The 72089-nt window shown below is 43.5% G+C and overlaps 2 protein-coding genes across 4 annotated transcripts; one reads left to right on the top strand and one right to left on the bottom strand.

The window, feature by feature from the left end:
* Positions 1–17752: 17752 nt before the first annotated feature.
* On the top strand, positions 17753–30822 carry LOC110524856 (claudin-18). Its single transcript, XM_021604809.2, has 5 exons — positions 17753–18240; positions 28716–28880; positions 29066–29210; positions 29991–30110; positions 30356–30822. Exons 1-5 carry the CDS (start codon positions 18021–18023, stop codon positions 30489–30491), a joined length of 786 nt encoding a protein of 261 aa, XP_021460484.1. The 5' UTR covers positions 17753–18020; the 3' UTR covers positions 30492–30822.
* Positions 30823–32723: 1901 nt separating this feature from the next.
* Positions 32724–63303, bottom strand: dzip1l (DAZ interacting zinc finger protein 1-like). Of its 3 annotated transcripts, XM_036978907.1 has the most exons (17): positions 63086–63278; positions 60130–60413; positions 59608–59900; positions 53404–53488; positions 51976–52100; positions 47202–47363; positions 46426–46560; positions 43860–43922; positions 43635–43775; positions 43473–43503; positions 41967–42059; positions 41743–41876; positions 37558–37780; positions 37202–37331; positions 35727–35992; positions 35360–35502; positions 32724–33421 (listed from the first exon to the last, which is right to left on the bottom strand). In XM_036978907.1, the coding sequence occupies exons 2-17, from the start codon at positions 60353–60355 to the stop codon at positions 33248–33250; spliced, it is 2424 nt and encodes an 807-aa protein (XP_036834802.1). In that variant the 5' UTR covers positions 60356–60413; positions 63086–63278; the 3' UTR covers positions 32724–33247. The 3 variants fall into 3 exon arrangements, with proteins under 3 accessions (XP_036834802.1, XP_036834801.1, XP_036834800.1); XM_036978906.1 differs by lacking the exon at positions 32724–33421 and having other exon boundaries at positions 34996–35502; positions 60130–60410; positions 63086–63303; XM_036978905.1 differs by lacking the exon at positions 32724–33421 and having other exon boundaries at positions 34996–35502.
* Positions 63304–72089: the final 8786 nt, after the last annotated feature.

Here is a 72089-nt window from a genome sequence, read left to right as displayed (position 1 = left end):
ATTATAATTCTAACCTATACAGACCAGGAACTGACCATCCATTATAATTCTAACCTATACAGGCCAGGGACTGATCATCCATTATAATTATAACCTATACAGACCAGGGACTGACCATTCATTATAATTCTAACCTATACAGAACAGGGACTGACCATCCATTATAATTCTAACCTATACAGACCAGGGACTGAACATCCATTATAACTCTAACCTATACAGACCAGGGACTGACCATCCATTATAATTCTAACCTATACAGACCTGGGACTGACCATCCATTATAATTCTAACCTATACAGACCAGGGACTGACCATCCATTATAATTCTAACCTACACAGACCAGGGACTGACCATCCATTATAATTCTAACCTATACAGACCAGGGACTGACCATCCATTATAATTCTAACCTATACAGACCAGGGACTGACCATCCATTATAATTCTAACCAATACAGACCAGGGACTGGTCATCCATTATAACTCTAACCTATACAGACCAGGGACTGACCATCCATTATAATTCTAACCTATACAGACCAGGGACTGACCATCCATTATAATTCTAACCTATACAGACCAGGGACTGACCATCCATTATAATTCTAACCTACACAGACCAGGGACTGACCATCCATTATAATTCTAACCTATACAGACCAGGGACTGACCATCCATTATAATTCTAACCTACACAGACCAGGGACTGACCATCCATTATAACTCTAACCTATACAGACCAGGGACTGACCATCCATTATAATTCTAACCTATACAGACCAGGGACTGACCACCCATTATAATTCTAACCTATACAGACCAGGGACTGACCATCCATTATAACTCTAACCTATACAGACCAGGGACTGACCATCCATTATAATTCTAACCTATACAGACCAGGGACTGACCATCCATTATAACTCTAACCTATACAGACCAGGGACTGACCATCCATTATAATTCTAACCTATACAGACCAGGGACTGACCATCCATTATAATTCTAACCTATACAGACCAGGGACTGACCATCCATTATAATTCTAACCTATACAGACCAGGGACTGACCATCCATTATAATTCTAACCTATACAGACCAGGGACTGACCATCCATTATAATTCTAACCTATACAGACCAGGGACTGACCTTCAATTATAATTATAATCTATACAGACCAGGGACTGACCACCCATTAGAATTCTAGCCTATACAGACCACGGACTGACCATCCATTATAACTCTAACCTATACAGACCAGGGACTGACCATCCATTATAATTCTAACCTATACAGACCAGGGACTGACCATCCATTATAATTCTAACCTATACAGAACAGGGACTGACCATCCATTATAATTCTGACCTATACAGACCAGGGACTGACCATCCATTATAATTCTAACCTATACAGACCAGGAACTGACCATCCATTATAATTTTAACCTATACAGGCCAGGGACTGATCATCCATTATAATTATAACCTATACAGACCAGGGACTGACCATTCATTATAATTCTAACCTATACAGAACAGGGACTGACCATCCATTATAAGTCTAACCTATACAGACCAGGGACTGAACATCCATTATAATTCTAACCTATACAGACCAGGGACTGACCATCAATTATAACTCTAACCTATACAGACCAGGGACTGACCATCCATTATAATTCTAACCTATACAGACCAGGGACTGACCATCCATTATAATTCTAACCTATACAGACCAGGGTCTGACCATCCATTATAATTCTAACCTATACAGACCATGGACTGACCATCCATTCTAATTCTAACCTATACAGACCAGGGACTGACCATCCATTATAATTCTAACCTATACAGACCAGGGACTGACCATCCATTATAATTCTAACCTATACAGACCAGGGACTGACCTTCCATTATAATTCTAACCTATACAGACCAAGGACTGATCATCCATGATATTTAACCATGTTTGTTCACTTTGTTTACAGACATTGGAGTAAAACAAGTTTATGTTTTGGGTTCTGATGGGGTACAACAGTTGAACTAAGCTCACAAGGCATTAATAAGTTATATTCTTCAAGAATCAATGGGTATACATAATTTATTTTTAGAAATCCTAAAATGTTTGTAGGAACTGCAGATTGGCCCTTTGACTTGTACCCAGTACATAAAAACATCTCATTCCCCTGCTCCTAAAGCAAAAAGTGAGCTCGTAAAATGTATTTGTAAAATGTATATGTAAAATGTATATATAAAATGTATATGTGAAATGTATATATAAAATGTATATGTGAAATGTATGTGTAAAATGTATATATAAAATGTGTATCTAAAATGTATATATCATGAATATGTAAAATGTATATACAGTGGGCTCCAAAATTACTGGCACCCCTGACTGGCACCGCACAAACAATACTTAAAATAATATAAACAATATAAGTATAGAGATGAACTCAAAATAACAACATGTGAGAAATACTGGACTTTATTAATGTTTCAGTGGAACCAACCAAAATCATACAATTATTTAATACAAAATACATTTCACCAAAATCAAGGTTTCATAATTATTGGCACTCGTCATTTAGTACTTAGTGCATCCACCTCTGGCAAAGATAACAGCATGGTCTTTTCCTGTAATGTTTGACAAGGTTAAGGAACACATTTGGAGGGATTTTGGACCATTCCTCTATGCAGATCCTTTCAAGATCCTTCACATTCTTGGGGTTTGCGCTTATCAACTGCCCTCTTCAACTCAGCCCACAGGTTTTCCATTGGATTGAGGTCTGGAGACTGAGATGGCCATGGCAGAACATTGATTTTGTTGTCACAGAAACATTTCTGTGTGGATTTTGAGGTATGTTTTGGGTCACTGTCTTGTTGGAAAGTCCACATACGGCCAAGTCCCAGCCTTCTGGCAGAGGCAACCAGATTGTCAGCCAAAATTGCCTGATACTTGGTGGAATTCATTATGCCACCAATCTTAACCAGTGCCCCTGAACCTCTGGAATTAAAACAGCCCCAAAACATCACTGACCCCCCTCCATATTTCACCGTGGGTATGAGGTGCCCCTGAACCTCTGGAATTAAAACAGCCCCAAAACATCCCTGACCCACCACCATATTTCACCGTGGGTATGAGGTACCTCTCCTTGTATGCATCTCTGTTTCACCGGGGGTATGAGGTGCCTCTCCTTGTATGCATCTCTGTTTTACCGTGGGTATGAGGTGACCCACCATCATGTTTCACCGTGGGTATGAGGTGCCTGTCCTTGTATGAATCTCTGTTTCACCGTGGGTATGAGGTGCCTCTCCTTGTATTTCTGTTTCACCGTGGGTATGAGGTGCCTTTCCTTGTATCTCTGTTTCACCGTGGGTATGAGGTGCCTCTCCTTGTATCTCTGTTTCACCGTGGGTATGAGGTGCCTCTCCTTGTATCTCTGTTTCACCGTGGGTATGAGGTTCCTCTCCTTGCATCTCTGTTTCACCGTGGGTATGAGGTGCCTCTCCTTGTTTGCATCTCTGTTTCACCGTGGGTATGAGGTGCCTCTCCTTGTACAAATCTCTGTTTCACTGTGGGTATGAGGTGCCTCTCCTTGTACGAATCTCTGTTTCACCGTGGGTATGAGGTGCCTCTCCTTGAACCTCTGTTTCACCATGGGTATGAGGTGCCTCTCCTTGTTTGCATCTCTGTTTCACCGTGGGTATGAGGTGCCTCTCCTTGTATCTCTGTTTCACCGTGGGTATGAGGTTCCTCTCCTTGTATCTCTGTTTCACCGTGGGTATGAGGTGCCTCTCCTTGCATCTCTGTTTCACCGTGGGTATGAGGTGCCTCTCCTTGTATCTCTGTTTCACCGTGGGTATGAGGTGCCTCTCCTTGCATCTCTGTTTCACTGTGGGTATGAGGTGCCTCTCCTTGTATCTCTGTTTCACCGTGGGTATGAGGTGCCTCTCCTTGCATCTCTGTTTCACCGTGGGTATGAGGTTCCTCTCCTTGTACAAATCTCTGTTTCACCGTGGGTATGAGATGCCAATCCTTGTTTGCATTTCTGTTTCACCGTGGGTATGAGGTGCCTCTCCTTGTACAAATCTCTGTTTCACCGTGGGTATGAGGTGCCTCTCCTTGCATCTCTGTTTCACCGTGGGTATGAGGTGCCTCTCCTTGTATCTCTGTTTCACCGTGGGTATGAGGTGCCTCTCCTTGTATCTCTGTTTCACCGTGGGTATGAGGTGCCTCTCCTTGCATCTCTGTTTCACCGTGGGTATGAGGTGCCTCTCCTTGTACGAATCTCTGTTTCACCATGGGTATGAAGTGCCTCTCCTTGTATCTCTGTTTCACCGTGGGTATGAGGTGCCTCTCCTTGCATCTCTGTTTCACCGTGGGTATGAGGTGCCTCTCCTTGTATCTCTGTTTCACCGTGGGTATGAGTTTCCTCTCCTTGTATCTCTGTTTCACCGTGGGTATGAGGTTCCTCTCCTTGTATGCATCTCTGTTTCACCGTGGGTATGAGGTGCCTCTCCCTTTATCTCTGTTTCACCGTGGGTATGAGGTGCCTCTCCTGGTATGCATCTCTGTTTCACCGTGGGTATGAGGTGCCTCTCCTTGTATGCATCTCTGTTTCACCGTGGGTATGAGGTGCCTCTCCTTGTATCTCTGTTTCACCATGGGTATGAGGTGCCTCTCCTTGTATCTCTGTTTCACCGTGGGTATGAGGTGCCTCTCCTCGTATCTCTGTTTCACCATGGGTATGAGGTGCCTCTCCTTGTATCTCTGTTTCACCATGGGTATGAGGTGCCTCTCCTTGTATCTCTGTTTCACCATGGGTATGAGGTGCCTCTCCTTGTATCTCTGTTTCACCATGGGTATGAGGTGCCTCTCCTTGTATCTCTGTTTCACTGTGGGTATGAGGTGCCTCTCCTTGTATCTCTGTTTCACCGTGGGTATGAGGTTCCTCTCCTTGTATCTCTGTTTTACCGTGGGTATGAGGTTCCTCTCCTTGTATCTCTGTTTCACCGTGGGTATGAGGTGCCTCTCCTTGTATCTCTGTTTCACCATGGGTATGAGGTGCCTCTCCTGGTATGCATCTCTGTTTCACCGTGGGTATGAGGTTCCTCTCCTTGTATCTCTGTTTCACCGTGGGTATGAGGTGCCTCTCCTGGTATCTCTGTTTCACCGTGGGTATGAGGTTCCTCTCCTTGTATGCATCGCTGTTTCACCATGGGTATGAGGTGCCTCTCCTTGTATCTCTGTTTCGATGCCAAACATGCCGATGCTGTATCTGACCAAAACGTTCCATTTTGGTCTCATCTGACCAGAGCACCTTCTTCCAAACATAATTTAAATGACGTTTGGCAAACTCCAAGCGTTTGCGTCTGTGTTTTGGGGTCATTAAGGGCTTTCTTCTGGCAACCCTTCCAAAGAGCCTGCGGATGTGGAGTTGGTGTCTGATGGTGCTTTTTTAGACCTGGTGACCCCAAGACGCCACCAAGGCCTGCAATTCTTTCACACTGATTCTTGGGGATTTTGTTGTGCCTCTCACGATCCTCCTCCCTATCCTGGGGGGCAAAATGCATTTGCGTCCTCTACCCATGAGGTTTTCAACTGTTCCATATCTTTTGAATTTTCTAATAATTGCCCTGACAGGGCTCAGTGTTATATTCAATCGTTTGTGGATCTTCTTGTAGCCATGACCAGATTTATGAAGGTCTACGACCATCTGTCTCTTTTGAACAGCCAGTTCTTTTGTTTTCTTCATGATGTTGGATGACAGCGGGATATTGCATGTGTGTTACCTCATTTTTATACCCTAGTGAAACAGGAAGTGATGTAATGGCTCAATATAGTTCCTTAAGACTTAAATAAACTTAAGTGGAATTTAATTTGTGGTTTAATTTTGGTAGATGTTATTTACAATAATCTTTAAGGGTGCCATTAATTGTGAAACCTTGATATGGAGGACATTGATTTTTAATTAAATCAATCAATTATTTTGGTTGGTTCCATTGAAACATCAATAAAGTATCGTAATTCTCACATGTTGGTATTTAGAGTTTATTTCTATAATTATATTGTTTATATTTGTTTAAGCATTATTTGCGCATTGCCAGTCAGGGTTTCCAGTCATTTTGGAGCCCACCCTAGAAAATACTTATTTCCCTCATTAAAATGCAAATCAATTTATAACATTTTTGACATGTGTTTTTCTGTATTCTTTTGTCGTTATTCTGTCTCTCACTGTTCAAATAAACCTGCCATTAAAATGATAGACGGATCATTTCTTTGTCCGTGGAAAAATGTACAAAATCAGCAGGGGATCAAATACTGTTTTCCCCTCACTGTATATGTAAAATGCATGTGTAAAATGTACAGTGGGGCAAAAAAGTATTTAGTCAGCCACCAACTGTGCAAGTTCTCCCACTTAAAAAGATGAGAGAGGCCTGGAATTTTCATCATAGGTACACTTCAACTATGACAGACAAAATGAGGGGAAAAAATCCAGAAAATAACATTGTAGGATTTTTTATGAATTTATTTGCAAATTATGGTGGAAAATAAGTATTTGGTCAATAACAAAAGTTTATCTCAATACTTTGTTATATACCCTTTGTTGGCAATGACAGAGGTCAAACGTTTTCTGTAAGTCTTCACAAGGTTTTCACACGCTGTTGCTGGTATTTTGGCCCATTCCTCCATGCAGATCTCCTCTAGAGCAGTGATGTTTTGGGGCTGTTGCTGGGCAACACGGACTTTCAACTCCCTCCAAAGATTTTCTATGGGGTTGAGATCTGGAGACTGGCTAGGCCACTCCAGGACCTTGAAATGCTTCTTACGAAGCCACTCCTTCATTGCCCGGGCGATGTGTAAAATGTGTCAAATGTGTAAAAATGTATATGTAAAATGTATATGTAAAATGTATATGTAAAATGTATATGTAAAATGTATATGTAAAATGTATATGTAAAATGTATGTGTAAAATGTATATATAAAATGTATATGTAAAATGTATATGTAAAATGTATATGTAAAATGTATATGTAAAATGTATATGTAAAATGTATATGTAAAATGTATGTGTAAAATGTATGTGTAAAATGTATGTCAAATGTATGTGTAAAATGTATGTCAAATGTATGTCTATGCAGCAGAAAAGCTGTAAAAAAAAACCTAAAAGATAATTGTCCTCCGAAGAGCGGTGGGTGGTGAAGGTGTAACGACATTCATTAGAAGAAGGTGAAGACCAAGGTGCAGCGTGGTACGTGTTCCTATTATTTATTCTGACTGAACACTGAATACAAAATAACAAAAAGAATAGCCTAAACAGTTCTGACAGGGTGCAACAAACACTAAACAGAAAATAACCACCCACAACTAACAGTGGGAAAACAGGCTGCCTAAGTACGGTTCTCAATCAGAGACAACGATCGACAGCTGCCTCTGATTTGGGAACCATACCATTTGATTTGATACCAGGCCAAAACATAGAAATACAAAACCTAGACATACCAACATAGAATGCCCACCCACATCACACCCTGACCAAACAAAAAAATAGAAACATAAACATACAAAGCAATCTACGGTCAGGGCATTAATAAACAATACAATTAAATAAAACATTTTTTTTATATATATATACAGTGCCTTGCGAAAGTATTCGGCCCCCTTGAACTTTGCAACCTTTTGCCACATTTCAGGCTTCAAACATAAAGATATAAAACTGTATTTTTTTGTGAAGAATCAACAACAAGTGGGACACAATCATGAAGTGGAACGGCATTTATTGGATATTTCAAACTTTTTTTAACAAATTAAAAACGGAAAAATTGGGCGTGCAAAATTATTCAGCCCCTTTACTTTCAGTGCAGCAAACTCTCTCCAGAAGTTCAGTGAGGATCTCTGGATGATCCAATGTTGACCTAAATGACTAATGATGATAAATACAATCCACCTGTGTGTAATCAAGTCTCCGTATAAATGCACCTGCACTGTGATAGTCTCAGAGGTCCGTTAAAAGCGCAGAGAGCATCATGAAGAACAAGGAACACACCAGGCAGGTCCGAGATACTGTTGTGAAGAAGTTTAAAGCCGGATTTTGATACAAAAAGATTTCCCAAGCTTTAAACATCCCAAGGAGCACTGTGCAAGCGATAATATTGAAATGGAAGGAGTATCAGACCACTGCAAATCTACCAAGACCTGGCCGTCCCTCTAAACTTTCAGCTCATACAAGGAGAAGACTGATCAGAGATGCAGCCAAGAGGCCCATGATCACTCTGGATGAACTGCAGAGATCTACAGCTGAGGTGGGAGACTCTGTCCATAGGACAACAATCAGTCGTATATTGCACAAATCTGGCCTTTATGGAAGAGTGGCAAGAAAAAAGCCATTTCTTAAAGATATCCATAAAAAGTGTCGTTTAAAGTTTGCCACAAGCCACCTGGGAGACACACCAAACATGTGGAAGAAGGTGCTCTGGTCAGATGAAACCAAAATTGAACTTTTTGGCAACAATGCAAAACGTTATGTTTGGCGTGAAAGCAACACAGCTCATCCCTCTGAACACACCATGCCCACTGTCAAACATGGTGGTGGCAGCATCATGGTTTGGGCCTGCTTTTCTTCAGCAGGGACAGGGAAGATGGTTAAAATTGATGGGAAGATGGATGGAGCCAAATACAGGACCATTCTGGAAGAAAACCTGATGGAGTCTGCAAAAGACCTGAGACTGGGACGGAGATTTGTCTTCCAACAAGACAATGATCCAAAACGTAAAGCAAAATCTACAATGGAATGGTTCAAAAATAAACATATCCAGGTGTTAGAATGGCCAAGTCAAAGTCCAGAGCTGAATCCAATCGAGAATCTGTGGAAAGAACTGAAAACTGCTGTTCACAAATGCTCTCCATCCAACCTCATTGAGCTCGATCTTTATGCAAGGAGGAATGGGAAAAAATGTCAGTCTCTCGATGTGCAAAACTGATAGAGACATACCCCAAGCGACTTACAGCTGTAATCGCAGCAAAAGGTGGCGCTACAAAGTATTTACTTAAGGGGGCTGAATAATTTTGCACGCCCAATTTTTCAGTTTTTGATTTTTTTAAAAAGTTTGAAATATCCAATAAATGTCGTTGCACTTCATGATTGTGTCCCACTTGTTGTTGATTCTTCACAAAAAAATACAGTTTTATATCTTTATGTTTGAAGCCTGAAATGTGGCAAAAGGTCGCAAAGTTCAAGGGGGCCGAATACTTTCGCAAGGCACTGTATATATATATAAAAAAAATGTTTTATTTAATTGTATTGTTTATTAATGCCCTGACCGTAGATTGCTTTGTATGTTTATGTTTCTATTTTTTTGTTTGGTCAGGGTGTGATGTGGGTGGGCATTCTATGTTTGTATGTCTAGGTTTTGTATTTCTATGTTTATATATATATATATATATATATATAAAGTGAGCTAGCAAGTTTTTAAAATACATATTTTGTTGATATTTTGACATTTGTGAAAGCTTATGTAAAACGCTCATATCCTTGGCAAGAATACGAAGAGCTTTACAACAAGGTTCTCCCAAAGCAGGGTTTTGTAAAGGACTGCTTGGATGTAGAATGCTGACCTACCATATTCTCCTGTCAACCACGGAGGTTACATTTGTTCTCTGCTATCTAGCACAGCAGGACTCCACTCAGGGCAATAATCTGCCCTGGGCTGTCACTCACTCACAGTCCCTTGCACAGAAAGGTAAAACAGGAAAGTACTCTACACTTCCTCCCTCCATGGTTTGTGAGCACAAGACTGCAGGTAGATGAAGTCTGTCAGATAAGCCCTGAAGTGGCATACTGCATCCTGGTTGTGAGGACAGCGGTGCAGGACAGGTAGACTGTGTGTCCTGGTTGTGAGGACAGCAGTGCAGGACAGGTAGTCCGTGAGTCTCTGTGTGTGTCAGATAGGGCCCAAAGGGCATGGTGCAGCCTAGTACTTAAAGCTTCCAACACAAAGCAGGGCTGTCACGTCTCCTCTCCTCCTCTCCACCTATCCTCTCCACCCCCACCACTTCTCTACCACCCCTCTTCGCTTCCTCTCCCTCCTCTCTACCACCTCCTCTCCACCTCCCCCTCTCTACCTCCTCTCGACCTCCCCCTCTCCTCCTCCTCTCCTGCTCTCTCCACCTCCTCTCCACCCCCACCTCCTCTCACCTTCTCTAACTCCTCTCCTCCTCCTCTCCTCCTCTCAACCTCCACCCCCACCTCCTCTCCTCCTCTCCACCTCTCCTCTCCTCTCCACCTCCTCTCCACCTCCTCTCCACCCCCTCTCCACCTCCCCTCTTCACCTCCTCTCCCCCTCTCTAACTCCTCTCCTCCTCCTCTCTATCTCCTCTCAACCTCCACCCTCACCTCCTCTCCTCCTCTCTCCCTCCTCTCTATCTCCTCTCCTCTCCACCTCCTCCTCTCCTCCTCTCTCCCTCCTCTCTCCCTCCTCTCCACCTCCTCCTCTCCTCCTCTCCACCTCCTCCTCTCCTCTCCCCCTCATGTTCTCCTCTCCACCTCCTCATTTTCTCTCCACCTCCTCTCCTCTCGACTTCTCCTTTCCGCCTCCCCCTCTCCTCCTCCTCTCCACCTCCTATCCATCTCCTCTCTTCTCCACTCCTCTCTTCCCTCCTCCTCCCATCTCCTCTCCACCTCTCCTCATCTCTACCTCTCCACTTCCACATCCTCTTCTCTCCACATCCTCCGCCTCCTCCTCCTCCCCACCTGTCTCTAAACCTGCAGCTGTATAGACATAATTAACCCAGGCTGGTTGACTGTGGTTTAGCCTGACACCTCTACATCCCCCTTACTCTTCTGATCAACCTCAGCTCAGGTAAATAGTGGAATTAAGTACTGCTAAGTATCTTGTCGTGCACAAACAGATCAGGAACTCTGTTCCGTTGCTGCTGACATGTTGTTGTTGTTGAGCTCCTCCTCTGTTTTTGTTAGGTACCAGAACTACACTACCGTTCAAAAGTATGGGGTCACTTAGAAATGTCCATGTTTTTTAAAGAAAAGCAAAAAAAATAACATCAAATTGATCAGAAATAAAGTGTTGACATTGTTAATGTTGTAAATGAAGCTACAGTAGTCCTTTACAACATTAACAATGTCTACGCTGTATTTGTGATAAATTTTATGTTATTTTAATGGACAAAAAAAGAAGTGTTTTTCTTTAAAAAAAAACATGGACATTTCTAAGTGACCCCAAACTTTTAAACGATAGTAGACATCTTACAAAGCCATAGTCAGTTACACTCTTTGTAGAGGATTATCTGTCAACAATAGCCAGGTCCCCGAAAAGGCCGACATGTAGGCTATTGTAAGTCTCTGTTGCTAGGTATGTCTGCATGCTAAACCAAGATCTAGGCCTACTCGGAGCAAGTCAATGTGTATCGTGCTGATATTGCGTGCCTGGTGCACAGAAACCTGACAGATTCTAACCCTCCTACCAAGCAGGGAAAGAACTAACAGAAGCCCAGTTCTTTTTTTTTTCCAGAACAGTTTTGTTTTAGCAAGTTTCAGCCGAGGTAGAGTGGCTACCGTCTCTCTGTCCCGGAGGTCCAGCAAACTTAATCTCTCATGCACCCCCCCCCCCCCCCAACGCCAAAACAGACGGGAACTAATTTACTGCCTCATCCTCATTCTTTCAGCGGCGCCAAGTAGCTGTATACAGTACATACCAGATCAAAGCCGTAATTGAAAAATAATTATAGGCACTTAATCATAGAAAGCAGTGGGCTAATTGAAGTGGCAACAAGGAGACGAGCGGCGGCCCTCGGAATCGTGGCAGAATAGATGATATTGCATTGTCTTTAATGAAGCATCTTCTTCAATCCTCATTGTCTCTCGGATTAAATTGGAGAGGGCTATTAGCCTGGTTAATTGACTCTCTAATTTAGATCTCGCCCCACTGAATGCATAACGGATGCACGCCTGTCGGCCAATGATGTGTGCACTCTGTCACACCGTCCTGCTAGACTCCGATTGGTTAATTGCTCAGGGATTTTAGAAGTTTTCAGTCATTCTTCAAAATGGAACAGAACGGTGAGGTGTGAGACTCCGTTCCTCTCCTTCTCTCTCTCTCTCTCTCTCTCTCTCTCTCTCTCTCCTTCTATCTCTCTCTCTCTCTCTCTCTCCCTCTCTCTTTATGGCCTCTATTTGACAGAATTGTCAAATGTGTTCTGAAATCCTAATTGTCCTCCTTCTGACCTGTTCACATTCTCTAAAAGTTCCTGAGGCCCGTTGAGAAATGCAAATGGCACATTTCCGCTCAAGGCCTCTTTGCGTGAATGAAGGCGTTCTTATCACGCTCTCTGCAAACGTCTCCCCTGCTGTGACGGTGGAGAGACAGCCTGGTTGGAGACAGCCTGCTCCAGCTCTGCCCTCTAGTGGTGAAAGGCTGGTAGTAAAGTGATTGCTGTCAGAACAAGAAGCCATTTGAGAAGGAGTTCTGCTTTCCCCAAATGACACCCTATTCCATATAAAGTGCACTACTTTTGACCAGGGTCCATGTTATACCCCGGGGGGCCCATGTTAAAAAGGGAATAGGGTGCCATTTAGAACTCAGTCGAGGAGGTCAAGGCAGGCATCTGACGGTAAAAGGAGGGTAGTTTGAAGTAAATAAATGCACCTATTTTACCACCATTTCCCAGGGCAGCCTTTCATCATTTTCAACAAGAGAGAGGTGTGTTTTTGTGTTCCTTCCTTTTCTCTGTGGCCTCACTAATGGAAGTCAAAATTCACTAATGAAATGGAAACTCGGCGTAAAGGTAAAAATGCCCCCTAAAAAGTTACAGCCCTGAAAACTTTTCTACAACAGCACTTGTAAAATGACAGTGGGCTGATAAAGCCGCCAGATGACTTCGAAATTGGACGTCTGTCCATGTCCTCAGGACGTCTGGAAATGCTTTCAAAACCCGACCACTAGGGGCAGCAGTGAGCGCAATTACCATCGACTAGGCATGGGTTTGCTAGGGTATTGTAGACAGTGGTGGATGGATGGTTGTAATCACATGACTCCAGAACCGAAGGTCGTGTCTTCAATATCAGTGGTAGACACATTTTTTTTAAAACTTAATCCTATCCCAAACCTTAACCCTTCACTCAACTTAAGGTTGTAACCCTATCCAAAACCTTAACTTCAGAACAGAATGATGAGGAGCAGCAGGAGCAACCGATTTGATTTGAGGGTGTCACACTTGGAAATGTGATGTTTGGACGTCAGAATCTGAAGTGAAATTGGTAAAAAAAAAAAAAAAAGTGAGATCTTGTTGGCCCTTGTCAAAAGTAGTACACTATCTACAGATGTAGGATCATAATTTGTGTGTGCTACAACAAGAAAATAATCCTGCAGCAACTGGGAAAAGTGAATTATCATATGGATTATGATCATAGGCCTTTTTAAACCTCAAATGCACTACAAGTTTTAAGAGACGATCCTACATCTGTAGGGAATAGAGTGCATTTGGGATAAAGCCATAGTCTACTCTGCTGCAAGAACTACAGTGCCACTCTACGGACAGTGATAACACTAAGTAGTAAGGTTGCTGTGTGAATATGTACAAAATACTACTACTGGTATACTACTTGAATACGGCCTAATGTCACGTTGGTGTGAAAGATCGGGAGACAGAAGCAGGAATGCGTAATAGGATTTTTTATTAATTAAACCCAAATTACGGCGAGCCGTGTAAAGGCATGGGGACGAAGACCAAACAAACACGTAACGAAAACACAGGGTTGAAACCCCAAACAAAAGAGTGAGGAGTATCTCGAATAAATAACACCGTAATCATCTGCGCAATCCACAAGGCCACGAAAGCCCAAAACACACAGCACAGGTACTCAAACGCACCAACGGACATTGTAACAATAATCAACCTCCCAATGGAAACCAAAGGGCTCATATACAGTGAGGGGAAAAAAGTATTTGATCCCCTGCTGATTTTGTACGTTTGCCCACTGACAAAGAAATGATCAGTCTATAATTTTAATGGTAGGTTTATTTGAACAGTGAGAGACAGAATAACAACAAAAAAATCCAGAAAAACGCATGTCAAAAATGTTATAAATTGATTTGCATTTTAATGAGGGAAATAGGTATTTGACCCCCTCTCAATCAGAAAGATTTCTGGCTCCCAGGTGTCTTTTATACAGGTAACAAACTGAGTTTAGGAGCACACTCTTAAAGGGAGTGCTCCTAATCTCAGTTTGTTACCTGTATAAAAGACACCTGTCCACAGAAGCAATCAATCAATCAGATTCCAAACTCTCCACCATGGCCAAGACCAAAGAGCTCCCCAAGGATGTCAGGGACAAGACTGTAGACCTACACAAGGCTGGAATGGGCTACAAGACCATCGCCAAGCAGCTTGGTGAGAAGGTGACAACAGTCGGTGCGATTATTTGCAAATGGAAGAAAAACAAAAGAACTGTCCATCTCCCTCGGCCTGGGGCTCCATGCAAGATCTCACCTAATGGAGTTGCAATGATCATGAGAACGGTGAGGAATCAGCCCAGAACTACACGGGGGGGATCTTGTCAATGATCTTAAGGCAGCTGGGACCATAGTCACCATGAAAACAATTGGTAACACACTACGCCGTGAAGGACTGAAATCCTGCAGCGCCCGCAAGGTCCCCCTGCTCAAGAAAGCACATATACATGGCCGTCTGAAGTTTGCCAATGAACATCTGAATGATTCAGAGGACAACTGGATGAACGTGTTGTGGTCAGATGAGACCAAAATGGAGCTCTTTGGCATCAACTCAACTCGCCGTGTTTGGAGGAGGAGGAATGCTGCCTATGACCCCAAGAACACCATCCCTACCATCAAACTTGGAGGTGGATCCATTATGCTTTGGGGGTGTTTTTCCTGCTAAGGGGACAGGACATCTTCACCGCATCAAAGGGACGATGGACGGGGGCATGTACCGTCAAATCTTGGGTGAGAATCTCCTTCCCTCAGCCAGTGCATTGAAAATGGGTCGTGGATGGGTATTCCAGCATGACAATGAGCCAAAACACATGACCAAGGCAACAAAGGAGTGGCTCAAGAAAAAGCACATTAAGGTCCTGGAGTGGCCTAGCCATTCTCCAGACCTTAAGCCCATAGAAAATCTGTGGAGGGAGCTGTAGGTTCGAGTTGACAAACGTCAGCCTTGAAACCTTAATGACTTGGAGAAGATCTGCAAAGAGTGGGACAAAATTCCTCCTGAGATGTGTGCAAACCTGGTGGCCAACTACAAGAAACGTCTGACCTCTGTGATTGCCAACAAGGGTTTTGCCACCAAGTACTAAGTCATGTTTTGCAGAGGGGTCAAATACTTATTTCCCTCATTAAAATGCAAATCAATTTTGAACTTTTTTGACATGCGTTTTTCTGGATTTTTTTGTTGTTGTTATTCTGTCTCTCACTGTTCAAATAAACCTACCATTAAAATTATAGACTGATCATTTCTTTGTCAGTGGGCAAACGTACAAAATCAGCAGGGGATCAAATACTTTTTTCCCTCACTGTATACAAATACAATCAGTGGGAATAGGTGTTGTGCTTTCGTACTGAAGGTAGGTAAGGAGTCAAGCGCAGGACAGCAGAGATGTCAATCTAGCGTTTTTTAATAGGTACAGGTACAAACACAAAAAAAAACCACCCAAGACAATGGGAACTCACAGTTACTCACGGAAGGAGAAAAAAAACAACGCTACTTACTATAATAAACACACGTGAATGAACTGAGGAAAGCCTCCACAAGCAACATGAAAATAATCCCACACAAGACTAAGCGGGGAAACAGGAATTAAAGCAAATGAAAACCAGGTGTGAGAGAAACAAAGACAAAACAAATGGAAAAAGAAAAATGGATCGGTGATGGCTAGTAGGCCGGCGACTACGACTGCCGAGCACCGCCCGAGCACCGCCCGAGCACCGCCCGAACATGGAGAGGAACCACCTTCGGTGGAAGTCGTGACAATAGGAGCCAGGTGTATGTAATGAAAGTTCCCAGAGGGATCCATGACACCTAAATTCCATTATTCTAAAACTATAAAACAACTTTTATTAAATATTATAGCTTAGTATTTATTGAACCCTGTTCCCAGGAATGAGAAAAATGCTTGTGTTCTCTTCATGTCTTATCAGACCGTTGAGGTGGTCTACTACAGGCACCATATCTGCTCCATTTCTCTGGGCGAACCCCCCATCTAATCTTTTTATCTAACTGATTAGAGTTCTAACGACCTGAGAAGGCCATTCCACTACAATACAGTCTCACAGCATATCTCTGTTGACTCTCACATTTTCATAAACTACAAAGAGACATTGGCCTTTCTGTTTGTTAGAATGAGCCGGTATAGCTTTCAGGTATAGCCATCATTCTTTCTGTCACTTTCTATCATATTAAATATATAACGTACTTCTAGCAAAGTTAAAAAAATATTTTTCAAAATTGAATTTGTGCTACTATAACAGATATTTTTCTGTCAGGAACCGGCATATTCCGTTGAATAAATCCATTTCATCTTTTGGATGTTATATTAAATGACCTGAAATTACCGATATTTTGTGTCTCTCTCGAACGCAGGTGCCTGACATTTCTTTTCAAGATATCAGCCTTTGTCAAATTGGTTTCAGTTCTCCACAACGATACAATCATATCAGTATTTTCTATTTACCTTAGCTTGACTGGCTGACTGACTGGCTGGCTGGCTGGCTGGCTGGTGGTGATACAGAACTACTGTGTGTCAATAGAGTCATCGGGTATCATTATTAAAAAGGGACAGAAACAGACACAAAACACAGAACCAAAGTAGCAAATGCTTTTCTATCCGCATCGAGGATGCGTTAGATACTTACTGTGTATCCTTAAGTTTAAGGCATGAATCTAAAAAATTAATAAAAACTGCTTGTATAGAGAAATATCTGACTTCATGCTGCTAGCTACAAAGTATAGACATCAAATATGCAACATGTTAAATACTGTAGGTTGAGTGTTCATTTGACTTCTAGGTTCTCAGATCAGTTTGAGAAACTCCTGTAATGAGAGGACCCCCCCCCCCCCCCCCCCCACACACACACACACACACACTGATGTAATGAGAGGACCCCCCCCACACACACACACATACTGATGTAATGAGAGGAAACCCCCCCCCCCACATTGATGTAATGAGAGGACCCCCCCCCCCCCCACACACACACACTGAAGTAATGAGAGGACCCCCCCCACACTGATGTAATGAGAGGACCCCCCCCCCCCCCACACACACACACACACTGATGTAATGAGAGGACCCCCCCCCCCCCCCCTCCCACACACACACACACTGATGTAATGAGAGGAAACCCCCCCACACTGATGTAATGAGTGGACCCACCCCACACTGATGTAATGAGTGGACCCCCCCTGGGCTAAATGTGGAGTATCAATTCAGAAATGGAATACGTAGTCTTGTTATCAAAGTATTGGTCAACCTCTTAGCTTCCTGTGTGACCGTTACACCTCCCGTAACCTCCTACGCCCCTCCCAACTGTAAGGGGTACGTCCCAAATGCCACCCTATTTGCTATATAGTGAACTACTTTTGCCCAGAGATCATGGTCAAATGAAGTGCACCATATAAGGGAATTGGGTGGCATTCGGGACGTAGGCGATGACTTGGCAGCAGTGGGCAAACACAGAAGGACAGATGTAACAGTCTTTCATGAGGTCAAGCCTGCCAGTATCCGATTCACTTCAAACACAGCGAGTCAAAAAGCCCCGTCTCGGTGTTGGCACTGTGGCATTAGAAACAATCAGAAGCTGAGAGACTCTGCAGTAGCTAAGGTTCCTTCTTTTTTTTTGTTATTTTTTTGCCTACCGAGAGAAGAAAGAAGAAGGTTGTGATAGCGTTGAACGTTAGCTTCACCAGAGAGACAGAGAGGTAGGAGTTGGTTTCCCACCGAGACAGAAGAGAGAGAGAGAGAGAGGCATTCTGCATCATGGCGGCGACCCTGTGCCAGGTGATGGGCTTTGTGCTGAGCCTACTGGGTGTGGGTGGGATTATAGCCGCCACTGGGATGGACCAGTGGGCAACGGAGGACCTGTACGACAACCCTGTGACCGCCATCTTCTCCTACTCAGGACTCTGGAGATCCTGTGTCCGGCAGAGCTCCGGATTCACAGAGTGCCGACCCTACTTCACCATCCTGGGGCTACCAGGTACGACAGGGTAGCCTAGTGGTTAGAGCGTTGGACTAGTAACCAGAAGGTTGCAAGTTCAAACCCCCGAGCTGACAAGGTACAAATCTGTTGTTCTGCCCCTGAACAGGCAGTTAACCCACTGTTCCTAGACTGTCATCAAAAATAAGAATTTGTTCTTAACTGACTTGCCTAGTAAAATCAATAAATAAACACTATACCAAATATTCTGATTAAAGGTTGACTGAGACCAAAACGGAGAATTAGATCCATTAAATGGTTGGCATCAAGATCACTGACGTGCTAGAGTTTTCCATATTTAAAAAAAAAAAACGTTCACCATTGTCAACCAGGTACGACGAACGCCATTGTCCTCATACAGTTGCGGCAGCCTCTGTAGTGACCAGAGCAACAAGTTGACATGACACAAGCTCTTTGACTCAACATGTAAATAGTAACTCGTCGATTTACTGTGATAGTTTAGTTTACTATGGATCCAGTTCAATAGTTCATTGAATGCTGGACAAATTTCCATTTTATTACACACACAAAAAAAGCCAAGAAAGCCAGGAAAAGTAGGATATTAGTTTATGCTAGGTTAATTTACACAACGTATGAATAGATGGTAATATTGATGGATCAGTAAGAGTCACACCACTGTGGGGATAGACTCAGGATCATAAATAAGAAGTAGGTTAATATTGTAGGGTTTGTAGTGATTGGGGAAATGGCTAAATAGTTTGAATTTTGTTCCCCGAGAACCACATATGAAAAGAAGGTCAAGCGAGGCACACCCTTCGTTAGTCACGTAAGCGTGGAAACTCTTACTGAAAGTACAACCGTTGCCCGAAACTGTGACAGCAACTCATGAAAATGATTTGCAAACACCTGATAAGGTTCGTTCCCTGTTCAAGAGTACATAGTGATAAGAACCAGAGGATAGACAGCCATTTCATGACTTCATTTACATCATGAAGACAAGGAGGGGTTTGACATCGAACAAAAAAGGAACCTAAAATGGCCGCCACAAAGATTATTTTATCGGCTTTATGCTGGTTGCATTGGGCCAGTTTTTGATATCTGCTGCCACAGCCATCTGGGGTTTACAGAACCATTATTTCTCATCTCGATTAAGTTTTATATGTTGAGTACATCTCAAAGGTGTGGCTCTGTCTAAACAATATATTACATTTGTTTTTCTAAGTACACATTCATTAATGGAATAAAACAAACATTTGTTTCTTTCACTTGACTTTGAAACCAACCATTTTGAGCATTTCTAATCTAGTTTCTTCAGCAGTGTTTGATCTTTAACAGTGCTTGTTAAAAACAGGAAGGGAGATTATCTTCCTGCGAAACAAAATATAGTTTAGTAATAAGGTGGTTCATTTTAAAGAATAGAGGCCATGATGAAAAGGCCATGATCAATAAATGGTCAAATTTGTTTGTTTTTTTTTCCTCACAAAATTTAGATTTTGATAGACGCACCAGAGATATTTGTTTTTGTTTCACAAAATCTAGTTGTGTTGATTTAAACAACTTTACTAGATCAGTTCAATCTTTTAAAAAAAAAATACCCTAGAGTTGATAGACGCACCAGAGATATTTGTTTAAGCACGGGCTGCGTTTTAATCCACCACATCCGTCTATGTAATTCTTCTCAAATCCGCAGTGAACTGTGGCAGAGCTACAGCTCTGTTTGTCAGGAGACATCCTGAAACTCGGGTCTTCTCACATCTGCAGTGGACTGTGGCAGAGCTACAGCTCTGTTTGTCACGAGACATCCTGGAACTCGGGTCTTCTCACATCTGCAGTGGACTGTGGCAGAGCTACAGCTCTGTTTGTCACGAGACATCCTGGAACTCGGGTCTTCTCACATCTGCAGTGGACTGTGGCAGAGCTACAGCTCTGTTTGTCAGGAGACATCCTGAAACTCGGGTCTTCTCAAATCCGCAGTGGACTGTGGCAGAGCTACAGCTCTGTTTGTCAGGAGACATCCTGAAACTCGGGTCTTCTCACAACTGCAGTGGACTGTGGCAGACCTACAGCTCTGTTTGTCACGAGACATCCTGAAACTCGGGTCTTCTCACAACTGCAGTGGACTGTGGCAGAGCTACAGCTCTGTTTGTCACGAGACATCCTGAAACTCGGGTCTTCTCACATCTGCAGTGGACTGTGGCAGAGCTACAGCTCTGTTTGTCACGAGACATCCTGGAACTCGGGTCTTCTCACATCTGCAGTGGACTGTGGCAGACCTACAGCTCTGTTTGTCACGAGACATTCTGAAACTCGGGTCTTCTCACAACTGCAGTGGACTGTGGCAGACCTACAGCTCTGTTTGTTACGAGACATCCTGAAACTCGGGTCTTCTCACAACTGCAGTGGACTGTGGCAGAGCTACAGCTCTGTTTGTCACGAGACATCCTGAAACTCGGGTCTTCTCACATCTGCAGTGGACTGTGGCAGAGCTACAGCTCTGTTTGTCACGAGACATCCTGAAACTCGGGTCTTCTCACATCTGCAGTGGACTGTGGCAGACCTACAGCTCTGTTTGTCACGAGACATCCTGAAACTCGGGTCTTCTCAAATCCGCAGTGGACTGTGGCAGACCTACAGCTCTGTTTGTCACGAGACATCCTGAAACTCGGGTCTTCTCACATCTGCAGTGGACTGTGGCAGACCTACAGCTCTGTTTGTCACGAGACATCCTGAAACTCGGGTCTTCTCACATCTGCAGTGGACTGTGGCAGAGCTACAGCTCTGTTTGTCACGAGACATCCTGAAACTCGGGTCTTCTCACATCTGCAGTGGACTGTGGCAGAGCTACAGCTCTGTTTGTCACGAGACATCCTGAAACTCGGGTCTTCTCACATCTGCAGTGGACTGTGGCAGAGCTACAGCTCTGTTTGTCACGAGACATCCTGAAACTCGGGTCTTCTCACATCTGCAGTGGACTGTGGCAGAGCTACAGCTCTGTTTGTCAGGAGACATCCTGAAACTCGGGTCTTCTCACATCTGCAGTGGACTGTGGCAGAGCTACAGCTCTGTTTGTCAGGAGACATCCTGAAACTCGGGTCTTCTCACATCTGCAGTGGACTGTGGCAGAGCTACAGCTCTGTTTGTCACGAGACATCCTGAAATTCGCGTCTTCTCGCGAAAATGTCTGTAGCGTCCGAACGATTTGGCCTAACAACGAATATGACCCCCCCACCATGGAAAGAGGAGACTCTCACAAACACGATGGTGTTCTACAGTCCCCACAAGTGTCATGGGACTTGTCTGAAGGTAACCCGTTACCGGTTAAAACAATTTTTTATGGAAGTAGTTTTCCTCAAAAATAATATGGGTTAATAAATATGTTTCCAAACAACACTAACATTTTTCTCCTGAACTTTTTAAAAAAAATATCTCCTAGATATAGGACAGACACTTCCAAACTTTATTCCTTGTGATTTATTTTTTTGAATGTCTGTTTTGCAATTAATGAATGTGTTATTTCATACATTTCTATGGGCTATAGCAGTAAAGGCCATATTCTATATTTGATCAGAAAATTATATATTTTTATCAATTGAGACCTACAGGGGACCTACAGAGACCTACAGGGGACGTACAGAGACCTACAGGGGTCGTATAGAGACCTACAGGGGTCGTACAGAGACCTACAGGGGACGTACAGAGACCTACAGGGGTCGTACAGAGACCTACAGGGGACCTACAGGGGGGACCTACAGGGGACGTACAGAGACCTACAGGGGGGACCTACAGGGGACGTGCAGAGACCTACAGGGGGGACCTACAGGGGGGACCTACAGGGGACGTACAGAGACCTACAGGGGGGACCTACAGGGGACGTACAGAGACCTACAGAGACCTACAGGGGGGACCTACAGGGGACATACAGAGACCTACAGGGGACGTACAGAGACCTACAGGGGACGTACAGAGACCTACAGGGGGGACCTACAGGGGAGACCTACAGGGGACGTACAGAGACCTACAGGGGGGACCTACAGGGGAGACCTACAGGGGACGTACAGAGACCTACAGGGGACGTACAGAGACCTACAGGGGGGACCTACAGGGGGGACCTACAGGGTAAGTACAGAGACCTACAGGGGGGACCTACAGGGGACGTACAGAGACCTACAGGGGACGTACAGAGACCTACAGGGGTCCTAAAAGAGCTAAATGAGCCATGGTATGACCTTCTTAAAACCATTCCAAATGTTAGCTTAGTAGAAACAAAGGAAAGCAGTACTTATAGGATACACACAATAACGAGTCACCTACAGTAAGTACCAAATAAAGACAAGTATATCTGACTGTATGTTTTGGTTTGACCTGTAGACTAGTATATCTGACTGTGTGTTTTGGTTTGACCTGTAGACTAGTCTATCTGACTGTGTGTTTTGGTTTGACCTGTAGGCTAGTCTATCTGACTGTATGTTTTAGTTTGACCTGTAGACTAGTCTATCTGACTGTGTGTTTTAGTTTGACCTGTAGACTAGTCTATCTGACTGTGTGTTTTGGTTTGACTTGTAGACTAGTCTATCTGACTGTGTGTTTTAGTTTGACTTGTAGACTAGTTTATCTGACTGTGTGTTTTAGTTTGACCTGTAGACTAGTCTATCTGACTGTGTGTTTTAGTTTGACCTGTAGACTAGTCTATCTGACTGTGTGTTTTGGTTTGACCTGTAGACTAGTCTATCTGACTGTGTGTTTTAGTTTGACCTGTAGACTAGTCTATCTGACTGTGTGTTTTAGTTTGACCTGTAGACTAGTCTATCTGACTGTGTGTTTTGGTTTGACCTGTAGACTAGTTTATCTAGTCTATCTGACTGTGTGTTTTAGTTTGACCTGTAGACTAGTCTATCTGACTGTGTGTTTTGGTTTGACCTGTAGACTAGTCTATCTGACTGTATGTTTTAGTTTGACCTGTAGACTAGTCTATCTGACTGTGTGTTTTGGTTTGACCTGTAGACTAGTCTATCTGACTGTATGTTTTAGTTTGACCTGTAGACTAGTCTATCTGACTGTGTGTTTTAGTTTGACCTGTAGACTAGTCTATCTGACTGTGTGTTTTGGTTTGACCTGTAGGCTAGTCTATCTGACTGTGTGTTTTAGTTTGACCTGTAGACTAGTCTATCTGACTGTGTGTTTTGGTTTGACCTGTAGACTAGTCTATCTGACTGTGTGTTTTAGTTTGACTTGTAGACTAGTCTATCTGACTGTGTGTTTTAGTTTGACCTGTAGACTAGTCTATCTGACTGTGTGTTTTGGTTTGACCTGTAGACTAGTCTATCTGACTGTGTGTTTTAGTTTGACTTGTAGACTAGTCTATCTGACTGTGTGTTTTAGTTTGACCTGTAGACTAGTCTATCTGACTGTGTGTTTTAGTTTGACCTGTAGACTAGTCTATCTGACTGTGTGTTTTAGTTTGACCTGTAGACTAGTTTATCTGACTGTGTGTTTTGGTTTGACTTGTAGACTAGTCTATCTGACTGTGTGTTTTAGTTTGACCTGTAGGCTAGTCTATCTGACTGTGTGTTTTGGTTTGACCTGTAGACTAGTCTATCTGACTGTGTGTTTTAGTTTGACCTGTAGACTAGTCTATCTGACTGTATGTTTTGGTTTGACTTGTAGACTAGTATATCTGACTGTATGTTTTGGTTTGACCTGTAGACTAGTCTATCTGACTGTGTGTTTTAGTTTGACCTGTAGACTAGTCTATCTGACTGTGTGTTTTAGTTTGACCTGTAGACTAGTCTATCTGACTGTGTGTTTTAGTTTGACCTGTAGACTAGTCTATCTGACTGTATGTTTTGGTTTGACTTGTAGACTAGTCTATCTGACTGTGTGTTTTGGTTTGACCTGTAGACTAGTCTATCTGACTGTGTGTTTTAGTTTGACCTGTAGACTAGTTTATCTGACTGTGTGTTTTAGTTTGACTTGTAGACTAGTCTATCTGACTGTGTGTTTTAGTTTGACCTGTAGACTAGTTTATCTGACTGTGTGTTTTAGTTTGACTTGTAGACTAGTCTATCTGACTGTGTGTTTTAGTTTGACCTGTAGACTAGTCTATCTGACTGTGTGTTTTAGTTTGACCTGTAGACTAGTCTATCTGACTGTGTGTTTTGGTTTGACCTGTAGACTAGTCTATCTGACTGTGTGTTTTGGTTTGACCTGTAGACTAGTCTATCTGACTGTGTGTTTTAGTTTGACTTGTAGACTAGTCTATCTGACTGTGTGTTTTAGTTTGACCTGTAGACTAGTTTATCTGACTGTGTGTTTTGGTTTGACCTGTAGACTAGTCTATCTGACTGTGTGTTTTGGTTTGACCTGTAGACTAGTCTATCTGACTGTGTGTTTTAGTTTGACCTGTAGACTAGTTTATCTGACTGTGTGTTTTGGTTTGACCTGTAGACTAGTCTATCTGACTGTGTGTTTTGGTTTGACCTGTAGACTAGTCTATCTGACTGTATGTTTTGGTTTGACCTGTAGACTAGTCTATCTGACTGTGTGTTTTGGTTTGACCTGTAGACTAGTTTATCTAGTCTATCTGACTGTGTGTTTTGGTTTGACCTGTAGACTAGTTTATCTGACTGTGTGTTTTGGTTTGACCTGTAGACTAGTCTATCTGGCTGTATGTTTTGGTTTGACCTGTAGACTAGTCTATCTGACTGTGTGTTTTGGTTTGACCTGTAGACTAGTTTATCTAGTCTATCTGACTGTGTGTTTTGGTTTGACCTGTAGACTAGTTTATCTAGTCTATCTGACTGTGTGTTTTGGTTTGACCTGTAGACTAGTCTATCTGACTGTATGTTTTGGTTTGACCTGTAGACTAGTCTATCTGGCTGTATGTTTTGGTTTGACCTGTAGACTAGTCTATCTGACTGTGTGTTTTGGTTTGACCTGTAGACTAGTTTATCTAGTCTATCTGACTGTGTGTTTTGGTTTGACCTGTAGACTAGTTTATCTAGTCTATCTGACTGTGTGTTTTAGTTTGACTTGTAGACTAGTCTATCTGACTGTGTGTTTTAGTTTGACTTGTAGACTAGTCTATCTGACTGTGTGTTTTGGTTTGACCTGTAGACTAGTTTATCTGACTGTGTGTTTTAGTTTGACCTGTAGACTAGTCTATCTGACTGTGTGTTTTAGTTTGACCTGTAGACTAGTCTATCTGACTGTATGTTTTGGTTTGACTTGTAGACTAGTCTATCTGACTGTGTGTTTTAGTTTGACCTGTAGACTAGTCTATCTGACTGTATGTTTTGGTTTGACTTGTAGACTAGTCTATCTGACTGTGTGTTTTAGTTTGACCTGTAGACTAGTCTATCTGACTGTGTGTTTTGGTTTGACCTGTAGACTAGTCTATCTGGCTGTATGTTTTGGTTTGACCTGTAGACTAGTCTATCTGACTGTGTGTTTTGGTTTGACTTGTAGACTAGTCTATCTGACTGTGTGTTTTAGTTTGACCTGTAGACTAGTCTATCTGACTGTGTGTTTTAGTTTGACCTGTAGACTAGTCTATCTGACTGTGTGTTTTAGTTTGACCTGTAGACTAGTCTATCTGACTGTGTGTTTTAGTTTGACCTGTAGACTAGTCTATCTGACTGTGTGTTTTAGTTTGACCTGTAGACTAGTCTATCTGACTGTGTGTTTTAGTTTGACCTGTAGACTAGTCTATCTGACTGTGTGTTTTAGTTTGACCTGTAGACTAGTCTATCTGACTGTGTGTTTTAGTTTGACCTGTAGACTAGTCTATCTGACTGTGTGTTTTAGTTTGACCTGTAGACTAGTCTATCTGACTGTGTGTTTTAGTTTGACCTGTAGACTAGTCTATCTGACTGTGTGTTTTAGTTTGACTTGTAGACTAGTCTATCTGACTGTGTGTTTTAGTTTGACTTGTAGACTAGTCTATCTGACTGTGTGTTTTGGTTTGACCTGTAGACTAGTCTATCTGACTGTGTGTTTTGGTTTGACCTGTAGACTAGTCTATCTGACTGTGTGTTTTGGTTTGACTTGTAGACTAGTCTATCTGACTGTGTGTTTTAGTTTGACCTGTAGACTAGTCTATCTGACTGTGTGTTTTAGTTTGACCTGTAGACTAGTCTATCTGACTGTGTGTTTTAGTTTGACCTGTAGACTAGTCTATCTGACTGTGTGTTTTAGTTTGACTTGTAGACTAGTCTATCTGACTGTATGTTTTGGTTTGACCTGTAGACTAGTCTATCTGACTGTGTGTTTTAGTTTGACCTGTAGACTAGTCTATCTGACTGTGTGTTTTGGTTTGACCTGTAGACTAGTCTATCTGACTGTGTGTTTTGGTTTGACCTGTAGACTAGTCTATCTGACTGTGTGTTTTAGTTTGACCTGTAGACTAGTCTATCTGACTGTGTGTTTTGGTTTGACCTGTAGACTAGTCTATCTGGCTGTATGTTTTGGTTTGACTTGTAGACTAGTCTATCTGACTGTGTGTTTTAGTTTGACTTGTAGACTAGTTTATCTAGTCTATCTGACTGTGTGTTTTGGTTTGACCTGTAGACTAGTTTATCTGACTGTGTGTTTTAGTTTGACTTGTAGACTAGTTTATCTAGTCTATCTGACTGTGTGTTTTGGTTTGACCTGTAGACTAGTTTATCTGACTGTGTGTTTTAGTTTGACTTGTAGACTAGTCTATCTGACTGTGTGTTTTAGTTTGACCTGTAGACTAGTCTATCTGACTGTGTGTTTTAGTTTGACTTGTAGACTAGTCTATCTGACTGTGTGTTTTAGTTTGACCTGTAGACTAGTCTATCTGACTGTGTGTTTTGGTTTGACCTGTAGACTAGTCTATCTGACTGTGTGTTTTGGTTTGACCTGTAGACTAGTCTATCTGACTGTGTGTTTTAGTTTGACTTGTAGACTAGTCTATCTGACTGTGTGTTTTAGTTTGACCTGTAGACTAGTCTATCTGACTGTGTGTTTTGGTTTGACCTGTAGACTAGTCTATCTGACTGTGTGTTTTAGTTTGACCTGTAGACTAGTCTATCTGACTGTGTGTTTTAGTTTGACCTGTAGACTAGTCTATCTGACTGTGTGTTTTAGTTTGACTTGTAGACTAGTCTATCTGACTGTGTGTTTTAGTTTGACCTGTAGACTAGTCTATCTGACTGTGTGTTTTAGTTTGACCTGTAGACTAGTATATCTGACTGTGTGTTTTGGTTTGACCTGTAGACTAGTCTATCTGACTGTGTGTTTTAGTTTGACTTGTAGACTAGTTTATCTAGTCTATCTGACTGTGTGTTTTGGTTTGACCTGTAGACTAGTCTATCTGACTGTGTGTTTTAGTTTGACTTGTAGACTAGTTTATCTAGTCTATCTGACTGTGTGTTTTGGTTTGACCTGTAGACTAGTTTATCTGACTGTGTGTTTTAGTTTGACTTGTAGACTAGTTTATCTAGTCTATCTGACTGTGTGTTTTGGTTTGACCTGTAGACTAGTTTATCTGACTGTGTGTTTTAGTTTGACTTGTAGACTAGTCTATCTGACTGTGTGTTTTAGTTTGACCTGTAGACTAGTCTATCTGACTGTGTGTTTTGGTTTGACCTGTAGACTAGTCTATCTGACTGTGTGTTTTAGTTTGACCTGTAGACTAGTCTATCTGACTGTGTGTTTTGGTTTGACCTGTAGACTAGTCTATCTGACTGTGTGTTTTAGTTTGACCTGTAGACTAGTATATCTGACTGTGTGTTTTGGTTTGACCTGTAGACTAGTCTATCTGACTGTGTGTTTTAGTTTGACCTGTAGACTAGTCTATCTGACTGTGTGTTTTAGTTTGACTTGTAGACTAGTCTATCTGACTGTGTGTTTTGGTTTGACCTGTAGACTAGTCTATCTGACTGTGTGTTTTGGTTTGACCTGTAGACTAGTCTATCTGACTGTGTGTTTTGGTTTGACCTGTAGACTAGTCTATCTGACTGTGTGTTTTAGTTTGACTTGTAGACTAGTCTATCTGACTGTGTGTTTTGGTTTGACCTGTAGACTAGTCTATCTGACTGTGTGTTTTAGTTTGACCTGTAGACTAGTCTATCTGACTGTGTGTTTTGGTTTGACCTGTAGACTAGTCTATCTGACTGTGTGTTTTGGTTTGACCTGTAGACTAGTCTATCTGACTGTGTGTTTTAGTTTGACCTGTAGACTAGTCTATCTGACTGTGTGTTTTAGTTTGACCTGTAGACTAGTCTATCTGACTGTGTGTTTTGGTTTGACCTGTAGACTAGTCTATCTGACTGTGTGTTTTAGTTTGACCTGTAGACTAGTCTATCTGACTGTGTGTTTTGGTTTGACCTGTAGACTAGTCTATCTGACTGTGTGTTTTGGTTTGACCTGTAGACTAGTCTATCTGACTGTGTGTTTTAGTTTGACTTGTAGACTAGTCTATATCTGACTGTGTGTTTTAGTTTGACCTGTAGACTAGTCTATCTGACTGTGTGTTTTGGTTTGACCTGCAGCTATGCTCCAAGCTGTGCGGGCCCTGATGATAGTGGGGATGGTCCTGGGAGCCATCGGTTGTCTGGTCGCCATCTTTGCCCTCAAGTGTCTGAAGATGGGGAACATGGAGGACAGCGTCAAGGCTACCATGACGTTGACCTCTGGGGTCATGTTTCTGCTCGGAGGTGAGGTGATGTTGTGGTAATGTTGTGGTGATGTTGTGGTGATGTTGTGGTAATGTTTTGGTGATGTTTTGGTATTGATGTTCATAACTGGCAAGCAAAATCTTTCTGATTCTAATTTGGGTTTAAAGCCAAAAAGACACATTTCTGTGATCTGAAAATGACAATGTAATTTCCATCCTCCTTAGGTGTTTGTGGCATTGCTGGAGTGTCGGTCTTTGCCAACCTAATCGTTAGCAGCTTCCGGTTCACCACCTATGCAGATGGTGGATATGGAGGAGGAGGAGTACTGGGGGGAGGATTAGGAGGAATGGGAGGATCTCTCACTCCCAGGTACATTAAAGCCCTCAAACAGTCTTTTATTCATTGTTTTAATTGTCACTGTAGTCTAATAAATCAGTGTGTGTGTTTATTTTTTTTATTTTTTTAATAGATTAACTCCAAATATATTTTTGTATCATTTGTGTAATTGAAAACGCTCGGTCTAATCTTGTGGGCGTGTCAATACAAATGTAAATATATTTACGTACACAGCCCTGATTGGTGGATAGGATCGTCTGGACTCTAGAGCCTACCCAGCTTGCCCCTTTAAAGTAGGAGGATACATATGCAAATAAAAGATGACTGGTCATTGGTCAAAAAAAAAATCAGATCAGATTGTGATGTCATGATCTGGGCCAAAAATTCCAGGCATTATTTTTCAAACAGCTCTTACAGAATTTTTTGGAGGGTTATTTTCAACCTCATAGTGTGGAAATATCATCAAAACAAATGGCAAAATCAAGTTAAAATAAAAACTGTACTGGCCCTTTAACTGCAGCATGAGAAGAATGCACTTATGTTGTGTCCAAAATGGCACCTTATTACATATATAGTGCACAACTATTGACCAGTGTCTTATGGGATAAGATACGGCATTTGTTTCTATTAGTGGACATGAACAAGTGGTATAAAATGAATATGTGGGCCCTGGTCAAAAGTAGTACACTATGTAGGGAAGAGTGTGGCATTTGGGTGGCAAGCCTTGGTACATAAGTTGGTATCAATTATAAGGTGATGATGGCAATTTGTAATTTTTTTTTTACGTGTCAATGTATCTCCTTGGTTTCTCAGGTACACCTTTGGCTCCGCCCTCTTTGTGGGGTGGATAGGCGGAGCCGTGCTGGTCGTGGGAGGGGTTATGATGTGCATGGCCTGTCGGGGGATGGTTCCACCAGAGGAGAAGAGACCAAAGTAGGTTGCATTTTTCTCCACCAGATCACGAGTCAGAGAAACATTCCCTCGATAAAATCACATCATTCTCAAGAAAAAACAAGCATAAAAGAACTTTCAAATCATGAAACACATGCCTCACACACGGTCTTATACATTAAAGTTATAGTGTGACCAAACTTTCCAAGTAATTCCTGAATATTCCCGTGTTAATTCTTAATCACAAATAGAATCCATAATCATTTTGTTTTTACTTTCTACCTCAGTTATGGGATGGCCTACAAGCCTGCTTCCCAACACACAACAGTTTACAAAGCGAACACCAGACCCAGAACGGCCTATGACGATTCTTTCAGAGCCCAGAGTATGGATGGAAGACAATCCAACCAGCAATATGTGTGAAGAATATAATATTATGTACTGTTAGGTTTTAGAGGTTCTCTGAAAACGGAGCAAAACTGTTTTAATGTATCGATGCCAATCTCATGTAGCTCTGAAGGGCTTAGAAGATTTCATAGAGGGTTGCTATAGAGGTTTCATAGAGGGTTGCAATAGAGGTTTCATCGAGGGTTGCTATAGAGGGTAACTTTGAAGGAAGTACTTATTCAGGTTTGATTCATTATTTTTGTACTTGGAGCTCTCTTATATTTCTGTGTTTTTGTTATTCTGCATTTAAGGGGACAATATTGTAATTTTCTAATGCATCTATATTAAAAGAATCACATTTCCAGAACTTCATGTTTGTTTGTTTTTTGTTTTCAAACGCAGCATAAAATATATTTTTAAAAAAAGGTTAATGAACAATCCATTTCTTCACACATCGAATTGTAGAAATATTTAACTATTTATTCATTATTTATTCACAGTGGAAATAGTGGGAAATATGTTATAAATATGAATATTGGTCATTTCCTTTCAAATTAGAAAATACAAATATATTAACAGTAGCTATATCAAAATCATTAAAAACAAAACAACATACAATCCCTACAGTGGCAGGAAGTATTCACCACTTGCAATGAAAATTGATTAAATTGATATTTTGTTACTGGCCTACACACACACACACACACACACACACACACCGCCCCATATTGTCAAAGTGGAATTATGTTTTTAGACGTTTTTACAGATTCATTAAAAAATGAAGAGCTCAAACTGTCAATAAGTTTTCAACCCCTTTGTTATGTCAAGCCTAATTAGGTTCAGGAGTAAAAATGTGCTTAACAAGTCACATAATAAGTTGCATGGGATTCACTGTCTGCAATAATAGTGTTTAACATGATTTTTGAATGACTACCTCATCTCTGTACCCCACACAATTATCTGTAAGGTCCCTCAGTCGAGCAGGGAATTTCAAACACAGATTCAACCACAAAGACCAGGGAGGTTTTCCAATGCCTCGCAAATTTTTTATTTTTTTTATTTTACCTTTATTTAACCAGGCAAGTCAGTTAAGAACAAATTCTTATTTTCAATGACGGCCTGGGAACAGTGGGTTAACTGCCTGTTCAGGGGCAGAACGACAGATTTGTACCTTGTCAGCTCGGGGGTTTGAACTCGCAACCTTCCGGTTACTAGTCCAACGCTCTAACCACTAGGCTACCCTGCCGCCCCACGCAAAGAAGAGCACCTATTGGTAGATGGGTAAAAAAATAAAAAAAAGCAGACATTAAATATCCTTTTGAGGATGGTGAAGATATTAATTACACTTTGGATGGTATATCAATACACCCACTCACTACAAAGAAACAGGCGTCCTTCCTAACTCAGTTGCCGGAGAGGAAGGAAACTGCTCAAGGATTTCACCACGAGGCCAATGGTGACTTTAAAACAATGACAGAGAAAAGAAGGAAGCCTGTACAGAATACAAATATTCCCAAACCTGCATCGTGTTAAACACTGTTATTGTCCATGTAACGTATAATGTGATAATTGTTAAGCACATCTTTACTCCTGAACTTATTTAAGGCTTGCCATAACTTTCTGAAGGCACTATATCTCCTGATTATATATTTTTTTTAAAAGTCATTACCACATTCAAAGTACCAACATAGTTCGAGTCCTACCAAGAAAGTACCTATATATACACGGAACAAAAATATTAACGCAACATGAACCTTTTTCCAACTGTTACTGAGTTACAGTTCATATAAGGAAATCAGTAAATTGAGAGAAAAAAATCATTAGGCCCTAATCTATGGATTTCAAATGACTGGGCAGGGGAGCAGCCATGGTTGGGCCTGGGAGGGCATAGGCCCACCCACTTGGGAGCAAGGCCCAGACAATCAGAATGAGTTTTTCCCCACAAAAGGTCTTTATTGCTGACAGAAAGCTGTCCGGGTGGCTGGTCTCAGACAATCCTGTAGGTGAAGAAGCCTGATGTGGAGGTCCTTGGCTGGCGTGGTTACACGTGGTCTGCGGTTGTGAGGCCAGTTGGACGTACTGCCAAATGATCTAAAACGATGTTGGAGGCGGCTTATGGTAGAGAAATGAACATTCAATTCTCTGGTAACATCTTTTGTGGACATTCCTGCAGTGCAGTCAGCATGCCAATTGCAGCTCCCTGAAAACTTGAGACATCTGTAGGATTGTGTTGTGTGACAAAACTGCACATTTTAGGAGTGTCCCCAGACCAAGGTGCACCTGTGTAATGATCATACTGTTTCATCAGCTTCTTGATATGCCACACCTGTCAGGTGGATAGATTATCTTGGCAAAGGAGAAATGCTCGCTAACAGGGATAAATAAATTAGTGCCAAAAATTTGATAGAAATACACTTTTTTTTGAGAAATATGCTTTTTATTGCGCATATGGAACATTTCTGTCATCTTTTATTTCAGCTCATGACACATTGGACCAACACTTTACATGTTGCGTTTCTATTTTTTGCTGAGTATAGCTTGATTCTGGATTTTTTTGGGGAATAAAACCTAAAGGTTATTTGATTCTGTAATTGTTTTATAACTGGTATTACATGCCAGCTCCTCATCACGTTGGAATGCATCTTCTGCTAATTGTTTTAAAACTTGGAAAATAGTCATTCATATATCACATACGCCCATTGAAAAATAGATTTCCATCTCAAAAAAGGCACTCATCTGGATAAATAAAGGATACATAGCACTAACTAAATGTAAAAAACAGGAAAAGTGCATTAAAGCCCTCCTGCTCTGCTGGTTGAGGAGCTCCACACGCTGGTTCCTGAAGTTCCTCCCAGGCCCACCTCGGTGCTCCCTCGCCCCCCTAGGGACTGAGACTGGCCCCCTACCGGCAGGGACAGGAGCTCCTCAATGGAAGACAGTTCTAGGTCGCTTTCTTCGTCCGATAACTGGGACAAAATGGAACATGTATGAATATTGAATCACTCGTGTAGGTATCACACCAAGAAACAGAAACAGCTCTATGCTCTAGAAGTATTGAGAGAGGAAATATACAAATACAAGTATATTGATACACATTATAAAAGGCTTACAACAAATGATAAATAATTATATCTACAACCTTAAGTGTTAGAGTATACAGAGCCTTCAGAAAGTATTCATACCCCTTGACTTATTCTACATTTTTTTACCCTCTTTTTTCTCCCCAATTTCGTGGTGTCCAATTGTTGTAGTAGCTACTATATTGTCTCATCGCTACAACTCCCGTACGGGCTCGGGAGAGACGAAGGTTGAAAGTCATGCCAGGGACTCTGATGGCACAGCTGGCGCTGCAGTACAGCGCCCTTAACCACTGCGCCACCCGGGAGGCCAACTTATTCTACATTGTGTTGTGTTACAGCCTGAATTCAAAATTGATTAAAAAAATAATAATTATTCACCCATCTACACACAATAACCCATAATGACAAAGTGAAAACATGTTTTTAGAAATGTTAGTAAATGTATTGAAAATGAAATACAGAAATATCAAATTCACATAAGTATTCACACACACACACACACACACACACACACACACACACGAGTCAATACTTTGTAGAAGCACCTTTGGTAGCAATCTAGAGCTGTCAGGTGCTGCATTGCCAATCCGACGTCTGCATTTGCCGTGCAGCCATTACGGTGAAACGACCTCTGCAGAAGTCAGGGCATTCATACTTCTTGTACTTTGCGGAGCAGCGTAGAGCTGTACAGGATGTACCGTCCCCACCTACCGTCAACCAATCATGTCAATGCGGAGCTATACGGAGCCCTCCACATTGTTACAAAATTTGGGAGCTCAATTTGCAGAGCTCAATTTGGCCTCTGCATGCCCCCCCGGAGGCTCCGCAATTGGTTCAGTATTACTTTAGTGCCTTGTTGCAAACACAATGCAGGTTTTAGAATATTTGTATTCTGTACAGGCTTCCTTCTTTTCTCTGTCATTGTTTTAAAGTCACCATTGGCTTCGTGGTGAAATCCTTGTGCAGTTTCCTTCCTCTCCGGCAACTGAGTTAGGAAGGTCGCCTGTATCTTTGTAGTGACTGGGTGTATTGATACACCATCCAGAATGTAATTAATAACTTCACCATCCTCAAAGGGATATTCAATGTCTGTTTTTTTTGTTTACCCATCTACCAATATGTGTCTTTTGCAAGGCGTTGGAAAACCTCCCTGTTGTTTGAATCTGTGTTTGAAATTCACTGCTTGACTGTACAGATAATTGTATGTGTGGGGGTATTGTATGTGTGGGGTACAGAGATGAGGTAGTTACTCAAAAATCATGTTAAACACTAATATTTGCAAACAGTGCGAGTCCACGCAACTTATTATGTGACTTGTTAAGCATATTATGACTCCTGAACTACAGTATGTGGGCTTGCCATAACAAAGTGGTTGAATAATTATTGACTCAAGACATTTCAGTTTTTCAATTTTTAATTTGTAAACATACATTTAAAAATAAAAAAAACATAGTTCTACTTTGACATTATGGGGTTTTGGCCAGTGACAAAAAATACAAATGTGTCCATTTTAAATTCAGACTGTTAACACAACAGAAGGTGTCCATTTTGAAATTCAGACTGTTAACACAACAAAAGGTGTCCATTTTAAATTCAGACTGTTAACACAACAGAAGGTGTCCATTTTGAAATTCAGACTGTTAACACAACAAAAGGTGTCCATTTTGAATTCAGACTGGTAACACAACAAAAGGTGTCCATTTTGAAATTCAGACTGTTAACACAACAAAAGGTGTCCATTTTGAAATTGAGACTGTTAACACAACAAAATGTGGAAAAAGTCAAGAGAGTGCGAATCCTTTCTGAAGGAGCTGTATTTCTTACCTGTAGGGTTTTTAACGCTGTCCTGGGTTTGGGTTTGGGTAAGACCTTGGCTGCTACTGGTGGCATCACCACTCGGGTTCCTCCTACTGGCTTGTTCATTGGAGAACTCAACTGTCTCTCCAAGCTTCTGGTCAGGGTTTTAACTACAGACCCAGACAACACAAAACAAGGGACCCAGCTGAAATAATCCTGATACTTCTTCAATACTCATTATTAGAGCCCTGGGCAAAATGAAAACGTACTGTATAGCAATGCAATGACAATACAATTTGTAGAACTGTAAGGTTTACATAGTGAGATGATACATTTTTGGATTCAAGGAAGATTGGCCCTTATCGTGGGCTAAAATAGATCCAAATAAACAAACCAGTCTGATTTTGTGCTCCACGGTGGGCTGTTAGACTTGTAGGCCCTTCTGAGAGCTCTGTGTCTGTCCCAGACCAGTCCTCTCCCTGGGTAGAACCAGACATGGGGTACTTCTGCCTTGAGCTGGATCCAGACCGCACCACCCTCACAGAGGGGCCATACCCACTGCCAGGGCTGGTGACAGAGACACCAGATCTACTGTCAGGGCTGGTGACAGACGGAATGTCTTCTCCTGACGCCTCATCCTCAGAACTGAAGGGAGGGGTGCTGAAAGAGAAAGACATGTTTCTGACATTAACACACATTTAAAGAGGGGTGGGAAATATAAACATAAAACATTAAACAGACACAATTATAAAAATGAAACCTATTCAAAACACATTCTTACAAAACAAATCCCAAGCTAGGGAGAGGTGCTGAAAGAGAAATGCATATTAGGTTAGGCTCCTCGGGAGGTTAAAGTAAGTACAATACAGTACATGACAGGAGAGGAGGACAGGAGAGGACAGGAAAGGAGAGGACAGGAGAGGACAAGAAAGGAGAGGGCAGGACAGGAAAGTAGAGGACAGGAAAGGACAGGAAAGTAGAGGACAGGAAAGGACAGGAAAGTAGAGGACAGGAAAGGAGAGAAAAGTAGAGGACAGGAAAGGAGAGGAAAGTAGAGGACAGGAAAGGAGAGGACAGGAAAGTAAAGTACAGTACAAAACAGTACAGGAGAAGAGTGGGGTATTTCAGTAGATACTGTAAACATGGCAGTGGGGTATTTCAGTAGATACTGTAAACATGGCAGTGGGGTATTTCAGTAGATACTGTAAACATGGCAGTGGGGTATGTACAGTAGATACTGTGGGCATGACAGTGGGGTATTTCAGTAGATACTGTAAACATGACAGTGGGGTATTTCAGTAGATACTGTGGGCACGACAGTGGGGTATTTCAGTAGATACTGTAAACATGACAGTGGGGTATGTTCAGTAGATACTGTAAACATGGCAGTGGGGTATTTCAGTAGATACTGTGGGCACGACAGTGGGGTATTTCAGTAGATACTGTAAACATGGCAGTGGGGTATTTCAGTAGATACTGTAAACATGACAGTGGGGTATTTCAGTATATACTGTGGGCATGACAGTGGGGTATTTCAGTAGATACTGTAAACATGGCAGTGGGGTATTTCAGTAGATACTGTAAACATGGCAGTGGGGTATTTCAGTAGATACTGTAAACATGGCAGTGAAGTGGGGTATTTCAGTAGATACTGTAAACATGACAGTGGGGTATTTCAGTAGATACTGTGGGCATGACAGTGGGGTATTTCAGTAGATACTGTAAACATGGCAGTGGGGTATGTTCAGTAGATACTGTAAACATGACAGTGGGGTATGTTCAGTAGATACTGTAAACATGACAGTGGGGTATTTCAGTAGATACTGTAAACATGACAGTGGGGTATTTCAGTAGATACTGTGGGCATACCTGTTCTTTTTTCTATGAGTGCTTGGTGTCTGTTGAGGTCGTGGAGCCTTCTTTTTCCTCAAGGAGACCTTCACCTTCACTGGTGTCTGTCTGCTTTTTGGACTCTTCTCCCGGCTAGGACTCCTCTTCTCTAAAGACAAACGTGATAGTGTGCTAAGCAGATCTGGGGGATTTCAGTTTACTTCCTGAATTGAGTAAATTGAAATATAATTGAGCCCAACCTTTGTACTAAGAGCAGGAGTGTATATGTGAGAATGCAGAGACTGAGAAGCACATCCCCGTGGAGGTGAGGCTGTGTTACATGGTTCTTGGACCTGAGGGTTAGGTACAATACGGAGCTGGGTGTTGGTTCTTACTGTGGGACTGAGGGGTGGTACTGGGTATGGTAACCTGTCTGGGTAAATTAGGTACGGTGATCCCCTGGCTCCTCTGCAGGGCGTGCACTCTGCGCGTCAGCTCTCTGGCCAGGCTCTCCCTGAGCTCCAGGAGGTCTGCTTTCTGTCTGGACATCTGATGTCGCTGACCAGATACCAACGTGCTCAGGCTCTTAAAGGTCTTCTTGGATATACCCTTGGTTCCCTGGAATGTTACATAAGGGATTTTAGATATAAATCACTTCTCCCATTGGTCATTTGTTATAATAAAATGACAGATTTCTACTTCAGATAGAGTGTTGGACTAGAAAGGTTGCAAGTTCAAACCCCCGAGCTGACAAGGTACAAATCTGTCGTTCTGCCCCTGAACAGGCAGTTAACCCACTGTTCCTAGGCCGTCATTGAAAATAAGAATTTGTTCTTAACTGACTTTCCTAGTTAAATACAGGTAAAAAATATATATATATGATTATTTTATTTTTTTAAAGAGTCTTGCATATTTGTACTTCCTTGCATGTAGGGTGTTCACACATAAAATTATTATTTAATTAAATGTTAATGAAATATGTTCATTCAATAGAGAATTAAATCAGAAAAACATTAGTTCAACCCATATGTCTCTACCATATACGGTTCAAAAGTTACAGACAATCTTCCTCTTGAGAATTTAGCATGATTAGAGTGATGGGCCGCGCTCAACAGAACGCTGTCACTGCTCTGTGGGCAGAATGGCGTTAACTTTGAACGTCAACTCACAAGCTAGCTAGTAGCTGCAGGTTGGTGTGCGAAAACATGGGCTTTTTTCTAAACGAAATCGGCGGAACACAAATCAAAATTGAGCCTATATATATATATATATATATATATATATATATATATATATATATATATATATATATATATATATATATATATATATATATATATATATATATATATATATATCTAAATATAAATATAAAATTAATTTAAATATCCTCCCTCTGACATTAAAAATATATATATAATGATGTACTTCTGAGTCTTTCCCTTTAAATCACCATGGAAACGGCCCCTCAACATTGACTGACCAGGGTTAGAGAGAAGGAAAAAAACGCAGATCTACAGAAGATAAATGGCGGCGGTATCAAGTTGATTTTGATTGGTCCAAAGTGCAGAAACACCTGTTACCACCTCCCAGTGACGAAATATGAAAGAGGTATAAACAGTATAGCTTCCGTCCCTCTCCTCGCCCCTACCTGGGCTCGAACCTGCACACATCAAAAACTGACACCCACGAAGCATCGTTACCCATCGCTCCACAAAAGCCACGGCCCTTTGCAGAGCAAGGGGAACTACTACTTCAAGGTCTCGGAGCGAGGGATGTTACCGATTGAAACGCTATTAGCGCGTACCCCGCTAACTAGCTAGCCATTTCACATCGGTTACAGATATACAACCAAGAGCTCGGCGGTCTAAACTAACAAACATATTTAAATCAACACTGTTCAGTAATAGCATACTTAGGTTATAATATTGTAGAGAACAATCTAATGATTGATTGTATGTCATTTGTGATGACAATAGGCTAAATAAAATGCCATTTAGACATTTATATTTCACTACATTCTAGAGCACTGAGAGAACACCCTATATACAGCGCATTCCGAAACCTTGACTTTTTCCAACATTTTGTTTACAATACAGCCTTATCCTAAAATGGAATCAATTTGAAAAAAATCCTCAATCTACACGCAACACCCCGTAATGACAAAGTGAAAACAGTTTTTTTAAAGATTTTTTTTTGTCTAAATAAAAAAACAGAAATACCTTATTTACATAAGTATTCAGACCCTTTGTGATGAAACTCGAAATTGATCTCAGGTGCATCCTGTTTCCCATCGATCATCCTTGAGATGTTTCTACAACTTGATTGGAGTCCACCTGTGGTAAATTTAATTGATTGGACATAATTTGGAAAGGCACACACCTGTCTATATAAAGGTCCCACAGTTGACAGTGCATGTCAGAGCAAAAACCAAACCATGAGGTCAAAGGAATTGTCCGTAGAGCTCCGAGACAGGATTGTGTCGAGGCACAGATCTGGGGAAGGGTACCAAAAAAATATCTGCAGCATTGAAGGTCCCCAAGAACACAGTGGCCTTTGTCATTCTTAAATGGAAGAAGTTTGGAACCACTAAGACTCTTCCTAGAGCTGGCCACCTGGCCAAACTGAGCAATCGGGGGAGAAGGGCCTTGGTCAGGGAGGTGACCAAGAACCCGATGGTCACCCTGACAGAGCTCCAAAGTTCCTCTGTGGAGATTGGAGAACCTTCCAGAAGGACAACCATCTCTGCAGCACTCCAATCAGGCCTTTATGGTAGAGTGGCCAGATGGAACCCACTCCTCAGTAAAAGCCACATGACAGCCCACTTGGAGTTTGCCAAAAAGGCACCTAAAGGACTCTCAGACCACGAGAAACAAGATCCTCTGGTCTGATAAAACCAATATTTAACTATTTCGCCTGGATGCCAAGCGTCACGTCTGGAGGAAACCTGGCACCATCTATGGTGAAGCATGGTGGTGGCGGCATCATGCTGTGGGAATGTTTTTCAATAGGCAGGGTTTCCAAGAGACTAGTCAGGATCGAGGGAAAGATGAACAGAGCAAAGTACAGAGAGATCCTTGATGAAAACCTGCTCCAGAAAGCTCAAGACCTCAAACTGGGGTGTAGGTTCACCTTCCAACAGGAGAAACACCCTAAGCACACAGCCAAGATAAACTTAGGAGTGGCTTCGGGACAAGTCTCTGAATGTCCTTGAGTAGCCCAGACAAAACCTGGACTTGAACCCGATCGAGCATCTCTGGATTGACCACACGTTCTCAAATGGGATTAAGGTCTGGGGAGTTTCCATGGAACCAAAATATCATTTTTTTTATTCCCCGAGCCACATAGTTATCACTTTTGCCTCATGGCAAGGTCCTCCATCATGCTGGAAAAGGCATTGTTCGTCACCAAACTGTTCCTGGATGCTTGGGAGAAGTTGCTCTCGGAGGATGTGTTGGTACCATTCTTTATTCATGGCTGTGTTCTTCTTAAAATTGTGAATGAGCCCACTCCCTTGGCTGAGAAGCAACCCCACACATGAATGGTCTCAGGATGCTTTACTGTTGGCATGACACAGGACTTATGGTAACGCACACCTTGTCTTCTCCGGACAAGCTTTTTTCCAGATGCCCCAAACAATCGGAAAGGGGATTCATCAGAGAAAATGACTTTACCCAGGTCCTCAGCAGTCCAATCCCTGTACCTTTTGCTGAATATCAGTCTGTCATCCAAAAGTCTTCACCTCACTGTGTGTGCAGATGGACTCACACCTGCTTGCTGCTATTCCTGAGCAAGCTCTGTACTGGTGGTGCCCCGATCCCACAGCTGAATCAACTTTAGGAGACGGTCCTGGAGCTTCCTGGACTTTGTTGGGCGCCCTGAAGCCTTTTCACAACAATTGAACCGCCCTCCTTGAAGTTCTTGATGATCCGATATATGGTTGATTTAGGTGCAATCTTACTGGCAGCAATATCCTTGCCTGTGAAGCCCTTCTTGTGCAAAGCAATGATGACGGCATGTGTTTCCTTGCAGGTAACCATGGTTGACAGAGGAAGGACAATGATTCCAAGCACCACCCTCCATTTGAAGCTTCTAGTCTCTTATTCGAACTCAATCAGCATGACAGAGTGATTTCCAGCCTTGTCCTCGTCAACACTCACACCTGTGTTAACGAGAGAATCGCTGACATGATGTCAGCTGGTCCTTTTGTGGCAGGGCTGAAATACAGCGGAAATGTTTTTTTTGTGGGATTCAGTTCATTTGCATGGCAAAGAGGGACTTTGCAATTAATTGCAATTCATCTGATCACTCTACATAACATTCTGGAGTATATGCAAATTGTCATCATACAAACTGAGGCAGCAGACTTTGTGAAAATGAATATTTGTGTCATTCTCAAAACTTTTGGCCACGATTGATGAGGGGGGGAAAAAAACTATTTAATCAATTTTAGAATAAGGCTGTAATGTAACAAAATGTGGAAAAAGTCAAAGGGTCTGAATCATTTCCGAATGCACTGTATTTCACTTTGTGACAACTGCTGACTTAATTGACTAGAGTGATTGATTCAATACATGTACCTTTCTGAGACCCATCTTCTCCAGCCTCTCCTCCAGCGTTTCCTCTAGTATGGGTCTGAACTCCTTCACCAAGGCGGGGTTCCTCCGGAGGGACTCCAACAGTCTACTCCTGGTCTCACCAGAATCCTCCAGATCTATGAGATATCGAAGGATGTTGACTGTTTTGTTCTATAAAAAGAAAACTAACAAAAAGATACATGATTCATAGTATGATTCATACATACTTTCTTCCTCTTCTTCCTCCTCCTCTTCTTCCTCCTCCTCTTCTTCCTCCTCCTCTTCCGTGGAGTGTTGGAACGTTTGTTTGATGGGAGTATCTGACAGAAAACCATCACATTAAAATAGAACATAATATATATATCTCAACAACTACACCACATCAGTCATCCAACAACTACACCACATCAGTCATCCAACAACTACACCATACCAGTCGTCCAACAACTACACCACACCAGTCATCCAACAACTACACCATACCAGTCATCCAACAACTACACCACACCAGTCATCCAACAACTACACCACACCAGTCATCCAACAACTACACCACACCAGTCATCCAACAACTACACCACACCAGTCATCCAACAACTACACCACATCAGTCATCCAACAACTACACCACACCAGTCATCCAACAACTACACCACACCAGTCATCCAACAACTACACCACATCAGTCATCCAACAACTACACCACACCAGTCATCCAACAACTACACCACACCAGTCATCCAACAACTACACCACATCAGTCATCCAACAACTACACCACATCAGTCATCCAACAACTACACCACACCAGTCATCCAACAACTACACCACACCAGTCATCCAACAACTACACCACATCAGTCATCCAACAACTACACCACACCAGTCATCCAACAACTACACCACACCAGTCATCCAACAACTACACCACACCAGTCATCCAACAACTACACCACACCAGTCATCCAACAACTACACCACATCAGTCATCCAACAACTACACCACACCAGTCATCCAACAACTACACCACACCAGTCATCCAACAACTACACCACACCAGTCATCCAACAACTACACCACACCAGTCATCCAACAACTACACCACACCAGTCATCCAACAACTACACCATACCAGTCATCCAACAACTACACCACACCAGTCATCCAACAACTACACCACACCAGTCATCCAACAACTACACCACACCAGTCATCCAACAACTACACCACACCAGTCATCCAACAACTACACCACACCAGTCATCCAACAACTACACCACACCAGTCATCCAACAACTACACCACACCAGTCATCCAACAACTACACCACACCAGTCGTCCAACAACTACACCATACCAGTCGTCCAACAACTACACCATACCAGTCGTCCAACAACTACACCACATCAGTCATCCAACAACTACACCATACCAGTCATCCAACAACTACACCACACCAGTCATCCAACAACTACACCACACCAGTCATCCAACAACTACACCACACCAGTCATCCAACAACTACACCACACCAGTCATACAACAGACTCCCATTCAGAGCGACACACAGAAGCATCCAGGGTCAACGCCCTGCTCAAGGCCACGTCGACAGATCTCCCACAAGGCCAAAAAACTGTGACCCTCACCCTCCAAGACCACCCCCCCCCCCCACCCTTATTGAATACAATAACAAAGTCTAGAATAAATAGGCCTGTGTTTTGTATTGTATTACCTGCCACTGTTCTTCTAGACATCTTGTTGATCTGTAATACAGATGGTAATACAACCCTGATAAAAAACGCTCTGACCAAGACGACAACTTAACGTACTGCAGTAATTATAGATGGACAGCATCAACAACAACAGCATAGCGTTTGGTAGCTGATGATCATACCTTATCCTCCTGAGACCTGATGAGCCGGTCTTTCTGTTGGACCCTGGCAGACAGGGTAGTGACCTGTTGTTCTAGCTTGTGTCGGTCTGACCTGTGTTCTACAGACAGGGCCAGCTGCAACCTATCATTCTCACTCTGAAGCTGAGGAGGTCAGGAGGACAATACTTTAGTGTCCGCTATTCAACCCAACCCCCCCCCCGACACACGCACAGACGTGCGTCTTACCTCGTCTCTCTCCAACACGTGCCTGTTCTGGCTCTCTTTAAACCGTTTGTTCCACTCACGCTTCTGAAGGAGACGGACAGAGATGGAAAAAAGGCCAGTACCAACATGGATTTTTAGTTTATGCTTTGTGTCGATTGTTCTGATTTCATAGCAAGATGTCTTAATGGACCACATACTGACATCTCAGCTGGTGATTACATACATGCATACATACATACATACAGTGGGGCAAAAAAGTATTTAGTCAGCCACCAATTGTGCAAGTTCTCCCACTTAAAAAGATGAGAGAGGTCTGTAATTTTCATTATAGGTACACTATGACAGACAAAATTAGAAACAAATCCAGAAAATCACATTGTAGGATTTTTTAATTAATTTATTTGCAAATTATGCTGGAAAATAAGTATTTGGTCAATAACAAAAGTTTATCTCAATACTTTGATATTTACCCTTTGTTGGCAATGACAGAGGTCAAACGTTTTCTGTAAGTCTTCACAAGGATTTCACACACTGTTGCTGGTATTTTGGCCCATTCCCCCATGCAGATCTCCTCTAGAGCAGTGATGTTTTGGGGCTGTTGCTGGGCAACACGGACTTTCAACTCCCTCCAAAGATTTTCTATGGGGTTGAGATCTGGAGACTGGCTAGGCCACTCCAGGACCTTGAAATGCTTCTTACGAAGCCACTCCTTCGTTGCCCGGGCGGTGTGTTTGGGATCATTGTCATGCTGAAAGACCCAGCCACGTTTCATCTTCGATGCCCTTGCTGATGGAAGGAGGATTTCACTCAAAATCTCACGATACATGGCCCCATTCATTCTTTCGTTTACACGGATCAGTCGTCATGGTCCCTTTGCAGAAAAACAGCCCCAAAGCATGATGTTTCCACCCCCATGCTTGACAGTAGGTATGGTGTTCTTTGGATGCAACTCAGCATTCTTTGTCCTCCAAACACAACGAGTTGAGTTTTTACCAAAAAGTTTTATTTTGGTTTCATCTGACCATATGACAAACTTCAGACGGGCCTGGACATGTACTGGCTTAAGCAGGGGGACACGTCTGGCACTGCAGGATTTGAGTCCCTGGCGGCGTAGTGTTACTGATGGTAGGCTTTGTTACTTTGGTCCCAGCTCTCTGCAGGTCATTCACTAGGTCCCCCCGTGTGGTTCTGGGATTTTTGCTCACCGTTCTTGTGATCATTTTGACCCCACGGGGTGAGATCTTGCGTGGAGCCCCAGATCGAGGGAGATTATCAGTGGTCTTGTATGTCTTCCATTTCCTAATAATTGCTCCCACAGTTGATTTCTTCAAACCAAGCTGCTTAAATCAAATCAAATCAAATGTATTTATATAGCCCTTCGTACATCAGCTGATATCTCAAAGTGCTGTACAGAAACCCAGCCTAAAACCCCAAACAGCAAGCAATGCAGGTGTAGAAGCACGGTGGCTAGGAAAAACTCCCTAGAAAGGCCAAAACCTAGGAAGAAACCTAGAGAGGAACCAGGCTATGTGGGGTGGCCAGTCCTCTTCTGGCTGTGCTTACCTATTGCAGATCCAGTCTTCCCAGCCTGGTGTCTACAATTTTGTTTCTGGTGTCCTTTGACAGCTCTTTGGTCTTGGCCATAGTGGAGTTTGGAGTGTGACTGTTTGAGGTTGTGGACAGGTGTCTTTTATACTGATAACAAGTTCAAACAGGTTCCATTAATACAGGTAACGAGTGGAGGACAGAGGAGCCTCTTAAAGAAGAAGTTACAGGTCTGTGAGAGCCAGAAATCTTGTTTGTTTGTAGGTGACCAAATACTTATTTTCCACCATAATTTGCAATAAATTCATTAAAAATCCTACAATGTGATTTTCTGGATTTTTTTTCTCATTTTATCTGTCATAGTTGAAGTGTACATATGATGAAAATTACAGACCTCTCTCATCTTTTTAAGTGGGAGAACTTGCACAATTGGTGGCTGACTAAATACTTTTTTGCCCCACAGTATGTATGTTGGTGGCTGACTAAATACTGGTGGCTGGCTGACTAAATACTGGTGGCTGACTAAATACTGGTGGCTGGCTGACTAAATACTGGTGGCTGGCTGACTAAATACTGGTGGCTGGCTGACTAAATACTGGTGGCTGGCTGACTAAATACTGGTGGCTGGCTGACTAAATACTGGTGGCTGACTAAATACTGGTGGCTGGCTGACTAAATACTGGTGGCTGACTAAATACTGGTGGCTGGCTGACTAAATACTGGTGGCTGACTAAATACTGGTGGCTGACTAAATACTGGTGGCTGACTAAATACTGGTGGCTGACTAAATACTGGTGGCTGACTAAATACTGGTGGCTGACTAAATACTGGTGGCTGACTAAACGTACGTACGTACAGTGGGGCAAAAAAATATTTAGTCAGCCACCAAACAAACAAACCTACCTACCTACCTACCTACCTAACCTACCTTACCTACCTACCTACCTACCTACCTACCTACCTACCTACCTACCTACCTACCTACCTACCAGAAGAGTACTGGGAAAAACAGCCCAGGTAGTGGTGTGTTCTTCTGTCTTACCTGCTCAGACATCTTCTTCTTCATCATCATCATCCTCTTCTCTGCCTCTTCTCTCTGCTGCAGCTCCTCCTCCTCTTGATAGGAGCCCAGGTTAGAAACAGTCACTTCTTCTCTGGTCTGGAGCTCCTGTAGTTTCTGTCAAGTGAGTTTTCCCATCTTGTTAAGTCATGAGACAACACAGTAAGTAAAATAAAAAAAAACAGAACTTATTTTCACGTTTGGAATTAAGTATTTGTTTCAGAAGAATACATTGAGGAATTAAAAAAAAAATATATATATATATTTTTTTAAAATGGCATCTGCTTTTTGGGGGGAAACAGAGGCACCGTTTGCTTCAGCAGCTCTGTTATTGTTTTTGTTATTGTTTTTGTTTTTGTTTTGATGATGAAACGGATGAGAGGAGGGTACAGCAGCGTATTTTAAATAGCGGTACATATTGTGATTGTTCGATGATGTCAGAGCGCAAAGAAACCATGTTGGTTGTATGCAGTAATTCACTTGTTGGTTGTAATATCTCAAACGGATGTGACTGTTTCACCATTAAGGATTATAGCTTCAAAGTCCATTGGAAAAATGACTTGATACTGGTTTTTGTGTGTTAGGCAAGCAGCAGGGGTGTGTGCTTGAGCTTTTGAAAACCGTCTCTTTCTTTACACTGTGGCGCCATCTAGTGGCTGGAAAGCACTACACCTTGGATTGACTCGACATCACTTTCGCCACCACGCCACTAAGCCCCTGTTTTCGTGCATGTCCTTTAAAATGGGAATAGGACTCACAGCCTCGATGGAGGAGCTCCTGCTGGCCATATCTCTGAACTCCTGCAGGAACAGCTGCTTCAGGTCCCTCATTTCCTCATGAAACTTCTTCCTCTCCTCCTCTTTCCAGCTCTCCATCTTCTCTCTCTCCGAGGTCTCTTTCCTTCGCTGATCTTCCAGCTCCTGTTGGTTAAACCCATTGAAGCACTCATGAGAGACACAGCAGTATAGATATACATCTGGGATGGGTAACTGTGAAGGGGGTGGAGGAACACAACAACAACACAAATCTGAACTCATCATGAGTGGCCACACCGGCTCGTTGGTCTGCAACGTACCCACATCTATGCCCACATCTATGTCCACATCTATACCCACATCTATGCCCACATCTATGCCCACATCTATGTCCACATCTATACCCACATCTATGCCCACATCTATGCCCACATCTATGCCCACATCTATACCCACATCTATGTCCACATCTATACCCACATCTATAACCACATCTATGCCCACATCTACATCTATACCCACACCTATACCCACATCTATACCCACATCTATACCCACATCTATACCCACATCTATACCCACACCTATACCCACACCTATACCCACACCTATACCCACATCTATACCCACATCTATACCCACATCTATACCCACACCTATGCCCACATCTATGCCCACATCTATGCCCACATCTATACCCACATCTATGTCCACATCTATGCCCACATCTATACCCACATCTATGCCCACATCTATACCCACATCTATGCCCACACCTATGCCCACATCTATGCCCACATCTATACCCACACCTATGCCCACATCTATGCCCACATCTATACCCACACCTATGCCCACATCTATGCCCACATCTATACCCACACCTATGCCCACATCTATACCCACATCTATACCCACATCTATGCCCACATCTATGCCCACATCTATACCCACATCTATGCCCACATCTATACCCACACCTATGCCCACATCTATACCCACATCTATACCCACATCTACACCCACACCTATACCTACATCTATACTCACATCTATACCCACATCTACACCCACACCTATACCTACATCTATACTCACATCTATACCCACATCTACACCCACATCTATACCCACATCTACACCCACATCTACGCCCACATCTACGCCCACATCTACACCCACATCTATGCCCACACCTACACCCACATCTATACCCACATCTACACCCACATCTACGCCCACATCTATGCCCACACCTACACCCACATCTATGCCCACACCTATGCCCACATCTATACCCACACCTATGCCCACATCTATATCTATACCCACATCTATACCCACATCTATACCCACATCTATACCCACATCTACGCCCACATCTACATCCACATCTACACCCACATCTATGCCCACATCTATACCCACACCTATATCTATACCCATATCTATACCCACATCTATACCCACATATACATCTATACCCATATCTATACCCACATCTACATCTATACCCACATCTACACCCACATCTACATCCACATCTATACCCACATCTACATCTATACCCACATCTACATCTATACCCACATCTACGCCCACATCTACACCCACATCTACACCCACATCTACGCCCACATCAGGACAGAACTGTCCTGAATCTGCCTGTATTGGAGAAGGAATACAGTCCTGAATCCGCCTGTATTGGAGGGGGAGTACAGTCCTGAATATGCCTGTATTGGAGGGAGAGAACTGTCCTGAATCTGCCTGTATTGGAGGGGGAGAACTGTCCTGAATCTGCCTGTATTGGAGGGGGAGTACTGTCCTGAATCTGCCTGTTTTGGAGGGGGAGTGGTTTCACTTCTTTTCTGAGAATATAACCAGCTTCTCAGGCTCATGGATCACCTCAGAGAACACTGCTACTCCAGCGGCTCTCTCTTCATCTGACTACATTTTCTCTCATAGTCTGAGAGCATCTGGTCGTCAAGGTGATGACACAGGACTACTAATGTATCCTATGTGGAGATTCTCTTTTCTCCCTCACTCACCTGTCCATCTCCTCACTCACCTGTCCATCTCCTCACTCACCTGTCCATCTCCTCTCTCACCTGTCCATCTCCTCTCTCACCTGTCCATCTCCTCACGCACCTGTCCATCTCCTCATGTACCTGTCCATCTCCTCACTCACCTGTCCATCTCCTCACTCACCTGTCCATCTCCTCACTCACCTGTCCATCTCCTCTCTCACCTGTCCATCTCTTCTCTCTCCTGTCCATCTCCTCACTCACCTGTCCATCTCCTCACTCACCTGTCCATCTCCTCTCTCACCTGTCCATCTCCTCTCTCACCTGTCCACCTCCTCACTCACCTGTCCATCTCCTCACTCACCTGTCCATCTCCTCAGTCACCTGTCCATCTCCTCACTCACCTGTCCACCTCCTCACTCACCTGTCCATCTCCTCACTCACCTGTCCATCTCCTCACCCACCTGTCCATCTCCTCTCTCACCTGTCCATATCCTCACTCACCTGTCCATCTCCTCACCCACCTGTCCATCTCCTCACGCACCTGTCCATCTCCTCATGTACCTGTCCATCTCCTCATGTACCTGTCCATCTCCTCACTCACCTGTCCATCTCCTCACTCACCTGTCCATCTCCTCACTCACCTGTCCATCTCCTCACTCACCTGTCCATCTCCTCTCTCACCTGTCCATCTCCTCTCTCACCTGTCCATCTCCTCTCTCACCTGTCCATCTCCTCACACACCTGTCCATCTCCTCATGTACCTGTCCATCTCCTCACTCACCTGTCCATCTCCTCACTCACCTGTCCATCTCCTCACTCACCTGTCCATCTCCTCTCTCACCTGTCCATCTCTTCTCTCACCTGTCCATCTCTTCTCTCACCTGTCCATCTCCTCACTCACCTGTCCATCTCCTCTCTCACCTGTCCATCTCCTCATTCACCTGTCCATCTCCTCTCTCACCTGTCCATCTCCTCTCTCACCTGTCCATCTCCTCACGCACCTGTCCATCTCCTCTCTCACCTGTCCATCTCTTCTCTCACCTGTCCATCTCTTCTCTCTCCTGTCCATCTCCTCACTCACCTGTCCATCTCCTCACTCACCTGTCCATCTCCTCACTCACCTGTCCATCTCCTCTCTCACCTGTCCATCTCCTCACTCACCTGTCCATCTCCTCACTCACCTGTCCATCTCCTCACGCACCTGTCCATCTCCTCACGTACCTGTCCATCTCCTCACTCACCTGTCCATCTCCTCTCTCACCTGTCCATCTCCTCACTCACCTGTCCATCTCCTCTCTCACCTGTCCATCTCTTCTCTCACCTGTCCATCTCCTCTCTCACCTGTCCATCTCCTCTCTCACCTGTCCATCTCCTCACGCACCTGTCCATCTCCTCATGCACCTGTCCATCTCCTCACTCACCTGTCCATCTCCTCTCTCACCTGTCCATCTCTTCTCTCACCTGTCCATCTCTTCTCTCACCTGTCCATCTCCTCACTTACCTGTCCATCTCCTCACTCACCTGTCCATCTCCTCACTCACCTGTCCATCTCCTCTCTCACCTGTCCACCTCCTCACTCACCTGTCCATCTCCTCACTCCCCTGTCTATCTCCTCTCTCACCTGTCCATCTCTTCACTCACCTGTCCACCTCCTCACTCACCTGTCCATCTCCTCTCTCACCTGTCCATCTCCTCACTCACCTGTCCATCTCCTCACTCACCTGTCCGTATCCTCACTCACCTGTCCGTATCCTCAATCACCTGTCCATCTCCTCTCTCACCTGTCCATCTCCTCACTCACCTGTCCATCTCCTCATGCACCTGTCCATCTCCTCACTCACCTGTCCATCTCCTCACTCACCTGTCCATCTCCTCTCTCACCTGTCCATCTCCTCTCTCACCTGTCCATCTCTTCTCTCACCTGTCTATCTCTTCTCTCACCTGTCCATCTCCTCACTCACCTGTCCATCTCCTCTCTCACCTGTCCATCTCCTCTCTCTCCATCTCCTCACTCACCTGTCCATCTCCTCACCCACCTGTCCATCTCCTCACACACCTGTACATCTCCTCACCCACCTGTCCATCTCCTCTCTCACCTGTCCATATCCTCACTCACCTGTCCATCTCCTCTCTCACCTGTCCATCTCCTCACTCACCTGTCCGTATCCTCACTCACCTGTCCGTATCCTCAATCACCTGTCCATCTCCTCTCTCACCTGTCCATCTCCTCACTCACCTGTCCATCTCCTCTCTCACCCGTCCATCTCCTCTCTCACCCGTCCATCTCCTCATTTGAATTCCATGCTGTCACTATCACTTGTCCACTAAAGCTTAACATTGTTGTAATCTATCGCCCACCAGGTGCCCTTGGAGAGTTCCTCAATGTCCATCTCCTCACTCACCTGTCCGTATCGTCACTCACCTGTCCGTATCCTCAATCACCTGTCCATCTCCTCTCTCACCTGTCCATCTCCTCACTCACCTGTCCATCTCCTCTCTCACCCGTCCATCTCCTCATTTGAATTCCATGCTGTCACTATCACTTGTCCACTAAAGCTTAACATTGTTGTAATCTATCGCCCACCAGGTGCCCTTGGAGAGTTCCTCAATGAGCTTGACACCTCGATAAGCTCATTTCCTGACGATGGCTCATCGTACTGAGTGACTTCAACCACCTGAAGTCTCCCTTTCATTCATTTTCTTTCCCCTCCCACTCACAAGGCAGGCAATACGCTTGTGTACGGTGTTACCTGCTGTTTCCTAAGGGCCTCTGCTTCCCTCTCTACGTCCAGTCTAGTCTGGGACAGTTTCAGCCTCTCTCTCAGCTCCTCTATCCCATCCTCCATCTGTTCCACCTGCCTCTTCTTCTGCCGCTCTGAGGAGAGGACAACAGACAGTAGTTATCTGCCTCTCTGAGGAGAGGACAACAGACAGTAGCTATCTGCCACTCTGAGGAGAGGACAACAGACAGTGGTTATCTGCCTCTCTGAGGAGAGGACAACAGACAGTAGGGATCTGCCCCTCTGAGGAGAGGACAACAGACAGTAGGGATCTGCCACTCTGAGGAGAGGACAACAGACAGTGGTTATCTGCCTCTCTGAGGAGAGGACAACAGACAGTAGGGATCTGCCTCTCTGAGGAGAGGACAACAGACAGTAGGGATCTGCCTCTCTGAGGAGAGGACAACAGACAGTAGGGATCTGCCTCTCTGAGGAGAGGACAACAGACAGTAGGGATCTGCCTCTCTGAGGAGAGGACAACAGACAGTAGGGATCTGCCTCTCTGAGGAGAGGACAACAGACAGTAGGGATCTGCCACTCTGAGAGGACAACAGACAGTAGGGATCTGCCACTCTGAAGAGAGGACAACAGACAGTAGGGATCTGCCACTCTGAAGAGAGGACAACAGACAGTAGGGATCTGCCTCTCTGAGGAGAGGACAACAGACAGTAGGGATCTGCCACTCTGAGGAGAGGACAACAGACAGTAGGGATCTGCCTCTCTGAGGAGAGGACAACAGACAGTAGGGATCTGCCCCTCTGAGGAGAGGACAACAGACAGTAGGGATCTGCCACTCTGAGAGGACAACAGACAGTAGGGATCTGCCACTCTGGGGAGAGGACAACAGACAGTAGGGATCTGCCACTCTGGGGAGAGGACATCAGACAGTAGGGATCTGCCACTCTGAAGAGAGGACAACAGACAGTAGGGATCTGCCTCTCTGAGGAGAGGACAACAGACAGTAGGGATCTGCCTCTCTGAGGAGAGGACAACAGACAGTAGGGATCTGCCTCTCTGAAGAGAGGACAACAGACAGTAGGGATCTGCCACTCTGAGGAGAGGACAACAGACGGTAGGAAACGCAACCACTCAGTGACTATTAGAGCACGATATAGTTAGGCAACATGAGGTCGAAGGTTAAATTCCTGCATGGGGCATATGCGCCACTTTCCATGGTCACAGTTCTGTAAGTCACTCTGGATAAAAGAGATTAAGTGGCTACTAAATGAACATATCATGATTGAAAAATGTACTCTAAATCACATAGCACAGTATTGTTCAAACCTCCTAACCAGATAAACGTGTTTTATAATGCATTGTGTTGACTGACTACTTACTAATAAAGAGTTAAATCGGGTACAAAAAAAAAAGTCTGAGGAGTGTAGATATGAAACCGACCTGTGTCTGTCAGCTCCGGGTGCCTGCGCTGTAGGTGGGCTTGTAAGTAGGAATAGTTGATGAAGGACTTCTCACAGCATTGGCACTGAAAAAATATCATAGTTTGGAGGGTACAGAGATGGTCACGGTGGAGGGGACAGAGATGGCCAGGGTGGAGGGTACAGAGATGGTCAGGGTGGAGGGTACAGAGATGGTCAGGGTGGAGGGTACAGTACAGAGGTGGTCAGGGTGGAGGGTACAGTACAGAGATGGTCAGGGTGGAGGGTACAGTACAGAGATGGTCAGGGTGGAGGGTACAGAGATGGTCAGGGTGGAGGGTACAGTACAGAGATGGTCAGGGTGGAGGGTACAGAGATGGTCAGGGTGGAGGGTACAGATATGGTCAGGGTGGAGGGTACAGAGATGGTCAGGGTGGAGGGTACAGTCAGAGATGGTCAGGGTGGAGGGTACAGAGATGGTCAGGGTGGAGGGTACAGAGATGGTCAGGGTGGAGGGTACAGTACAGAGATGGTCAGGGTGGAGGGTACAGAGATGGTCAGGGTGGAGGGTACAGTACAGAGATGGTCAGGGTGGAGGGTACAGAGATGGTCAGGGTGGAGGGTACAGTACAGAGATGGTCAGGGTGGAGGGTACAGTACAGAGATGGTCAGGGTGGAGGGTACAGTACAGAGATGGTCAGGGTGGAGGGTACAGTATAGAGATGGTCAGGGTGGAGGGTACAGAGATGGTCAGCTGTCAGAAGAACAGGCCTTCATATTGGCTTAGTGTTTTCTGTCATTCTTACAGACTGCAGAGTTTAAACATTTCATGGGGCATTTACTTAAACGAAACTATGACACTGACAGTTGAAGTCAGAAGTTTACATACACCTTAGTGAAATACATTTAAACTCAGTTTTTCACAATTCCTGACATTTAATCCTAGTAGAAATGTCCTGTCTTCGGTCAATTAGGATCAGCACTTTATTTTAAGAATGTGAAATGTCAGAATAATAGTAGAGAGAATAATTTATTTCAGCTTTCATGTCTTTCATCACATTCCCAGTGGGTCAGAAGTTTACATACACTCAATTAGTATTTGGTAGCGTTGCCTTTAAATTGTTTAACTTCGGTCAAACGTTTCAGGTAGCCTTCCACAAGCTTCCCACAATAAGTTGGGTGAATTTTGCCCCATTCTTCCTGACAGAGCTGGTGTAACTGAGTCAGGTTTGTAGGCCTCCTTGCTCGCACACGCTTTTTCAGTTCTGCCCACAAATGTTCTATAGGATTGAGGTCAGGGCTTTGTGATGGCCACTCCAATACCTTGACTTTGTTGTCTTTAAGCCATTTTGCCACAACTTTGGAAGTATGCTTGGGGTCATTGTCCATTTGGAAGACCCATTTGCAACCAAGCTTTAACTTCCTGACTGATGTCTTGAGATGTTGCTTCAATATATCCACATAATTTTCCTTCCTGATGATGTCATCTATTTTGTGAAGTGCATCAGTCCCTCCTGCATCAAAGCACCCCCACAACATGACGCTGCCACCTCCGTGCTTCACGGTTGGGATGGTGTTCTTCGGCTTGCAAGCGTCCCCCTTTTTCCTCCAACATAATGATGGCCATTATGGCCAAACAGTTCTATTTTTGTTTCATCAGACAATAGGACATTTCTCCAAAAAGTACGATCTTTGTCCCCATGTGCAGTTGCAAACCATAGTCTGGCTTTTTTATGGCGGTTTTGGAGCAGTGGCTTCTTCCTTGCTGAGCAGCCTTTCAGGTAATGTCGATATAGGACTCGTTTTACTGTGGATATAGATACTTTTAAACCTGTTTCCTCCAGCATCTTCACAAGGTCCTTTGCTGTTGTTCTGGGATTGATTTGCACTTTTCGCACCAACGTACGCTCATCTCTAGGAGACAGAACGCATCTCCTTTCTGAGCGGTATGACGGCTGTGTGGTCCCATGGTGTTTATACATATGTACTATTGTTTGTACAGATGAACGTGGTACCTTCAGGCGTTTGGAAGTTGCTCCCAAGGATGAACCAGACTTGTGGAGGTATACAATTTTTTTTCTGAGGTCTTGGCTGATTTCTTTTGATTTTCCCATGATGTCAAGCAAAGAGGCATTAAGTTTGAAGGTAAGCCTTGAAATACATCCACAGGTACACCTCCAATTGACTCAAATGATGTCAATCAGCCTATCAGAAGCTTCTAAATGTTCTGCAATGTTCCAAGCTGTTTAAAGGCACAGTCAACTTAGTGTATGTAAACTTCTGACCCACTGGAATGTTGATACAGTGAATTATAAGTGAAATAATCTGTCTGTAAACAATTGTTGGAAAAATGACTTGTGTCATGCACAAAATAGATGTCCTAACCGACTTGCCAAAACTATAGTTTGTTCACAGGAAATTTGGGGAGTGGTTGAAAAACGAGTTTTATTTGACTCCAACCTAAGTGTATGTAAACTTCCCACTTCAACTGTAATAGCAATTCAATTATTGGTCAGGAGGACAAACCAAATCAAATCAAATCAAATTTTATTTGTCACATACACATGGTTAGCAGATGTTAATGCGAGTGTAGCGAAATGCTTGTGCTTCTAGTTCCGACAATGCAGTAATAACCAACAAGTAATCTAACTAACAATTCCAAAACTACTGTCTTGTACACAGTGTGAGGGGATAAAGAATATGTACATAAGGATATATGAATGAGTGATGGTACAGAGCAGCATAGGCAGATACAGTAGATGGTATCGAGTACAGTATATACATATGAGATGAGTATGTAAACAAAGTGGCATAGTTAAAGTGGCTAGTGATACATGTATTACATAAGGATACAGTCGATGATATAGAGTACAGTATATACGTATGCATATGAGATGAATAATGTAGGGTAAGTAACATTATATAAGGTAGCATTGTTTAAAGTGGCTAGTGATATATTTACATCATTTCCCATCAATTCCCATTATTAAAGTGGCTGGAGTTGAGTCAGTGTCAGTGTGTTGGCAGCAGCCACTCAATGTTAGTGGTGGCTGTTTAACAGTCTGATAGCCTTGAGATAGAAGCTGTTTTTCAGTCTCTCGGTCCCAGCTTTGATGCACCTGTACTGACCTCGCCTTCTGGATGATAGCGGGGTGAACAGGCAGTGGCTCGGGTGGTTGATGTCCTTGATGATCTTTATGGCCTTCCTGTGACATCGGGTGGTGTAGGTGTCCTGGAGGGCAGGTAGTTTGCCCCCGGTGATGCGTTGTGCAGACCTCACTACCCTCTGGAGAGCCTTACGGTTGAGGGCGGAGCAGTTGCCGTACCAGGCGGTGATACAGCCCGCCAGGATGCTCTCGATTGTGCATCTGTAGAAGTTTGTGAGTGCTTTTGGTGACAAGCCAAATTTCTTCAGCCTCCTGAGGTTGAAGAGGCGCTGCTGCGCCTTCTTCACAATGCTGTCTGTGTGAGTGGACCAATTCAGTTTGTCTGTGATGTGTATGCCGAGGAACTTAAAACTTGCTACCCTCTCCACTACTGTTCCATCGATGTGGATAGGGGGGTGTTCCCTCTGCTGTTTCCTGAAGTCCACAATCATCTCCTTAGTTTTGTTGACGTTGAGTGTGAGGTTATTTTCCTGACACCACACTCCGAGGGCCCTCACCTCCTCCCTGTAGGCCGTCTCGTCGTTGTTGGTAATCAAGCCTACCACTGTCGTGTCGTCCGCAAACTTGATGATTGAGTTGGAGGCGTGCGTGGCCACGCAGTCGTGGGTGAACAGGGAGTACAGGATGGGGCTCAGAACGCACCCTTGTGGGGCCCCAGTGTTGAGGATCAGCGGGGAGGAGATGTTGTTGCCTACCCCCACCACCTGGGGGCGGCCCGTCAGGAAGTCCAGTACCCAGTTGCACAGGGCGGGGTCGAGACCCAGGGTCTCGAGCTTGATGACGAGCTTGGAGGGTACTATGGTGTTGAATGCCGAGCTGTAGTCAATGAACAGCATTCTCACATAGGTATTCCTCTTGTCCAGATGGGTTAGGGCAGTGTGCAGTGTGGTTGAGATTGCATCGTCTGTGGACCTATTTGGGCGGTAAGCAAATTGGAGTGGGTCTAGGGTGTCAGGTAGGGTGGAGGTGATATGGTCCTTGACTAGTCTCTCAAAGCACTTCATGATGACGGAAGTGAGTGCTACGGGGCGGTAGTCGTTTAGCTCAGTTACCTTAGCTTTCTTGGGAACAGGAACAATGGTGGCCCTCTTGAAGCATGTGGGAACAGCAGACTGGTATAAGGATTGATTGAATATGTCCGTAAACACACCGGCCAGCTGGTCTGCGCATGCTCTGAGGGCGCGGCTGGGGATGCCGTCTGGGCCTGCAGCCTTGCGAGGGTTATCACGTTTAAATGTCTTACTCACCTCGGCTGCAGTGAAGGAGAGACCGCAAGTTTTCGTTGCAGGCCGTGTCAGTGGCACTGTATTGTCCTCAAAGCGGGCAAAAAAGTTATTTAGTCTGCCTGGGAGCAGGACATCCTGGTCCGTGACTGGGCTGGATTTCTTCCTGTAGTCCGTGATTGACTGTAGACCCTGCCACATGCCTCTTGTGTCTGAGCCGTTGAATTGAGATTCTACTTTGTCTCTGTACTGACGCTTAGCTTGTTTGATAGCCTTGCGGAGGGAATAGCTGCACTGTTTGTATTCGGTCATGTTACCAGACACCTTGCCCTGATTAAAAGCAGTGGTTCGCGCCCTCAGTTTCACGCGAATGCTGCCATCAATCCACGGTTTCTGGTTAGGGAATGTTTTAATCGTTGCTATGGGAACGACATCTTCAACGCACGTTCTAATGAACTCGCACACCGAATCAGCGTATTCGTCAATGTTGTTGTCTGACGCAATACGAAACATGTCCCAGTCCACGTGATGGAAGCAGTCTTGGAGTGTGGAGTCAGCTTGGTCGGACCAGCGTTGGACAGACCTCAGCGTGGGAGCCTCTTGTTTTAGTTTCTGTCTGTAGGCAGGGATCAACAAAATGGAGTCGTGGTCAGCTTTTCCGAAAGGGGGGCGGGGCAGGGCCTTATATGCGTCGCGGAAGTTAGAGTAACAATGATCCAAGGTCTTTCCACCCCTGGTTGCGCAATCGATATGCTGATAAAATTTGGGGAGTCTTGTTTTTAGATTAGCCTTGTTAAAATCCCCAGCTACAATGAATGCAGCCTCCGGATAAATGGTTTCCAGTTTGCAAAGAGTCAAATAAAGTTCATTCAGAGCCAACGATGTGTCTGCTTGGGGGGGGATATATATACGGCTGTGATTATAATCGAAGAGAATTCTCTTGGTAGATAATGCGGTCTACATTTGATTGTGAGGAATTCTAAATCAGGTGAACAGAAGGATTTGAGTTCCTGTATGTTTCTTTCATCACACCATGTCACGTTAGTCATAAGGCATACGCCGCCGCCCCTCTTCTTACCAGAAATATGTTTTTTTCTGTCTGCGCGATGCGTGGAGAAACCTGTTGGCTGCACCGCTTCGGATAGCGTCTCTCCAGTAAGCCACGTTTCCGTGAAGCAAAGAACGTTACAGTCTCTGATGTCCCTCTGGAATGCTACCCTTGCTCGGATTTCATCAACCTTGTTGTCAAGAGACTGGACATTGGCAAGAAGAATGCTAGGGAATGGTGCACGGTGTGCCCGTCTCCGGAGTCTGACCAGAAGACCGCCTCGTTTCCCTCTTTTTCGGAGTCGTTTTTTTGGGTCGCTGCATGGGATCCACTCCGTTGTCCTGTTTGTAAGGCAGAGCACAGGATCCGCGTCGCTAAAAACATATTCTTGGTCGTACTGATAGTGAGTTGACGCTGATCTTATATTCAGTAGTTCTTCTCGACTGTATGTAATGAAACCTAAGATGAGCTGGGGTACTAATGTAAGAAATAACACGTAAAAAAACAAAAAACTGCATAGTTTCCTAGGAACGCGAAGCGAGGCGGCCATCTCTGTCGGCGCCGGAAGTTACGGGTTTAACGACATTGTGAGCTCATCAAACTGACATTTAGAAATATGCTCACTTGATACTAAACCCAAGTATCACAAGCCAATTGGAAAGAATAAATTCAAGACAGCATTAAAGCGCAGAAGAAGTGAGTTGATGGGTAGAAATAAAATTATATAATTTGATGGTCTGTCCAGATGTAAAAAGGAGGACCGGGTGTGGTCCAAAGATAACGTTTACCTTGTGGTAGTTGTTGAAGCTAGCCTGTAGTAGAAGCTGCTGTGTGGCTAGCATCTTCTTCCTGAGTTTGCTCTCCTGTTTAGTGGCCTGTAGCTCAGAGTCCAGCCTGGCCCTCTCCTCTCCCTCTCGGTCTGCCTTAGAGAGGACCCCCTGTAGACGGTCCTCTAGCCCAGACACCTGGGAGCTCAGGTAGTCCTGACAGTGCAGCAGGTACTCTGTGCTGAGCTGGGACATACGTAGTAGGTTGACAAGGGCCGGGTCAGCAGGGCTACGGCAGTAGGGACACCTCTCACCTTCAGGGATGGAGTTGGGGGTCAATTTTAAATGTAAACAGTCCTTGTTTGGTGCATTAAACCAATAAGCAATGAAGTAAAAAAATATATAATAATAATAATTATTAATTAAATGGGAGGTTCACACACAAAAATGGACAAAAGTCAGGACAGTTCCAATTGAAGTCATTGCTTTTCAATTGACTGAAGTGAAATGGAATTGACCCCGGGACCAACCCTGCTCTGTTACCTGTGACATCACAGAAGGTGACAGCAGATATGTACTCCTGCAGTACGACCACGTCCATCTCCCTGGCCACGTGATCCACATCCAGGGCAGAGAGGCGCCGCCAGTCCATGGATTCAGTTCGGGCTCGGAAACGTAGGGGCTGCAGGTGGCCAGAGCTCCAGGAGGAGGGGAAAGAGAGGAGGCCGGACACAGGAGGGTCACTGGGGGTTCTGAACTGGCCAGGCATGGTGGTGTAGGCTCTGGCAGGGAATGAGGTGGGGTAGTGGCACTTGGAGGAGATGCTGCTGTGAAAGAAAGAAAGAGAACCCTATTAACACTGAACAAAAATAAAATGCAACATGTAAAGTGTTGGTCCAATGTTTCACGAGTTGAAATAAAAATATCCCAGAAATGTTCCATAAGCTTAAAAAGCGGATTTCTCAAATTTTGTGCACAAATTTGTTTACATCCCCTGTTAGTGAGCATTTCTCCTTTGCCAAGATACTCCATCCATCTGACAGGTGTTACATATCAAGTTGATTAAACAGCATGATCATTACACAGGTGCACCTTGTGCCGGGGACAATAGTCACTCTAAAATACGCCGTTTTGTCACACAACACAATACCACAGATGTCTCAAGTTTTGAGGGAGCGTGCAATTGGAATGCTGACTGCAGGGATGCCCACCAGAGCTGTTGCCAGGTAATTTAATGTTCATATGTCTACCATAAGCTGCCTCCCAGGTCATTTTCGAAAATTTGGCAGTACGTCCAGCCCGGCCTCACAACCGCAGACCACGTGTAACCATGCCAGCCCAGGACCTCCACAACCGGCTTCTTCATCTGTGGGATCGTCTAAGAACAGCCACCCGGACAACTGATGAAACTGTGGGTTTTCACAACCGAAGAATATCTGCACTAACTGTCAGAAACCATCTCTGGGAAGCTCATATGCCCGTTGTCCTCACTAAGGTCTTGACCTCACTGCAGTTTGGCGTCGTAACCGACTTCAGTGGGCAAATGGTCACCTTCGATGGCCACAGAAGTGTGTTCTCCATGGATGAATCACGATTTTAACTGTCCTGGGCAGATGACAGACAGAGTGTATGGCAATTTGAATGCACAGATACCGTGACGAGATCCTGAGGCCCATTGTCATGCCAATCATCCTCCGCCATCACCTCATGTTTCAGAATGATAATGCAAGTCGCAAGGATCTGTACACAATTCCTGGAAGCTGAAAATGTCCCAGTTCTTCCATGGCCTGCATACTCACCAGACATGTCACCCATTGAGCATGTTTGGGATGCTCTGGATAGAGGCTTCTTCACCTTGGACTCAAACATTAACTGGGGGTAATAACTCATCTTGTATCAATAAACACCTGGAGAATAATGTTTTATTTTTTTATTTCACCTTTATTTAACCAGGTAGGCCAGTTGAGAACACCTTTATTTAACCAGGTAGTCTAGTTGAGAACACCTTTATTTAACCAGGTAGGCTAGTTGAGAACAAGTTCTCATTTACAACTGTGACCTGGCCAAGATAAAGCAAAGCAGTTCGACACATACAACGACACAGAGTTACACATGGAGTAAAACAAACATACAGTCAATAATACAGTATAGAAATAAGTCTATATACGATGTGAGCAAATGAGGTGAGATAAGGGAGGTAAAGGCAAAAAAAGGCCATGGTGGCAAAGTAAATACAATATAGCAAGTAAAACACTGGAATGGTAGATTTGCTGTGGAAGAATGTGCAAAGTAGAGATATAAATAAGGGGGTGCAAAGGAGCAAAAATAAATATATAAATAAATACAGTAGGGGGAGAGGTAGTTGTTTGGGCTAAATTATAGATGGGCTATGTACAGGTGCACTAATCTGACTGCAGAATGACTGCACACGGCACAGCACTGGTGTCAAGTGCAGCTTCATAGACTTGTCTCCTTGGAGTTAATGATGTAAACAGATCAGCTCATAAGAATCCATTGTTCCAATGTAGCCTGACCTTACAAAACACAAACAAACAGGATTGTTGCTATCCTTTCAACAGGTGAGAGAACAACACCACCTTCCTTTCCAGAGGGATTTCACTGGTCGTGTGTGGCAGTTGATATGAGGGAGGTGCTAGCTAGCAACGCCAAGGGTATTTTTTTGGGGGGGGGGGGTGTATTTTATTAGGATCTCGATTAGCTGTTGCAAAAGCAGCCGCTACTCTTCCAAAACATGAAACATAATACAGAACATCAATAGACAAGAACAGCTCAAGGAAAGAACTACATACATTTTTTTAAAGGCACACAGCCTACATATCAATGCATGCATACACACAAACTATCTGGGTCAAATAGGGGAGAGGCATGAGGTGTTGCTTTATCTGTTTTTTGAAACCAGGTTTACTGTTTATTTTAGCAAGATGAGATGGAAGTTCCAAGCAATAAGGGCTCTATATAATACTGTATGTTTTCTTGAATTTGTTCTGGATTTGGGGACTGTGAAAAGTGCCCTGGTGGCATGTCTGGTGGGATAAGTATGTGTGTCAGAGCTATGTCTAAATTCACTATGCAAACAATTCGGGATTTTCAACACATTAAATGTTTCTTATGAAAAAATAAAGAATTGATGCAGTCAGCCTCTCCTCGACTCTTAGCCAAGAGAGACTGGCATGCATAGTATTTATATCAGCCCTCTGATTACAATTAAGAGCAAAACGTCCCGCTCTGTTCTGGGCCAACTGCAGCTTCAATAGGTCTGTCCTTGCAGCACTGGACCACACGACTGGACAATAATCAAGATTAGATTAGGGGTCGTGAGTTCAATTTCCCGCATGGATCACATACACACAACTAGGATTGTGGTTAGCTAAACTCACCGGACTAAATGGCACAAGACGTAACTAGCTATCTAGATCTGACAGCAAAGAGTTACCGGAAAATGCATATTGAAAGTTTCAAAGTTAGCTAGCTTGCTTACCTGTCCTTGGCGTAGCACTGTTTTGGTATCTTGCTTGCTCCTGCGAAGTAAATTTATATGCAATATTTCAGTAAAAGGTTTCTAGAGGTATAACTTTGCAAAAATTTAATTTGCACGAATAATGCATGTGGTGTTCGCTAGTTTGCACCAAAAAACGGTGTGATGGGTGGAGGGCTGCCCCCCTGCTGCCTTCTACAGGGGAAGGTGCAGTAACAAGGCACGCTCCGGCTGTTACCTAGGAAACGAAACGCCCTTTGGGCCATTGTCTTGCGTCAGATGGCGTCACTCCTACGTGACTCTCGTCCCTCGAACGATTTGGGATTATGGGCCTGATTTCAGCGCGTTCAAGACAACTGGGAACTAGGGCTTTAACGAGCTACAACTGGGAAAAAAATATTTAGATCAGTCATCCAGCCCGAAATTCCAACTCGGGAACTCACGCGTCTTTCTAGAGCTCGGAATTTTTTAACTTTTCGAGTTTCAAGTACCATTATGCCGCGTTCAAGTACCAGTCGGAACTAGGAAACTCAGAAATGTTTGACTTGCTAACTGATTGAACGCAGCACGTGTATAACTACAACCTGTTAGCAAGTCTTACATTTCCGAGTTTGCTAGTTCCCGACTGGCATTTAAATGTGGCATTAGGCTTCTTTCTGACAACGGCCGAAGATGTAATAGACACACTACATGACCAATAGTATGTGGATACCTGAACGTCAAAACATCTCACTCCAAAATGATGTGAATTAATATGGAGTTGGTCCCTTTGCTGCTATAACAGCCTCCACTCTACTGGGAAGGCTTACCACCACTTGTCATTATGTGTGTTTTTTCCTATATTTATATTTTATTTTTAATCCCAGCCCCCAACCTCGCAGGAGGCCTTTTGCCTTTTGGTAGGCCGTCATTGTAAATAAGAATTTGTTCTTTAACTGACTTGCCTAGTTAAATAGAGGTTAAAAAAAAAAAAAAAAGATGTTGGATCATTGCAGCGGGGACTTGCTTCCATTCAGCCACAAGAGCATTAGTGAGGTCGGGCACTGATGTTGGGCGATTAGGCTTGGCTTGCAGTCGGTGTTCCAATTCATCCCAAAGGTGTGCGATGGGGTTGAGGTCAGGGCTCTGTGCAGGCCAGTCAAGTTCTTCCACGCCGATCCCGACAAACCATTTCTGTATGGACCTCGCTTTGTGCACGGGGTCGGGGTCATGGTCATGCTGAAACAGGAAAGGGCCTTCCCCGAACAGTTGCCACAAAGTTGGAAGCACAGAATCGTCTAGAATGTCATTATATGCTGTCACATTAAGATTTCCCTTCACTGGAACTCTTGGGGCCTAGCCCAAACCATGAAAACAGCCCCAGCCCATTATTCCCCTCCACCGAACTTTACAGTTGGCACTATACATTCGGGCAGTTAGAGTTCTCCTGGCATCCGCCAAACACAGATTAATCCGTTGGTCTGCCAGAGTGTGAAGCATAATTCATCACTCCAGAGTAGCGTTTCCACTGGCTCCAGCTTTACACTACTCTAGCCGACGCTTGGCATTGCCAATGGTGATCTTAGGCTTGTGTGCGGCTGCTCGGCCATGGAAACCCATTTCGTGAAGCTCCTGACGAACAGTTATTGTGAACAGCTATTGTGCTGAAGTTGCTTCAAGAGGCCGTTTGGAACTTGGTAGTGAGTGTTGCAACCGAGGACATACGATTTTTACGCGCTGTGCGCTTCAGCACTCGGCTCCTAGATGTTTCCTCTTCACAATAACAGCAGAGATTGGAGATTGCATGTGCTCGATTTTATACATCTGTCAGCAACGGGTGTGGCTGAAGTAGCCGAATCCACTAATTTGAAGGGGTGTCCACATACTTTTGTAATATATAGTATACGTTTCCAAAAACAACATGCAGAGAGAACACGTGTCAATACTGATAATACTGATAATACAGGTAATACTGATAATACTGATAATACTGACAATACTGATAATACTGATAATACTGACAATACTGATAATACTGACAATACTGATAATACTGATAATACTGATAATACTGACAATACTGATAATACTGACAATACTGATAATATTGATAATACAGATAATACTGACAATACTGACAATACTGATAATACTGATAATACTGACAATACTGACAATACTGATAATACTGACAATACTGATAATACTGACAATACTGATAATACTGATAATACAGATAATACTGATAATACTGATAATACAGATAATACAGATAATACTGATAATACTGATAATACTGATAATACTGATAATACTGACAATACTGACAATACTGATAATACTGACAATACTGATAATACTGATAATACAGATAATACTGATAATACTGATAATACAGATTTTTATTTAATTTGATCTAAAGGGTTTCCCTCTCCAACAAATAGAATGTCAGGTTGTCGTTTCACCTGGGTATGATACTGCTGCAGAGAGAACACACCCTTATCCACATGGACAGGGACGCTGTGGAGAGGGTCAAAAGTTTGGACATCACCGAGGACCTGTAACGGTCCCCTTCACACCGACAGCATGGTGATGAATGCTCAGAGCCTTGTTGAAGAAATTAGTCTTGGCCCCCCAATACCCTCCCTCACAAACTTACACAGTTGCACCGTTGAGAGCATCCTGTCGGGCTGTATTACCGCATGGTACGGCAATTGCACCGCCTGAAACCGCCTTAAGGGTCAGCCAGACTCGTCCTGGAGGGCATTGTGCCCCCGATGATATCTAAAGCAGCCAGTGTCCTAGGAAGGTCAAGAAGATCTTCAAGGACCTCAGCCACCCGAGCCACGGCCTGTTCACCCCGCTACCATCTAGAAGATCTTCAAGGACCTCAACCACCCGAGCCACGACTTGTTCACCCCGCTACCATCTAGAAGATCTTCAAGGACCTCAGCCACCCGAGCCACGGCCTGTTCACCCCGCTACCATCTAGAAGATCTTCAAGGACCTCAGCCACCCGAGCCACGGCCTGTTCACCCCGCTACCATCTAGAAGATCATCAAGGACCTCAACCACCCGAGCCACGGCCTGTTCACCCCGCTACCATCTAGAAGATCATCAAGGACCTCAGCCACCCGAGCCACGGCCTGTTCACCCCGCTACCATCTAGAAGATCATCAAGGACCTCAGCCACCCGAGCCACGGCCTGTTCACCCCGCTACCATCTAGAAGGCGGAGACAGTACAGGTGCATCAAATCCAGGATCAAGAGACATCTATCTCCAGGCCATCAGACTGTCACCACTAGCCAGGCCTCTGCCCAGTACCCTGCCCTGAACCTTATTTTATTGACCTTTATTTAATTAGGCAAGTCAGTTAAGAACAAATTCTTATTTACAATGACGGCCTGCCCCGGCCAACGCTGGGCCAATTGTGCGCCGTCATATGGGACTCCCAATCACGGCCGGATGTGATACAGCCTGGATTCAAACCAGGTACTGTAGTGACGCCTCTAGCACTGAGATGCTGTGCCACTTGGGAGTCCACTTCATAGAGTAGGGTCAAAAGAAAGGCATCGCAGCTCCATTAAAATCTTAACTTAAAATGTTAATTATTCCACAATACAGACAACGGATCACCCCCTAGAAAGATATTATCACATATGGCTGAAAATATTGAGTCAGTATATTATAATGCCTACCGTCTAGCAATGCATTAACTCACATATTTAGCACCTCATTGATCACATTAGGCTACTACATGAAATATATTGAGACAAATTACAGACAGTAGCAAACAAGTAGCAAAATAGAACTCAATTGCTTGACCATGAAATGTATTTCGGTAAAATGTAATTCATTCATCTCGGGTTTAAATTTGAAGCATTTTAAAAAATATGTTTATTGTTTTGATCAATTTGCAAAGACATTGGCAACTTTGTATTTGTAGTCCACTTTGTTGTGAAGTTATCTGCGGTCACAGAGAGGCGGATAAACCATGTGATTCTGTGTATAAAGTTATGCGGGAGGGCAAATAAGCATCTAACGACACACGCTTGTTTTACGAGCGGTCTGCAATTACGACTGTTTTCAAGCGCAACGTTCGTTTGGACACCGTTTTTAAAACCCAGAGGCGCAACATCGCGAAACTGTCGGGAACGCTTGTAAAGCAACCCAAACAGACCAGGCCGGGGTTTGAGAAGTCAATGAGAGGAATTCAAAATAATTCCTTAGTTGTTGTTTTTTTCAAAATCTAAAGGCACAACCTAGATTCGATCTAATGTCTTAAGGGTAAACATATTATTACCCCAACCTCGTAAAAGTGACAAATTGACACGTTTTCATTTTCGTCAAAAACAACTTATCGAAGGAGTGCCTTTGATTTGATGTCGAGTTTAGCCACATATAGAACAATGAGACAGATATTTCACTGGACGTGTAAATGTGTCGCATTGGCTTGGATTTTTCCACTCACTACCAAATATATGGTAGTGAGAGGAAGCGCACTGGCGGGCAGTGGGCGAGAAGATGGAACGAGATGGATTTTGGTGGATATTGTTACAAATCTTGTCATCGATGAAACATTTGCTCTTAATACAGTTTCCTGTTCTCAAATCTACAATCTGCTATGAACAGAGGTGTGTAGACTTTACCCTTTGCAAAAAAATAAAAAATCACGTTGTGTATGACTTCAAAGGTGAATTGAGTTATTGCACATGCGCACTTCCCCGAGTAGGCGTTCCCTAACGAAATATGCAGATGATGCTAAAACGCGCCAATAGGATCTCTCTATCGCGTACTTGGCTCTGCCCACAATGACTCATTTGTTCCCATTGGAAACGACAGGCGGTGGTCTATCTTGGTTTAGTTATAAATCTTTGGCTTCGCAAGCCAACGTCGCCATGACGTTAACTTATAAGCGTGACCAGGGATTTATATTGGAGAAGCAGTTTTATCCTATGTTCATACTGTACTGTCTTTGGTTTTGGGAAAGATTTAAGATGCTTCTACGTAGGTTCTATTGATGCATTTAGCCACAATATGCTTTTGGGAAACCAGGCCCAGTGAGGTTGTGCAGAAGGAATCAATGGCTTTCAAATCAAATTGTATTGGTCACATACACATATTTAGCAGATGTTATTGCGGGTGTAACGAAATGCTTGTGTTCCTAGTAACAACAGTGCAGAAATATCTAACAATTTACAAATTAATATACACAAATCTAAAAGTAAAAGAATGGAGTTAAGAAATATATAAATATTAGGACAACTAATGTCGCAGTGGCATTGAATAAAATACAGTAGAATAGAATAAAGTATATACATATGAGATGAGTAAAGCAGTATGTAACATTATTTGAGTGGCCAATGATTCCATGTCTATGTATATAGGGCAGCAGCCTCTAAGGTGCAGGGTTGAGTAACTGGGTGGTAGCCGGCTAGTGATGGTTATTTAGCAGTCTGATGGCCTTGAGATAGAAGCTGTTTTTCAATCTCTCGGGTCCCAGCTTTGATGCACCTGGACTGACCTCGCCTTCTGGATGATGGCGGGGTGAACAGGCAGTGGCTCGGGTGGTTGTTGTCCTTAATTATCTTTTTGGCCTTCCCGTGACATCGGATGGTGTAGGTGTCCTGGAGGGAAGGCAGTGTGCCCCCGGTGATCCGTTGGGCAAACAGCACAACCCTCTGGAGAACCCTGCGGTGGTGGACGGTGCATTTGCCGTACAAGGGGATGATACAGCCCGACAGGATTCTCTCAATTGTGCATTTGTAAAAGTTTTTGAGGGTCTTAGGGGCCAAGCCTAATTTCTTCAGCCACTGTTGCGCCTTCTTCACCACACTGTCTGTGTGGGGGGACCATTTCAGGTCTGTGATGTGTACAGCGAGGAACTGGAAGCTTTCCGCGTTCTCCACTGCGGTCCCGTCGATGTGGATAGGGGGGGGGGGGGGGGGGTGCTCCCTCTGCTGTCTCCTGAAGTCCACGATCAGCTCCTTTGTTTTGTTGACGTTGAGGGAGAGGTTATTTTTCTGGTACCTATCCGCCAGGGCCTTCACCTCCTCCCTATAGACTGTCTCATCATTGTTGGTGATCAGGCCTACTACTGTTGTGTCGTCTGCAAACTTGATGATTGATTTGGAGGCGTGCATGGCCACAAAGTCATGGGTGAAGAGAGAGTACAGGAGGGGGCTCAGCATGCACCCTTGTGGGGCCCCTGTGTTGAGGATCCGCGTAGTGAAGGTGTTGTTTCCTACCTTCACCACCTGGGGGCGGCCCATCAGGAAGTCCAGGACCCATTTGTACACGGAGGGGTTCAGACCCAGGGCCCCGAGCTTAATGATGAGCTTGGAGGGTACTATGGTGTTGAAGGCTGAGCTATAGTCAATGAACAGCACTCTTACATAGGTATTCGACTTGTCCAGATTGGATAGGACAGTGTGCAGTGCGATGGAGATTGTACATGTAGTCTAATCCTGTTCATATCGTTTACTCAGTAATTCATGTGAATTTATGTAGTCTAATCCTTTTTACATTGTTTACACAGTAACTGTTGTAGTCTAATCCTGTTCATATTGTTTACACAGTAATTTATGTAGTCTAATCCTGATCATATTGTTTACACAGTAACTGATGTAGTCTAATCCTGTTCATATTGTTTACACAGTAACTGTTGTAGTCTAATCCTGTTCATATTGTTTACACAGTAACTGTTGTAGTCTAATCCTGTTCCTATTGTTTACACAGTAACTGTTGTAGTCTAATCCTGTTCATATTGTTTACACAGTAACTGTTGTAGTCTAATCCTGATCATATTGTTTACACAGTAACTGTTGTAGTCTAATCCTGTTCATATTGTTTACCCAGTACAGGAACTGATGTACATCTAGTCTAATCATTTTCTGTACAGTGAGTGTTTTTTCCTTCATGTGATTGATTCATATTCTGTTTCTTTACATGCTTACTGACCAAAAAAAGCAACATAAAAGGTTGAGAATGTAAGAAACTAACACTGCAGACTCTAGTGATGTTGACATGCGATCAATGACCATACAGTAAGAATCTTTGTGGGCTCCATTAAATCACATCTGGTACAATTCTATGTTACACTATCTTAAATAATAATGAGTAAGGTACAAAAGGGCATGAAGTAATGACAAACAATAAAGCATATCCTATATGCTGCTGCAAAAAAAAAACACTTAACAGTGTATGTTCTCATTAGAGTAGCCTATGTAGCCTAGCACTCACTACCTGGCTGGATTGTGAGAAAATACAATTTACTTTAATTTTATTTTATTTTATTCATCATTAGACAAGAGCTTGGGCTGGTATATTAGGATAGGAGAAGTACTCCAGATATAACAAACTGACCCTAGCCCCCCGACACATAAACTACTGCAGCATAAATACTGGAGGCTGAGACAGGAGGGGTCAGTATGTCCCTCCCCACCATCACTACCTAGTACACACTGGCTAGCACATTAGCTAGCTAGTACACACCATCTAGTATAGTAGTGAAATGTGTCGTTTTATAGGGTCAGCCGTAGTAATACAGCACTCCTGTGTGTAAATTAGGGTTAAGTGTCTTGCTCAAGATCACATTGACAGAGCTAGTTAGTCCACACTAGTTAGTACACACACTAGCTAGCTAGTACGCATGGTTTTTGCTGGAGCCAGACGCTATTGAACTCAAATCGCACACGGCACTAGCTGGTGGGTATAATGTGGGCATGATCTTTACCTTTACCTCCCAGTCTGCGGTCACCAGATAGTCCCTACTTATCACTAATGCCACCATTGAGGTATACAAGAAAGGTTACCACCACTTTGCTTGGATTCACACAATCTTGTAATTTATCATTCAAAGGAGCCCCTAGCTAGCGCGAATGATATGTGATTACATCCTCAAGTCTTCTTGGGTATGACGCTACAAGCTTGGCACACCTGTATTTGGGGAGTTTCTCCCATTCCTCTCTGCAGATCCTCTCAAGCTCTGTCAGGTTGGATGGGGTGCATTGCTACACTGCTATTTTCAAATCAAACTTTATTTGTCACATGCGCCAAATACAACAAGTGGAGACCTTACCGTGAAATGCTTTACTTACAAGACCTTAACACTTCTTGAACTGCACTGTTTGTTAAGAAAATATTTACCAAATAAACTAACGTAAAAAATCAAAAGTAACACAATAACATAACAATAATGAGGCTATATACAGGGGGTACTGGGTCCGTGTGCGGGGTGCAGGTTAGAGGTCATTTCTACATCTAAGTAGGGGTAAAGTGACTATGCATAGATAATAAACAGCGAGTAGCAGAGAAAACAGTCTATGACTTGGGTGACGAGTTGAAAACCACTCTCAGATTAATAGACAGAGATATGGATGCAAGGACTGACCATCCTTGATATCAACATTATAGTTATAACCATGTTATGAGGCTATACAGGACTGACCATTCTTGATATCAACATTATAGTTATAACCATGTTATGAGGCTATACAGGACTGACCATCCATGATATCAACATTATCGTGTTAACCATGTTATGAGGCTATACAGGACTGACCATCCATGATATCAACATTATAGTTATAACCATGTTATGAGGCTATACAGGACTGACCATCCATGATATCAACATTATAGTGTTAACCATGTTATGAGGCTATACAGGACTGACCATTCTTGATATCAACATTATAGTTATAACCATGTTATGAGGCTATACAGGACTGACCATCCATGATATCAACATTATAGTTATAACCATGTTATGAGACTATACAGGACGGACCATCCATGATATCAACATTATAGTTATAACCATGTTATGAGGCTATACAGGACTGACCATCCATGATATCAACATTATCGTTATAACCATGTTATGAGACTATACAGGACTTACCACCCATGATATCAACATTATCGTGTTAACCATGTTATGAGGCTATACAGGACTGACCATCCATGATATCAACATTATAGTTATAACCATGTTATGAGGCTATACAGGACTGACCATCCATG

The sequence above is a fragment of the Oncorhynchus mykiss genome, chromosome 5, assembly GCF_013265735.2.
Source record: "Oncorhynchus mykiss isolate Arlee chromosome 5, USDA_OmykA_1.1, whole genome shotgun sequence".
Taxonomy (NCBI): domain Eukaryota; kingdom Metazoa; phylum Chordata; class Actinopteri; order Salmoniformes; family Salmonidae; genus Oncorhynchus; species Oncorhynchus mykiss.
The sequence above is the reverse complement of the archived record's forward strand: the minus strand, read 5'-3'. Positions and strand labels throughout refer to the sequence as shown.

Bases quoted from the DNA above. Each gene is read 5' to 3' on its own strand.
- LOC110524856 (XM_021604809.2), top strand. From the start codon at position 18,021: ATGGCGGCGACCCTGTGCCAGGTGATGGGCTTTGTGCTGAGCCTACTG. The intron at 29,211-29,990 runs GTACATTAAAGC...TTGGTTTCTCAG, and splicing joins GGAGGATCTCTCACTCCCAG to GTACACCTTTGGCTCCGCCC. The intron at 30,111-30,355 runs GTAGGTTGCATT...TTTCTACCTCAG, and splicing joins CCAGAGGAGAAGAGACCAAA to TTATGGGATGGCCTACAAGC.
- dzip1l (XM_036978906.1), bottom strand. From the start codon at position 60,355: ATGCCTGGCCAGTTCAGAACCCCCAGTGACCCTCCTGTGTCCGGCCTC. The intron at 47,364-51,975 runs GTAACACCGTAC...TTTAACCAACAG, and splicing joins AGGCCCTTAGGAAACAGCAG to GAGCTGGAAGATCAGCGAAG. The intron at 46,561-47,201 runs GTGAGTCCTATT...CTCACTTGACAG, and splicing joins GGAGCTCCTCCATCGAGGCT to AAACTACAGGAGCTCCAGAC.